A 72,089-nucleotide genomic window follows, 5' to 3' on the forward strand; every position below is an offset into this window, starting at 1 on the left:
AGGTCAAACCCAAAGATCATCTTCATATTTCAGGATTCAATATCAGAGCTTAAGGATCTGACAGAGGAGACTTTATGAAAGAGGCTGAGACCACCCTCATCCATGCTCTATGCCACTGGGTTCATTCTGTGTTTTGCTAAAAAAACGTTTCTTTCCATACAAATATAAATGTATTTTCCAATAGAATTTGAGTTGAGCTTTACTTTTTTAAACAGGCTTTCTCGTAGTATTTCTCCTCTTTAGGTCCAAGTCCCGACCACAGGCTCCTGACAGCTGCTGTCAGCCTTAAATCTTTGATCATCACACACCGCCACGCTGAGTTTGAACAATACTATGGCGAGGAGACGGAGATGGCTTTGGACTGCAGAGGATGTAAGATACTTTTCTTTGTCTGGAAATCAAAGTTTCTTTTTTATATTTCCAAACAAAGACTTTTGAGTTTTTTCTTCGTGGAAAATCTAAATAGTAATAATAATTGGTGTTAACTTTGACAAAGAGCACAGTTGAACATGAATGATTCTGTGTAATATGTCAACTGAGATGTTGAGCAGCTTAACACGGAGGTGGATGATGCCTAAGCTCAGTCAATATTATGTGATTTATTTGGGAGCTCTTCAAATCTAAGACTGAGCGATGCTGTCGTGTCAGGAGACTCTAAAAGAACCGAGATGAGGAGTTTCTGAGTGCATGTGCAAGCTCTTCAGGATTATCTGCAACGATGTGGAGAACATCTTGAACTTTGGCAGAAGGGATGTCTTTTAAGAAAAGGAAGGGAAGGCATCATGCAGGGTTTCCCTCATGCTGAAGGACACAGTGGACTTTTGAAAGAGAAACTGGTTTCCTGAGCTCGATCTGACCTGGGTGAAGGGAAAGAGCGCTCAGGGCTCACCCTCAGCCCTGCAGACCGCTGATCCAGAAACATCCTCAGGACAAACTGGCTGTAGACTTTCTCAGACCAAGGATACAGCCTCAGGCTTTGCTCCCCAGCCCGAGCTCACTGTGCATGAAAAGCCACAGCTGACTGTGGACAAGAGGGGAGGAAAACGACCGCCAGCTACAGCCAAAGAGAAAAGAGAGCGGCTCCTCTCGCTCCCCTCCTGTTAAACCCTCACTCACAGGAGGAGATGGAGACCTTCTCTGAGGCCATGACTGATAAATATTTCAACACAAACAACTTGAAAGAAGCCCCCACACTGCGTGGCAGAGCAAACCGACCCCTCCGTCCTCCATGTGGTTGTCAGGTCTCAGCGGTGGGAGATGGGCCTGTTGCTCCTCGATATGCACAAGTCAGGAGTCCTGCCAGCAGAGCAGATCTTTTCAAGTCAGCGAGAGATCTTAGAAGTCGCAGATTACATCTTTGCCGACATGCCTCACATTTGGCACGGCCTCGCTGAGCTTATCAGCCCCATGCTGCTTAAGGGAGGCGTCTCCGTGGCTGAGCCTGCGGGGAAAAATCTGGAATATCGTGCCTCTTGAAGAAGGTGCTGGGAGACATCCTGCCTCTGATGAGACAAATCTTGAGGTAAACAACAACGTCATCCATTGGGAATTTGCATTATTGAGTATGTGATTGGCCAGGGCAACACCTTGCTGGATGACATCATGTTAGGTTACAGAAAAGGTTGAACCGGATTTCAAAGTGGATAACTGATGAAAAAGCATTATGACGATTCTGTCCCTGTCGTGAACTTTTGAGCAACTATTGTGTTTGTTGTTTTGGAACTAGTTTGGATTTGGATGTTCTCTGTTGTATGGACTTTTGATTTGTCTTTGTGACTTATTTTTGAATTGAGGGACTTTTTAATGTATGGTGCAGAGTTTGAACTTGGTGATCATTTCTCAATGTGGGCGTTTGATATCAGTCATTTATCATTTCCTGTTTTACTTTGAAGTCACTGACCTCGTGAGTCTCTTGCTTGTATTACTTCCTGTCTTTGTCCTGTCTCCCGCTCGTCTGCACCTGCTCTGATGAGTCCCACCTGGGTTCAGTGATCTCTGAGCTCCACCTTCTCCTTTGTCTCTTCACTTGTTCACATGCTGGCATTTACAAGTGTTTCAGGTTTGCTCCCTGATGTTTTCTAGTTCAGTCTTCTTTGCTTTTTGGAGACTTTTGAGTTTGGATGCATAAGTTTGTCCGCCTGCCTGCCTGCTTCCTGTCAACTATAAATGTAAGCCTGTCATTATGCACGTTAGATCCACAAGGCCTTGTAGGGTCCAGTGCCCTCGTTGTTTAGCTCTAAACACTTGTGTACATGTTGTAAACGGCATAAACCACATTCTGTAAACCGCACTGAAGCTGTGAGGGTGGACCTGCTTTTTTGGGGGGTTTTGTTTTCCATGTTGTTTCCTGTTGTAGCTTAATGAGTCCGGTTCAGCGAATGTCTCGTTTGTTATGTCTGTGCCAGAGCAACATGGCTGCGGTACTCATCAAAGCTTTGGTTCCACTAGCTGTCACATTACATAACGTTGTTTCCTGAACATGTAGTAAAATGTAAGACAAATCTAATACATCACTCATCCCCCTTTTACCAAACACCATGAGTGGCTGTGAGCATTTACCTGCTAAGTTGCGCTGACAGTTTAACACGCTCCTCACTTTCACGGCTGTTTTTTTTTTTACACAGGATATTAACGACAACCGTGACACAAGACTAAGCAAAGAGCAGCACCTGTTACTCAGGAGACCATGTTTTAAAAGCTGAAAAAATCTGTGTCCCACAAACTGTCTGAGGACGAGTGTTTCCCTCTACTCCAAAGGTTGTTCCAACAGTGGGAGGTCGGAGGTCATTCTGGATCCTGAAAGAATCTTCTGCCCTGATCCCAGGTCCCCGAGGTCAAAGGTCAGGGAAGTGATTTTTTTTTTTTTAACCACTGCAAACATGTTAAATAATTTGGGTTTCTGTTTAATTAAAAAAACCATCAGCCATTGAACTGCAGTTATTCATTACTTTTTGACAGTGTTTCATTTCTCGTTTCCATAAAGTATTAAGGAGCTCAATACACACAACCACAAGATGATTAATGTGTTTGTGATTTTTAGGTGAGGTATTGAATCATTTCACTTCATTTACAGAAGTGAAACCATGTGAGAATTCATAAAACTAACTCTTTGGTGGCGCTGTTCACAGCTTGTGTATGTATATCTGAAATGTGTCTCAGACTACACACAGCTTTTTGTAAGACGGCGGCACAAAAGGTTCAGAACCACATGTTAAATCTTTCACTGTGTGTTTGAAAGCTTGTTGCATCATCCATTGAGAAAGTCATCATCTTAAAGTAGCTAGTAACAGTGAAAAAAGAAAATCCACTAATGTGAATGTGAGTTGTTTTCTTTCTTCCGTAGCCATCAAAACAATGATTTTGCCAACACTTCTTTAGTCAAGCACCTTTTTGTATCTCCTCTTTTTTTTGTCAGTGATATTGTTTGAAGATTCTGTGACAGTTAATGACATTAGCTTCGTCTTTTCAAAGTCTCGTCTTCAACACTGATGCATTATTTGCCTTAGATTACAGTAACATCTCCTGAAAATATTGTTTCAAATAAAATATAGAAATTTTGAGTTTGCTGAATTAATTTCACCCACTCAATGTTGCTTATACTCTATATTTTCACTTCTAGCAGTGCATCCATCTGTCTCATTTCCTGCATGCCCTGTTTTGCTCCAGATATAGTACATAAATACATATGTTTCTAAAAAAGAGGATATTATTTGGAGGCGTGCAGACGGAGCGAAGACGAGTCTGAGCCAGGGAGAGAGAGAGAGCAGAGCCAGTTCTTTTGGACCAGACTCTGGTGTGATGGTGGGCGAGAATAGAAAAACCTGCCTGGGTCACAGAGAGGTGATTGTGAGAGACTGAGGAGACGAGAAGTGATAGAGAGTCTTTAAATGAGTGCGGAGGAGGCACAGGGTGAGAAACATACCAGGAAAGTAGGATATTTGAGGGTTTTAGTGATTTTTTTCTTTTTTTCTTTTTTAATAAGATACCTCTCAAAATGGTGTTTTTCTCTGGCAGGCCTGCGTGTCATCACTGGAAATATGAGGCAGGACATAATTGTCAAATAAAGTAAAGTAACTTCTTTTAGCTTGGATGTGTGTATGAGTGTTGGAGCGTGTCTGTACTGATGCTGCTTTGGCAGGTGTGTGTGTGTGTGTCATCATGTATTTTATGCTTAAGCAGCACTCATTACCTCATCAGGAAATTGGCGTGTGTTTGTGTACTTGTACTTATATCTTTGTGAGGCCTAGTTTTCATAGCGAACTTAGAAGTGGGGGTATTTTACGACTTCAGGACCAGGTTTGTGTTACGTTTAGTTTAGGGTTAAGCATTGAATTGTGATGTTGGGGTATGGGGAAGGGGACAATGCATTGTGTTATTGAATGTCCACATAAGAACTTTGTATGTGTGTATACTTGTTTTTGTTGCCTCATCCTTACAGATGTTAGGACCTGGTTATAGTTAAGGTTAGGGATAAGGGTTTGGTTACCGGTCCACAATGAATAGAAGTCAATACAAAGTCCTAATAAGGATAGCTGCACAAACCTGTGTGTGTAGAGGCATGCACTTCACTGAGTATTTCATTAAGCTCAGTTAAACAACATCAACACTAATGGCTGAGTGTCACTGGTGTTATTGACAAGAGAGCTGTGTTTCATTCTCGACCTCTTCATCCGTAAACCTGCTGCTGCTCGCTGATACACATTCCTGGCTTCGATGGTGTTTTATTAGACGTCCTCATTTAATCCTTGAGTTTCTTTTACATTTATAATTTACAACAGAGAGTTTATAATGGAGGAAATGTTTTTACACCTGAAACCGAGATATTTTTGGCTACTTGGTCTTGAAGAGAGTGTCAATGTTTTCCTTATCCTGTATTGAGGGGATAGAACCCACTATTGGTAATGACACTTTGCAGACGGGTTCACTAACTTACAGTTCTTCACTCAGTTACTCACTCAGTCAATACAACTGTGTCTCTGTACTGTTCTTTTTTTAAATATAATTAGAAAGCAGACATATTAATGTAGTTAAGATATTGAGTATATTTTGTTTAACTATCTCTGCTTTAAATTACAATATTCATGCATACACCAGGGTGATATAGTGAAATACTATTTAAGAGTATTAGTTACTTTGGCTGATGGGCAAGATCTGCACACATCCAAGAATTTCATAGCACAAGAGTTGCCACAAGTATTTCTTAGTGACTTGGTGAAACTTTGATGAGAAATGTCCACACACACACACATCAGTTGAGACTCACACAAAGTTTTTAATTACCTCCCAGCAACTCTTCCGGCACAGGCCTTTCTTCATGAGGAAGGATCAGGCCGAACTCTGCATGAGGGCCTGTGCTCGAAACATTACCTGGGAGGTAATTTAAAAAGGCTGTGGGAGTCTCAACTGGGGCGTGGACATTTCATTTTTCTTATGACTCTGTTTTTCCACGCTCACGCCGAGGCTGAAGGGCAGAGGATGTAGCACGGTGTACAGATTGTTGAGACCTATGAGGCAAATGGTGATTTGTGAATATAGGTTCAATAAATAAAGTTTGAATCGATTTTATTGATTTGAAGTTGCTGCGTGTGTTGAGGGTTGTCGACCGACTTGTGTTTTTGTCATTTACATACACATGTACTCTACTGTGTCTGCTTAGTTTCTGACTTTTTCTTTGAATCCATTAAATCCATTTAAAACCTTGGTTAAATTGTGTTTTGTGTATTTAGTGACATTCAAGTCGTTTCTGAAATTGTTTAGAAATGTATGAAGTTAATTTCACGAGTGCACAGAGGTCCTTGAGACCTAACGTTTCAATTTTCAACATTTAATATTAACCTTGATTTTTAACCCAATAAAATACTTTTCGATGTAAGACAGGCTTTGTTTCCTTTCGCTCATAAGTACAGTAAATCATCAAGATAAAATATATATATATATATATATATATATATATATATATATATATATATATATATATATATATATATATATATATATATATATATATATATATATATATATATATATACAGCATATAATTTATGTGTGCTGCCACAGGCCTGCTCCTCACAAAATAGCTTCCTACTACAGTGACAGTGAAGATCAGCAAAGATTAATGGACCTGGATGAGCTTCATGTTTATTTACCAACTCCTCACCTGATAAACAGCCTCAGCAGGACACACACAGATTGTCAAACAACCACATTTGTCTTTAGCTGCACACTTAAGTTCTCGTCCGGGGAGAGACGGAGAGAGAGATTACCACAGTCCTCATATGAACCTTTCCGGTGTGAGACTGAGAGAGAGAGCGAGAGGAAGAAAAAGGATCTCGGCTCAACACTCCTCTTGTGAAAATTAATTCACTGAGGGCATTATTCAACACTGTGCAATTGTAAGAGATGTGAGTGAAACTTCCGAGTAACGTCGGGGGGAAAATGGTCAAATGTGGACCTTTACTGAGGAAACACTCGGGAGCATATATAATGACAAAATGTTATAAGAGTGACATTTAGCGGGCGGGTTATCAAGAGCAGGGCAAGCAGCAAGGTTGTGAAATGCCCATAATGACATTTACAGTAACCTTTTCCCGTGACTTTTTAAGAAGGGTTAAAACCACAGAGACGGAAAGATGGGGCCGTGTTAGGTCCTTCCCATTAATCAAACTCTTATTGCGCCCATGCCACAGCCCGAGGGCAATTTCTCCACTCGATCGTTAAAAAAGTGAGGAGGAGGGTCACGTACTTTAAAACAGTCAGGGCTGCTGGGTGGGAAGATGGTCACAGTATTTGTCCTTTTTAACCAGTCGAGCCAGGATCCACACTTGTGAGTATAGGTGTTGATTCTGGCCTCCACAGGGAGCCACAGCCCGTTAATTCAAACTGCTCACTCAGGGTTTTCATGAAAAATCAGGCTGCATGAATGTTTTATCGCCATCAAATTACTCATTACCATGTACAAATGTGTGTTTGGAAACTATTAATTAATTATGGTGGAAAAAAAGCAGCTAATTTGAGCTGATTTAAGGACAATGAAATGGGGGCTGCTCCGTAAAACACTGATCATATGAAAGAGCTGAGAGCAAATGTGAAACGACATTAACAAGAGACCTACACTGTAAAAAAGTACAAAAATAACTACTGTACATTTGTTGTCTAACTTAAGTGTAGATATCAGCTTTTTGAAACATTAAACCATCTGTATATTAATATCATGGGAAATTATATTTTTTACAGGATTATTCAATAGCTTAATGATGTTGAAATTTAAATTACATTGAATTCTATGTAAAAAATAAATACACATCTTATTGCTAAAAATCTGCATCTGTATATAATTATTTTTACATTATATGGCTTGTAAGAAAGGGGGAGGGACTTGTGTTGGTCGCAACTTTTCCTTTCAGTCTAGTCCAAATTAGATTTCACCTTAATTAATGCGGAGATGCTCCTACAACATTTGCAGCGTCTCGTTGATGACATGCTGGCGACATTTAGCGGTGACCGTCTCCTCGCGGAGGAGCTGCAGAGCCACTGAAGACTGCAGCTGTGGCAGAGCACACATCCTGAGGCGTTCAGTCCCTAAACTCAGTGAAGCACAGTCAAATGCTGGAACACCTGCCTGTAGAATAGAACATTTATGAGCCGCTGCTGTTGGGTGCTATTACCTAAAAGCTTTTTATTCAACCACTGACCTTTAAGAATCTGCCCAAACACATTGCTGTACTAATAACTTCACACTTGCTGTGACGCCAACGTTGACTTCAGAATCTATGGTTCAGCAGTTCAACAAAAAGTTGGTGAAAAGGAAAGAATTATGGGTTCTCAAGTACTGATCTTGTTTTACAAAAGATGCTTTGGTTACTCAAGTTATTTAACTTAGTTTGTACTTAAGTTTACTTCCAATTTGTACACGTTTATAGATGCTACATTTCAAATATCGTGTGTTTTACTCCATTATCTCCACCTGGACCAGTTCCAACATTAAAATATGATAAATGTTGAATTACTGCTGTATTATTACTAATATACTATCATTGACAGGAAGAACTCTCCATATTGAATAATTTTTACTTTTGATATTTCATGTATATTGTTAATCTACAGGAGTTGGACATGTAGGCGAGTGGACTTGCTTTTGAGTTGTGTTTACAACTCCTAAAGACCTGGTGGACTGAGAATCTTAACAGATATTTAGTTAAAAGTAATTTCCCTGTAAAAGCTTTTAATTGCAGAACTGTGGTGCAGCTACTTTTACTTCTAAAAAATCGAATACTTTTTCCACCACGACCAAGCCAAAATATACAAAGAGAAAATCCACAGTTTGGCAGAAAGAAATGAAATGCATAAAAGAAAAAATGACCTTTGATACCGAAATATTCTTTCCTCATTGAACCTTTGACTTGCATGTTGAGATAGAAAGCAGCTCAGTATGAATCAGCTCTCTCAGACTGCATCACGTCACATGTAGACAAAAGAGCTTGTTTAAACAGACGTTTATTTGCCTGTCAGTTGGTGCACCTGTTCTACCTGAAGGGTGTGTTTGCATGCAGGGTTTTTCCAGTACAGGAGGAGCTTCGAGTGTTGTTTACCCCTGGAGGCATGATGAATAGGTGGGGACGTTTAAGTGCAAGACATGTACATGCCGCATTCAAACACAAACGCTAAACTATGCCTCGATGTCCCATCAGAGCAGGGATTCCCCACAGACGACAGTAACCAACACACAGACAATCAGGTTAGATACTTAGTCTGGTCTAAATCTATTCCTGTGTTTCCACTGAGACTGAGACTACTTTACCTGTCTTAGGATATGTTGATATTTAACTTTGTGATGACCATGTGTACTTAAATGTTCAACACTATTTTTAGACCTACTCAAATATTTAACCTAATGAATGTCATCTGTCATGTTACGTCAAGTGAACAGGAATGACAGAATGCAGTGTTTCTACTTTCTTGTTCATGGAAATATTGTGTAAAAGTCATTAAAGCAATAATCCGACATTTTTGGGGGAAATACAGTTGATAAATCCAACGAAAACACCAAAACCAACAGTGTTTCATCTGACTCTACACTTTCCCACTCCTCTAAGCCCGCTGCCTCTTCCCTCACTTTTAAATGTTCTAAAAACATGTCAAGGATATTTCATTTCACTAAAGGCTGTATGATTTTTAAGAGAGCTGGCATCTGCAGTTTTTGAAACCGGTTTTATTCATAGGAGTAAACAACTTTTTAGTTTTCTAGAGATTATTTACTGCAGCAGAATGGTGTAAGTGGGATCAACTAGATCTAACCAGAGTATCCATGTTTGCCGTGTTAAGAAACGTGTCACTCAGCTCAACAGCGTGGCTCACTGATGTGTTTTTAATCATCACCATTGACAACATGGCTTTGTATAGAATGGAACAAGAGGTAATTAGGCTTTGCCCAACAGGGAATTTTGTTAATGGGATTGAAACCTACTTTTTTTTCCCATTGGATTTGTTGAGAAGGAGAGCAGAAAATTTATATTACAAGACTTTATCATGTGCAAGAATTTAGCTGTGACCGACAAAGACGCTGCATGTTGATTTTATGTTGTAAAGAATTGGTGCCCAACAGCAGAGCGTTAACTCGCTCCTCGTGTTTTTACCAACCTATTACAGGTTTAATCAGTCTCACACTAAAAGGATGCTAGTTGGCCATGTAATTCAGATTACAAATGCCTCGCAGCATGTAATCGACTTTGAATGTCAGTTTGTAGGTGCAAGTTCAGACACTGAAGCACTGAATGCGATGTGTGCAACCATTTGACAACATGCGTTCAGAGGAAACCATTGTTACCGATGGTTTAACAGCATGTAACCAATTAGCCGCTGCCTAATTTCCATCACCACCTGCGTTTTTGCCACTGTTAAATATCGGGCTCATGCTAAACAATGGCGGACGAGGAGACATTTGAGTCTACTGGGAGTTCAGGCCAGTGTCTAGATTACAGGGAGATCCTCTTAACGGCATCACACAGACAGGATAGTCTGTCTTGTTCCCTCCTCCCCAGAACATCTCCTCTGAGACCAGTGATTTAGCTGCCAGCAGCAGACTAGCTGTGATCCACTTTGACCAGATGTGCGCACACACACACACACACACACTCTGAAGACAAACCATAACGCAAAAATACATCCGTGTCACTGCAAAAAAGGAACAACAGTAGGTCAGAGATGGTGGGAGAAGTATTTGGTCGTCATATATTTGTCTTACACGAGTAACCACTGAGGCTCACTACTATCTTTGAGATGTGCAGTTTGCTCAGTCTCACACACATGGATACAGACACATGTTTCCCTAGTAACAGCATTTTACTTTCACACTGTCGCTGATGGATACAAAGATGCAAACCTTCATAAGTATACAGTACGTGCTCGCAGCATATGGCCAATATACTCTGTACAGACACACACACACACACACACATCCCTGAGCCGTCTGAGCTAACACAAACAACCTGACACTCACAGCTTCTGTATTTTGGTCGCACACCTTCACACACTTGTATACAGTGCCTATAGAGCTGAAACCCAAATGCTCATGGAGACAATGTCTTGTCAGACGGCAGGAGCCTCATCTTGAGCTAAAAATGCGGTGTGCATTATCTGCCTGGAGCTGTATCACACACACACACACACACACACACACACACACACACACACACTCACCACATGCTCGCGACGCGCACACACACACACACTCAGTAAACCTTTTTCTGAGGCCTATTAGTCACAGACCACAAACACACACACAAACTCGAACACCAGCTGCCCCAGTACCCTGATTTTACAAACTCTCAGGGGAGGCTGACGTACGTGCGTGCGCACACACACACACACACACACACGAATAGACACACAACCACACCTGGGACAACCTCAATTAACCATTGAGCATGTTCAAAACAGTCATTAATGGGCAAAACAGAAGAAAGCAAAGGATTACAACAGCAGTAAATGAGCATTTACCCTTTTTCTAAGCAAGAAAAACATCTTTGAATTATTCAAATGTGTCTAAAAAATTGACTAAAGCACCCAATTCAACCTGAAACATTAGTGTGAATATGATCTTGTTTTATGAAGTGATTGCATGATATTTAACACTGATTTAGGCTTTGGTGAAACAACGAGAGGTGGAGACAGTAAGGCAAGGCAGAGCAATAATGAAGAAATACTGGCCAATAGTGGCCCATAGAGATTTGGAGTAAAAGGAGGAAACGAGAGAGGAAATGTGTCATTTACAGCAAAGGCAATAGAATCAAGTATTTGGGTCAATAGCTGGAGAAAATCTTCTCAAGGCACATTTACAAGATTCACAATCTTTTGAGTCTGTATTTTTTGACATGATGAATGTGGAGGGCTGAGACTGCAGCATCTACGCGCGCACACACACACACGCACACAATGGAGCAGAGACTTGTCTGATTGAACTCGTCAGTGCAACAAAACATGACTTATACCAAACAAAATCAGTCCCAGCAGAGACAAACACACTCCCTCCCTCCACTCCAGTTGGATTAAGCCAAACCAACCACAGCTTTGTTATTTACCAGAAACACTGAGGCTTAAATCAAGATTAACTGGAGGTGCAGATTCAACGACTCAAGCTGTAGAGTGATAATACGATATTCCTAAAACCTCTCCATCTCCACAACCAGTGATGCCGCCCATTCACGTACATGTCCAAGATGAATCAGGAGGTGCAGCAGCCCGTCCTCGTTACAGCCAAGCGTCTCCATCAATCTAAACTGGTCCTTTCAGACTCAATTAAGGTGCGGAGACGAGCGAGAAGAGTAGACGGACGTCTTTATGCAACTCGCTGAATGATTGATCCCACCTTCACTGATCCTACAGCAGATCACAGCCCCGAGACAACAAAGGCTCTCACACGGCAGATAAGCAGCAACATCAGTCCAGAGATAAAGCCACTGCAGACTCCTACAACACATGGTGCCATAATTACACAGTGACGAGCTTTACGCGGGGTACATCATGTTCACAATGCACATGAGCTGTATAAGAAGGCAACATAGCTTGTAGCAGTGCTGTTGTGAAGAATGGAAACCCACATAGGAGAGATCAGCGGGCCCCGTGAATGTCTAAGTACCAGCAGGATAAAACCCACACAAGGAAATGCAGCCTGTGGCCAAATACTGCATGTTCCTATTGACTCCATACAGCTCCCCATATAACTGTAGCTCCCAGATTCCGTATGGATTTTTCATAAGCCTTTTACGGGTTTGATGCAGATGACCATTTTATTGCCTCCAAATACTGTGGAGATATATGAACCCTATTTGGCTTGAGGCAGGTCAGGAGGCACCAGAGCGTCAATAATTCATGCACCTCCACATGTGTGTGCATGTGTGAGTGGAAAAAAGGGTGCGAGATCGTGGTGTTGCATGTGTGGGACCAAACAACACCTGCTTAGACCAAGTTCTTATTTTCATATTTCAACCTCCATTTATTTGAACCAAAAGAGAGAGAGAGAGAGATCAGGGTTAAATCCACTGAAACTTAAATACAAAAATAAGGGACTCAAACCAATAGGAATACAGCTTACACATACATCCAGTGCTGTGGATTGAGGATGACAGCATTGTGAAAAATGACAATACTCTCAATATGGCCAAAAAGGGGGGAGCTTGAACAAGCCAAGAAACACTTCGCTGTATAGGCAACTGTGTAGCCCGGGACTGTCAGAGGTCTATTCTGTGTTAGTGGCTTGGGTCTGTGTGGCATGGTCTTAAAGCTAACAGTAAAAAAATAGAAGGGAGACTTTTCCAGAGCCACCCCAGATCCTATGTTTCACCCCCCACCACCGCCCCCACCTCCCATCTCACCGTCTGGTCTGCCGCAGCAGGCGCCCCCTTTGCAGAGAGAGGGGCCATTATTGTTATTCATATTTCCGTTATTATCCCGAGAAATTAAAAAACAGAACACCAAACCGAGCCTTGTGCGCAATGTGGTTGGGGTCAATGGATTGGTTAGAAATCGTGCGTCCCCCGCCACGAATTCTAATGTGAAAGGGGCGTTGTCTGTTTATGTGGCCGCGCTCTCTCTCCCAGTTTGTTTTCAACACTCGGCAATTTGGATGAGAAATTCCACAGGGCGCCTCGTGGGGTCCAGACAGCAGCCCGGGGTCCGTGCGTGACAAAGCAGACAGTCCAACAACCCAACAGGTCCTTTTTTTTGCATGTGCGTGCGTCTGTGTGCTTGTATGTGCGCAAAAAATACTGTGCGTCCGTGCGCGAGGCAGCTGATGGGGGGGGGGAGAGGCTTGGTGGAGGAGAGGATATCAAACGGAATCCCTGATCACTCCTTGCCCCCGTTAACCAGAGACAGCTCTTTGAGAATTCCACTGGCGTCCACTCGCCTCCTCTCCCGGATCATGTCCTCCAGGCTGCGAAAGACCAGAGTGTGCACCCCGCTGCCGGTCAGGTGCACTTTGAGGAAATACTGCTGCTCCGCCGAGTGCGCCTCTCCCCCGGCTTTAAACTCCCGTTTCCCAAAGCGACACCACGCTGCGAAACTTTCCGAGTTGGTCCAGCATATCTCCTCGCTGCGCAGGCCCAGGTGTCCTGCTGCGTTCTGCATCACCAGGTCGGGGGGGAGCGGCCGGTACCGGTACCGATTGTTCACTATCCTCCCGTGGCGACCGCTGCTGATCTCAAGCAGGCTGTCCTTTCGGATCTCGCCCTTGTGCAGGTGGATGACCTGGTCGTCCTGCTCGTAGATGGCCCAGTGGGGGGCTTGCGCCGTGGCCACCAGCTCCAGCAGGTCCCCCGGTTTGCACATAGTCAGCAAAGTTTTGGCCGAGTACACATTCAAGTCCTCGTTCTCCCGCAGCTTGGAGAAGATGCATTCCTGGGAGCAGAACGCGGAGTACTCCACCTCGCTGACCGAGAACGGTCCCTCCTCGGCCGGGCTGTGGTCCTTGCTGAAGCCGCAGTCAGACGGAGTGCGGTCGTCCACCTCCTCCTCTTCGTCAGAGAAGAAGTAGGCGACGCCGACCCGAAGCTCGTCCTTCTCCAGCCCGGACGGATCCCCCGTGGGCAGCTCGCTGTAGTTGAGGTGGGTGATCCGATCCAGTTGATTTCCCATCAATGACCTGGCAAGGCAGAGGCATGGACTGCGGTGTCTGAAAGAGAGGATGAAAGATGGAGAGATAGAGAGACGTGTGTCAACAGAGTAAAATGCAACGTCGAGCAAAATATAGTCACTTTCACGGGGCGCCACACATTACGCACAAAGCCCTGGCTGCGTTTAAATCCCTATGGGCAGTTGATAAGAGAGTAGGGCTACGGAAGCACTCAGCACTTCCCAGCAGACACCAAATAGACAGGAGCTCTCTCTTGTTATTGAGCCGAAAGAGTACACAAACATAATCAAGGATCCTCGGTCCCTTGCGCACTTTACACCCATTAGCCAATCATTAATTCCAGAGGAATGTGAAAAGAGACGGCTGCTCCGCATGCAGGAGAAGGAAGCGAGGTAAAATGGTCTGAGGTTGCTGCGTAAAAAGAGCGTGGAGATGGAGCGGAACTGTAAATAAAGGCCAGTGTTGTGCCTTTTACGCACGGCGCAAAATGCAACGAGACTGAGAAAAAACAGGATACCTGTGCGCTCCCCGGGCAAGCGGTTAAATATCCTTATTGTCCATCAGTACAGAGGGCTGCGCGGTCCCCTGCTCTCCTCCTTCCCTCTTTCTTCTCACACTTGGGTGTCACGCTTCGCGCCGAGTACCGGCCGCTCCGGCTGTCGTGCGTGCCAGTACTTCACTTCTTTCAGCGCCAGCTCCGTTTAAGTACCAAGGAGAGCTCTGCCTCGGCCGGCGCGCTCCGCCCTCACAGGGTCTCACTGGTGCACAGTCACGGGTCCGTTACGCACCGAGCCAATGGAAGCCGCGGAGGCGCACGCCAGTCAAGCAAGCGATCCAATCGGGTGCGAGCAGGGCGGCAAGGGGCGATAGGCGGCTGTTACCGTGGCATGGTTTTTGTTGTCAGAGGGAGCTGTGGAATTCTGGACATGATCAGCGGAGTCCGTATAGGCAAGTTCAAGGCAGCAGTCACCGGCGATAAGAGGCTGCATATCTCAAGAGGAGCATATGAGAGGAGCTGGAGCTTTTACTGCGCTCTGATGTGCCATAAACATCTCTGCTATCTAGAGAAAAACAAACGCTCCAGAGCTGCGCCCTTATCGCGCTCACACTGTTGCTGTAGGACATAAACAATGTGTTTCCACCTTTCCTGAATACACGAGTAGCTTCTGTCCTTCAGCCCCAATGTTTAACTAGTAGAATGATTACCACACATCTGTCACTGTGTGTGTGTGTGTGTGTGTTTGTCTGTCTAGGTGTGTGTGTGTGTGTGTGTGTGTTTGTGTGTGTGGCTGGAGGGAGGGGCTGGAGGCAGGTGTTTGTGCGCAAGGTGGGAACAAAAGAAAGGACTACACACCGGGGGATTAATACAAACTCTATCATATTTTATTTTGCATTGGTGTCATGTGTAGGAGCAGAATATGACTAGAATGAAATGCATATCAGATTTCAGCCAGCGAGTCACTTTTGCATGCATAATGTAGTGTTACTGTGCTTGGAAGATAAATGTGCGTACACTTGTGTCATCCGCACTCTGCTGCCACCTCTCCTGTAATCACCACTGCCCAGAGCAGAGAGCCACCTTGCCTTTTTTGAATATCCAACCTTCTATGTGGAAGTGAAGGTTTTGTGCGTCGACAGCACATCAGAGATCTCTTCATCTGTTTCTCCGTTTTCTTTTTCCTCCCCCTTGCAGCATCCAAAGATCTCCAGTAAGAGTATCTCTCTCTCTTCTTGTCCTCACCCAGATGGTGTGGAGATAGCAGCTCTCCAGTTGCTGACATGGAACAGTCCCTGGTCTTTGTTTCCTCTGGTGACAGGCAGAGCCGGATGCTGGCTGTTTTCCCCTCCAGGTGAGATATGATTGTGTTGATTTAACACCCTCTCTCCTACACACACACACACACATAAGTACACACACTCATGGAGCTATGTGTACATCCTTCTGCATTGTTTACATTTTCATGAGAGAGAGGGAGGGAGAGAGCAGGTGTGCATGTATCCGGCTGATCGCCTTTTAATTAATAACTGGAGCTGTTTATGATGTTGTGCTTTGTGTGTGTCCATGTACTAAAAGTCACACACAGAGGGAGATATACAATATATATGAGATTGATTTTTATTTTTTCACTCCACGAGCACGAAGTCGGCCCCCGAATACAGAGCCACGCACAAGGTGTCACGGGACTGTCAGCAGCGGGTTTGGCTGCAGTTTCTTTGGCCATGTGGTCCCGCCACCTATAATCTATGAGCAGAAATGAGTTTCCTTTGTAGACGCCACCCTTTGCTGGACACACACACATATATACCCACAGTACTAGCTCTCCCTCACATTCTTTCTGTGTCTCTCTCTCTGTCTCTTTTACACACACACACCTAATCATATATGCGGCTGGTGTAATAATAAGGCAGGGTGCAGACAGTACTGGAATAACTACTGAGACAGGGTGATATTTCACAACCCCAATAATTGGATATGACTCGATTCCCTAATTACTAACTAAATCATATACGCCGCAGCGCCATACCATGCGAATAAAACAGACTGGCACATACACGCTCAGCTGTCCACAAATTCATTCAACATCAGTGTGTGTGTCTGCATCACACCGAGCGCTTCTCCCGTGAACACAAATGTACCAGTACACTTCACAATCTTCTCTGTCTGTTGTGCATGATGACGTAACGTGTGTTGTACCCATACATGCACTCACTGACCATACTTTTGAGTACGAGAGTGAGAGCCTCCGTTAGACTGTATACATGCAATATGAAGGTTGTGTCTTTTATGAAGAAAAGGCTCCACACAGCAGAAGAGAGGCTTGTGTACGTCTGTTTTGTCTGAGTCCTATAGATCTTAAGTGCGTGAGTATGCATGTACCTCTTTTTCTGAGTGTTAGAGCTCCAGCACACCGAAACATGTCAATATTTTAAAGGCCTGCCTCACCTACAACTCAGTATGTTGGCGGTTTTTCCGACTATTTAAAGAGGGACGATATAACAGCTCCCTAAATGTGTAGCCAAAGCGTCCTGATTGCCCTCTGGTGGCTTGCTGTACTATAGGTTATAAATCCTGCCTCCTCATGTTAGTGGACGGGACATGGACCAAACAAATATGTCAAAGTAGACCATCTTTTCTCGAAGATGGTTTCTGTGATTTTAGGTATCAAACTGATGTTTGTCCAAGTGCTCGTGTTTCCAGTAAGTTTGGTTTTAATTAGTTATTTGAGGCTATTCAAATGGGGTGAAATGTCATGATTGACAGCCGAGACACACTCATGATACTGTGGTTCCATCCCCTGATCGCTACTGCACAGACTCTGGGCTCCATATGATAATCCAGCAGTCTTGGATATTTTGGCCTCATTTCTGGATAGTGGGAGGAAGTGGAGATACACATCGTCCATCTCTACACAGTCTATGATTCAGTTTTTGACTTTATTACAGTATGTGGTGTTGGAAAATGAGCTGCAGTGTATAAGTAATCCAGGTGGGTTCATTACTGCCCCTTTAAAAACCCTTTTATTGTTGTCTGTATTACTTGCAGCACATTTCTCTTGTTAGTTGTGTGTGTAGTTGCTGTATATCTGTCTTTGCTGTGTTGCTGTGTGTTTCAGGTAGGTCAGAGAGCAGGGTCAGCTAGAGGCAGTGTCGGGCAAGAGTTGTGCATCCCGCTCAACTCTGCACAAGACTGAGTCAGGGGTCTGCTGTTTGATGTGAAATATTGGGTAAGTTTCAGTCTAAAGTGGTGGTAATGGAGCAATGAGCTTGCACACCTTCAGTTCTAACCATTAAAATCTCCCGCGGCGTATTCTTCTCTTTAGAGCCACTGCTCTCTGTGTTCTCACTCTGGCAATTTTGTGACAGTGTGAAAAAGTTGGAGAAAGATCCGCCACAAAGGTTTCTCCCAAGAGGAAAGGGAATATCATTTTTGTGGGAATAAATATATGGCGCCATCAATTAAGAAAGTGCTTGGGTAGTGAGTTTTTCTGGTTGCTGGGAGAGTTGTTGCCCAGCGCGAGAAACAGAACTGTGATCTATCAAGTCAAGAGCCAAACGGAACAGGCAGCAGCAAAAATGCTGCAGCTGCATCTACAATTACTTTGCAATTACCTTGTCTGTTTGTGTGTCATGGTACATAAAGACACTTATATAAATTATTCACAGCAGCACTTGCATAGGTGGAATGGATGGTGTAATGTATTTTTCTCCTATGGATATGGATATATTACATTACAAATTGACAGTGTTTTTATTGCAAAGTGTTTGAGTCGTGTTAGATGTTAATATTTTTATATATTCACGCATTTGCAAAAGACGAGTTCTTATTTCATTAGTTGTTTTAGGGCATGTGTAAAACATGTTTAAAAAATCTGCTTTTGTCAGAAAATGCTGCACAAAAGCAATTATACCCTCCAGCATATCTTTTGTTTATGGCTGTAATTGAAGGTGCTTATGTGCTGCAGATGGCAGCCATCAACATCAGCATCACATCTATAATCACAGTCAAGACTTTCCCACGGGGGGTTATTTCTTCACCTGAGCATAATCTTAATCTCGGTGGGATAGAAGAGTTGTGGAGCTTGGTGTTTTTGCCAGGCTTAGTAGTATAATAAGCTATCATAGAATGTGGTCTTTTATGTTATTCTATACTATGTTAAGCGACTAAATGTTATGTTGTTTTATTCCATGCTATGTTATGCTACATTATGTTATGATGTTATGCCATACTAAGTTATGGTATGCTATGTTATTATAAGTAAAGTAATGCTTTGTTTTGCTCTTTTCTGCTCTGCTATGTTTTGTTATGCTATGCTATATTATGCAATGTTATACTATGCTATGGCACGTCATGCTATGCTGTGCTATGTTTTGTTATGCTATGCTGTGTTGTTTGTATAGTTATGCTATGATGTGCTAAGTTCTGCTCTGCTATGTTTTGCTATGCTGTTTTATTGCATGCTATGTCATGTCATGTCATGCTGTGCTGTGCTATGCTATGCTAGGCTATGATATGCTACACTGGGCTATGCTGTGCTATGTTTAGCTATGCTACCTGTATAGTAAAGTGTGACAATGTATTTTTCAGAGTCCAATTCCATGTCATTACTTTTCTTTGTCAGCCCCCTTTTGTTTGGACTAAAATAAACACTGGTCCAAATCAGCGTAAATAACCAGATACATGGCAAAAATCCTACTGGTAATCAATTAGGCTGTCGGAGCATATTAATTATCCCATAATTGGAAGATGCCGTGTTGGAGCATCATCTGTTTCTATAAACGAGAGGAGAGAGACATCTAGAGATAGTGGACACTGCAATGCTGTAGATGACAGTTTACATTTTTTGTTTGCTCATGTTCATAAACTGATAAAGCATGCCTGCATAATGACAGTATAGCTTTAATATATAATATTATTCAGTAACGTAAAAGCAGTTGACTCTTTCACTGTCTTAAACACACTGGTTTACATCCAGGCAGTCACATATGGCGTCAATTCAACAGGGGAAGAAATTGGAATAGTTTGGTTATGAAATGATTCTTTTGCCAAGAGGAAGGATTGAATTGGCACAAGTGTGTTTCTGTATAACACCAGTTCCAAAAGTCTCCCTCCATGCTCCATCCGAGTACAGCCCATCCTCCCATTGTGATACATAACAGCTTCCTCTGTCTCACTGTGTCTTTATCTTTGTTTGCAACAATGTCCATCTAAAATGGATGAATGTGTTTGATGTTGTTTTTGTTTTCGGCATGCTACGGGTTTGTCAGGGGAAAGAAACTGAATTGAAAGTTGAGTCATCTGCTGAGATTTTCCATTTAGCAATGATTTATTTTGGCTTTGGCATTATTTGATTTTCCAATTTGTCTATTTCTTCTTAGAAACATTCAGCAAAATTCATTAATTCTATTTACCCCCGGCGACAGGCAGAGATTTCCCAACATAGATGTTATATTTAATTCAAATCCTCTTCTTTTGTCTCACACCACTTCAATCCTATGTGTGGATGGTTTTGTGTGTGTGTGTCATGTGTTTTGTTCCAACTCCGTCTGTTTCTCACAGAGAAGCAGGTTTGCCGTCAGGTCTTATCAGCTCTCCTCAGACTGTGAGTCATTCAGTGGGCCCTCGCCTGACACATCAGAAGCCCATCGATGTGGCTGTGAATGTTAACTTGTGCAGATTCGACTCGCCTCCATCTCCAACTTAATGCTGCTACAGTCGCTCTCGTCTGAAAAGACTTGTACCTTTCACAGTGAAAGGCCTGCACGCTGAATTCTATCTCTCTCTACTGAACTGACAGAGGGGAATTATGGTTTAGTTTGATCTGATGTAGTTAAAAAAAATAATAGTGTGAATGTTCAATGTGCTGAGTTGCCAGAAGGTCGTAGCTCACTTAAAATGTACGGTGGCATAAATCAGGTATGATCTGTTCACCAATCGTGGTTTATTATGTGCTGAAAGCGAAACCTTTTATCTTTCCTTTTCTTTGCTCTCCTTTTAAATGAATGTAATAGCCTTATCCATGGGTGGTCAAAAGAATTTATATACTTATCTCAAAACAATTTCACAGTATGAAATAAAGAAACTGAACAGGGAATGTTGCTTAATAACCCCCGTTCCCTGAAATGAAGTAATTCCAAACCGGTCGTATGTAGAGCTGCAGTGACTGGACCTCCTGGGTTCTGTCTGAAATGTAAGAAAACATGAAATATCCTGTAAATGCAATAACACTTATGACTAAAACGCCAGCCTAAGAATAAAGCCTTTAACGACAGTATTTAATTTTGCTCACTTCAAAGAATCAGAAAAAGAGGATAGCCTTTTGAAATGTGAAATTACATTATATTTTTGCCTTTTAAAACTTTGTGTTTTTATATATTTTTTTCCAGAGGGCTTTAAACACAATTTCACCCAAACCCCTTGGCCTTCATGTGCTATGGCTCAACAGAAAAAAGGAGTTTGTGAAGGGGTCAAGGAGCACATCATCATCATCATCATTACCATCTGACGTCAGACACCTTACCAAAGAGTGGCAGCTCCAGCCATCGAATGAAAGAGGTTAGTGGGATATAGTGAGTAAAGTTTATTTGTAAAGCACCTTTCGCAGACACACAATAACAAATTCTTGACACCAATAAAGAAAATAGCAAATCACAACAAAGAGACAGAGAGAAAAACAAGTACAAAATATATAGTACAATATATAAGTAATATATGTTCAATAATTTAGATTTGATCTGAGGTTTGACCAAACTGAATCGATTGGGAAGAAGCATTGATCCTCCAGAGATTATTCTTTCAACACATTTTGCTTATACAGCCGTGGACACACTGACCCAATTTGCATGATCCTGATGCAAGTGTTGTGAAAATTATTCGAGGATGACTAAGGAAAATACCAAACCATGTTTCAGAAACTATCACAAGAGGCGGTGTTCATGGACTCTCCTCCTGAACATGGTAAACATGACCCCTGTTGAAGAAGCATAAAATGTAGTGCAAGGCAATTTTATTCGTGAGGCACCTTTCACACACACGGAGGTAGAGTCAAGGTAATGTACAAACAAAATGTCAAGCACAATAAAAGACTGAAAAGAGAAGTAAAAATAGATGAAAAGATTAAAACAGGTAAGAGAAATAAAAAGGTTAGATTTATGACATTTTAAAAATAGGTTAAAAGAGAAATAAAAAGAAAACAGTTGTAGAAATATGTACGATAACAAAATAAAAAATGGAATAAAATACGAGGTTTGACCTTGTAAAATAAAGCTTGATTAAAGGCACTTCTTCAACCTTTTGCAATGGATGGAGCATTACTGAGATCATCAGGCAGTTGGTTCCAGTGCTGTGACTAAAGGTTGCTCCTCATGTTTAGATTCTACCCTGGGTACCACGAGCAGACCACTCCCCAGTGATCTCAGGGGTCTTGCTGGGTTTTATTGGACTGAAGTGTGTGTTGTGTATTTGGGAGCAGCTCCATGAGGAGATTTAAACATGAGCAGTAAAACTTAAAAATCACTCCTGTGGCTTTTCCTGATTTTATTTCATTTTTTATTTTACCTGCTGACTTCGCTGGTCTGTCCAAACAATTTTCTCTTTTTTAATTTTTTTTACCTTTAATCTCTCACTCTTTTACTCGTTCTTCATTAATTCCCCCTCTTCCCCTTTATCTCTCTCTGGTTGGTTTAGTCCATTGGTATGCAGGGTGATGTTGGCTGCTGTTTGCAAGGGAAGGATAAAGCGGTAATCAGTGCCAATGAAGCAGCTCTTGTCCCAGAGCTCAAATGTGCCAACATCAGCAACACCACCAGACCGTTTGTGTGTGTGTGCGCGTGTGTGTGCCTCTCAGTATGAGATTGAGGGTGCGGTATCAAAGAGGTCAGACAGAGGTCATTTCCGTGGACACAAATGTTATGTTATTCCTTGTGCACAATGCCAGCTGTGCAATATGATCGCAGCCATAAAAACGTAGCGGTTAGCTTCCCTTTTTTAAGAGTCCTCTCTGAGTTTTGACCACACTGAATCAATCGGGAGAAGGAATCGATCCAGAGATTGTTATACTCACCGCACACACACATTTTGCTTGTACAGCCTTGAACGCACCGACTCAAACTGCTGTAGCTGATGCAACTGTTGTGAAATATATTTGGAGGATGGCTGTTAAAAATAAAGCACAATATGCACTTTTTATTTTTGTGTTTGCTTAACATTGCATGTAGAGGCATCGACTTAAATAAACAGCACAACACAAATTGTTGTGTAAGCTAAAAACCATGTAATAATGATAGTGAGACATTATTCTCACCGGAGATCTCAAGGACGATGAAGCGTTCTAGTGCCAAAGTGCCGATGAGCACGGCATCAAACCATCAAATGTTTCAGTAAATCAGCCAACTCGGCAGTGAAAGACCTTGTAGCTTTCCCCCGCATGTCCACGTGTTTTCAATCAAACTTCACCCAGATAAATAAAGGTTAAAACCATTAACACTTGGAGATCAGTGGCGTTAACTCTGATGATCCTCCTACGCTGTTCAAACAAAAGCCCGTTCACCATCCAGCCCATTAGCACACATTAGCTGTTTGTGTTTCCCCTTTCCCTTATCTCTGTCAGCTAAGTTGTTTGATTGGAGCCGCTGACTGAACATCTGGCCGAGTGAGAAGTGTTGACTGAGATAAACTGGTCCAGACGATGGATGATTCATGGTGAAGCTCATGTTCAATGTATTGTTTCTCCGTGTCTCTTCGAGTTTTCGCGCAGTGTTCGTTATGGCTGAGGGGTCATGTGAAGATCTGCGGCATTAAAAACACAGAAAAATATTACGTCAAAATACAATTGTTAATTATAGTGAAGAATCAAAGTGGACAAAACCTTTCACTTTTGATCTATTGTAATTTGATTCAGATTTTTTAAGAATTTTGTAGAGTCAATTTAAGTAATATTTTCATTGCATGATGATAACACAGAAGTAGAATGGCTCAATTAGCAGACAGGGCCTGATAGCTTTTATATCATCAGTCAGTTTACATTTGTCTCACCCTCTGTTAGAAATATAAAAGTTGCACAGCACAGTCGGATGTAACAAATGTAAGATACAATATGTAACTCTGCCAGGAAGGGTCTCTCTATCAAAACAATAACAGAAGACTTAGTTTGAAAAAGCAGCGTGGGATCATGGGAGTTATGCACATCACCAGCAAGTTTTATTCACGTTGTCCCTGGAAGTTATAGCAGAGACGGACAAAGCCACGGGTAAAGCAGATATGACTATCGACTATACCTTGAATAAAAGTTTAAACTAACAATTTAGTAGCACTTAAATGGCACTTACTTATAGCACATTGTAGTTTGGCTTTCTTGAAGAAATTATACTTTCTTGATTCTTGTTGTTCTGGGTTTGTACCCTCATGGTTGAATGCACTTATTGTAAGTCGCTTTGGATAAAAGCGTCAGCTAAATGAAATGAAAGGCAACCAAAATGAATAAAATTTGGGATTTCTATTGTTGGAAACATTTTGTACAATGTAAGTACACAACTCAATGAAATGTATAACATAGATGTTTAAATGATGAACTGTGTCATACTATATCGTTAATAATTAACAGGTGGACGTGTAGTAACTCTTCACATAGTTTGGCTGTAATAAATAAGTACACATGCATCAGTAAGGACATTAGGATTCATAAGAAAAAAACAAATTTATACTTTAAAAAAACTTCAATCATGTATTCAAATGAGTTAAATGGCTGCGAAGGGTCAAAGGTTTGAGTCAGCAAGTCTTTCCCCAAGAAACAGAGGAATTAACATTCATGAATTTAAATTACAAATTGGGCTTTTATTGTCAAAAGATGGATGGTACTGGGTGCTCTCATTTTGTGATGGCCCGCGGCCAGGATGTTAGCGGAGTGGTGTTTTTAACTGGATTCTTGAACGAGCTGCGTTCTCACCTCCATGTGGTTGTGTTGTTATTGGCTTGCTGTGAATTTTACTGTTAGGATGGGCACAGTGGGAGTTCGTCTGTTATCAGGCGCCCCAGTGCAATTCCGGTGTCAAGCGTTTGTGCACTTCACGATTCCCACCTGCTAAGTCCATGCCCAAGGTGCACCGCACACCGCTTATGTTTTACAGAATGAGGCAGCAGTTTATAATGTTGCTATGGATTTGTTGTTTTAAATGCACATGAACAGCCTTTATTAAAAAACAAACAAAATAATAAATTTGTTTCATTTATAGTGTACATATGTGCGTAAATAGTTTTTTATATTTTATGGTATCTTCATGAGGTTGTGATGTGAATAATTGATTTGATCTCATCATAAACTTTACCTCTGTGTTGTTTTCTCTAAATGGTTTACAACAATGCCACTGAGCCACCGCACCAGTGTTGGCAAAAGCATTATCTTCTCCCCAGTTAATTTAATTTAAGGTACTGTGCATTTACGTCTGCACAACGACATGAAGTTCCCCTCGAGAGAGGCTTTTTTTACACTTGCGCTTAAGTGTTCTTCATCAGGAAATGCAGCATGATTATCTTATGCAGCATAAATGCAAAGTATATGTCGAGAAAATGAGATTGGTCATGATGACCGATGGCAGCTGCTGTCTGAACCTGCTTTCAGACATGCACTGAACTCCGGATTTTCTCCTGAATTCATCTAGAGTGGTCGTTTGTGACAAAGCTAACGTCCGAGTGAGTGAGAATTGGTTCCACAGGGAATGTCGGGGTGATGGAAAACTACAGGGAATGTCGGGGTGAGCCCATGTGAGAACACAGAAGGATTATGTCTGGGGAATTCGTTGGGAGCAAGTGGGCATGTTGATGTTTTTCTAACATGCAACACACTCTGAAATACTGAAATAAAAAGAATACAAATATCTCGGGATGAAAAAGAGGTTTGATTTCCACAGGAATTTCTTCTACTTTCTCTTGCATGCTCTAACCAGGCACCACTCCTCACCTGAGCGCCCCAGCTATTTTCCCGCTACCGTGAACTTCTGAAAACGGCTTGACTCCCGAAACCATTTTTGCCCACATTCCAACATCTTAAAAGCTGTGCAGCAGTTGTAAAACTCTGGACTGAAACTACCAAGTCGATTTTTTTGCAGCAACACCGACCCTGTACTATTTTTTTTCTGCTGTGCTGCCATATTTAACCACCTGAGTTGCTTCCGCCAAGCAACAACAGGACTCGCGTTGAGGGTCTGTCTTCAAAAGGTGCGTTTCTTTTTCAGTGTGCCCATGTACCATGTAGTCGAGCATGTTTTCCTCCCTCCGACTGGGACTGCATTGGGTGTGTGTGAGAGTGAGATTTAGCATGTGACTCCCTCCTGTGTGGCCCCGGCCCCCTGTCTAACACGCCAACCTAATCTGCTATCAAACAGCTCTGCAGACCTTTGCCTCGTACAATGGCTGCCTCGCCCTGATTAGTATGTGTGTGAGAACCGAGAAGTGGGAGACAATAAGGCGTGATGTAGGGGGTTCAAATCGGGGGCAAGGTGGAACATTCTTGTTATGGATTGTAGGGCCTAGAGACTGTACATACACGCACACACACACACATATGTTCAAACTATTGCATGCCTGCACACACAAGTACACACAGATAAATTTAGAGTGGAGCTGCATTGGGGCGTTTAGTTCATTTCACTGTTGTAAAGTTGTGGTGGTTAAGATACGATCCCTTCCCTAGAGCCCCCTGGTGGCTCAGTAATACGTCAGGAGCATAGTTGCTATTATCACAGCCATGGAAGCAGTTAATTTAGGAGCTGAACCTGTGATGGCTCGTGCCTCTCGGCCTTCGTCACGTCTCGAACGCACTCTCGGTCTCCTCGCGTTCACAGTCTGCATCCAAGCACCGTTTCACTGGGGATTTGCATTTTCACCGTTCACTCCATATTGAGTTTGGGCATAGTGAAGCTGTAGCATGAGCTTTTATAACATTTATTTTGGTTTCTAGCTCAAAGCTGTCGACTTAAGAACTTGGATCCAAGCTGAGAAATAAAAGGGAGTATTGCTTAGCAAGAGCATTAGAGTAGCATTAGCTTGACTTCGGCTGCTGAATTCATTCTTCGTTTCCAATGGTTCGTTCAGTGGCTGTTTTGCTGCCAACTGACGATTAATGTCCAGTTATTTTCATAAAGGTGTCGAGCACAGACATTGAAACTTTCTCTGTATCACCTCATCATCAGGGCCAGGAAGTGTCAGTGAAGTTCATCTCTTACTACATCTTGGCATTTTGTTGATTTGACTAAAATGAGTATTTATGTATATCGCTACATATATTTAATCACTTTATTGAAATCTGTTTATTTAATCTCATTTACTTTTATCTTGTGTGACTTTTATTGCATCCTCTCTCTTGCTCTGTTTTTACTTTTTCATCTTTTCTTGTGTGTCGTTTGTCATGCTTGTAAAGCACTTTGACTTAACTCCTGTTTCTAACATTCTATATAAAAGTCTGACATGACTATTGCTACTTAGATTATTCGTTATAACTCTCAAAGAACCGAGCCTTTAATACTTGCTCTAAATGTTGAAGTTCCTGGCGTATGTTGGTTTCTGACTTGGCTCTTTCGCTCCTTCTTTTTCAGAAGTTTGGCCAATCCTGTGATACTAAAGGCGATCCCGACTGCTGCCAATTAACCATTTAAAAGAAAAATTGAGGCATGCCCATGTCTCTTATCCTCCAATTGAAATGGAAACTAGAGTGTAAGTAAACAACAACTATGCAAATTGCACGATGCCTCTGTGATTGTGTGCTGTCCAGCAGCACAGTGGACCCTTCCTGTGATGTTGAGACTGGGGCTGTCCCTGCACCGGCTCTCTGCTGCTCTCTGATGCTGCTTACGGGGGTTTTGGATCGCCACTGGTGTCTGTGGGGAGGCTGGTGTTTGGCTCGGAGTCACAAACTCAATCCTCTTTGCTTTGTCTTTGCTTCCTTTCTTCTCCCTCTCAACCGCAGAATCACAAAATAAACAAGCAGCAGCACAAACCACAACTGTCCCCGAAGGGAGCTCTCTCCTCAGTTAACCTCCCGAGACGCTATAATCCCTCACACGCTCATAAACCCTCACAACAGCACAAACTCCCATGTTTATATACCAATAATCTGCCATTCAGCAATATGAAATATCACTCCTTAAACAGCCGGGTCTTCTCTGTTATAAGTTTCTTTGTATAGGCGATAATCACATTATATAACCATGATTATTTTTGTATGGTCGATTATCTGTTTCTCTATTATTTTATTGTTCACTTTGTCTTATCTCGAGTTTATATTATCCTTAGAGAGAAGATAAGCACACAAATGGGCGGGAAAATTAAGTCTGTCACATAAAGGTTGGTTTGATTAAATGATTGAATAAAAATACAAAATATAAACTTGGGCTTTGAGATGACGTTTAGCATGCAATGCATTTTCGGGTACAAGCAGCAATTAATGCGGCGTCTCATTTGTGTTTCTCTGTTTTTGTTAATTAGAAAGTCAAAGAAGGAACTGGACAGGGAGTCGCATAAAACAGGACTCACTCTGCACAGCCACAGAAGGAATGAGAAAAGTGTTTTGTAATTGTTTTTGTTCAAATGTCACGGCCTGAATTGAACGTCTGCTCTTCACGATTAACATATTCTACAACGTATTGTGATGGAGATTCCATCCTGTGTCTTACAGAGATATATTGAAGGAACCACATTGTCGGATAAGATTGTAGGAGGAGAAGAATGAGGACATTTGAAACAAAAACTGTACTAAAGTTTCAGGAGGAGGTCTGGTGCATATCCCAGCTCCTTAAAGCAACTCTATGCAACCTTTTCACCTTAAAGCAGCTTTAAAATTAGTTTGAAGCTTCACCAACTTGGAATAGTATGGTGCCAATGTCATTCCCACTCCTCATCCTGAACGTCTGTTCTTGCTCAATGTAACTTTGGGGTCGGAGAGTTGCAGCTTATATGACCAGACTCCGGTCCAGCAAGTTCAACAATAATGTCGAACTGAGTTGTTACATTGGCAACTCCTCTGGTTCAGGAATGGGATACGTGAGGCTTGTTTTTTCTCTACACGCAAACAAGCATATGTGGCTGCAGGGGGCGCTGTCAATCACATTGTTTTTTTAACGTCTGGTACAAAATAGTTACAATAAAATGATAATCGCTAATTAGCCCCATCTAGAATTGCAGTAGCTCTTCGAGGAAGTTATTAGAATGTTGCCAGAGATTTTACAAACAAATATCTATTGTAAATTAACTAGAGCGATGCTTGCGAGTCAGTTCAGACAGCCAACTTGATCTGCGCTGCTTTAACAGCCCACAATCCTCTGTAATACACACCCTCTCAATTTTGCGCTCTATTTAAGCTGTAAAGATTTCCCATCTTTCCCTTTGCTTGTCAACGCCTCTGCTGCTGTTCTGCGTCAGTATCGCTGCCTGTCGACTGAGCCCCTCCGCCACCACAGCATCCAGGGGGGGTTAAAGATTTTTGCTCATCACTCCCCATTACTGTAATCTTATACGGGGAAGTGATGAGGTTGGAGCCTAACTAAACTCTATTTATATCCTACTTTTCCAGTCCTATCGACCACTCAACGTGCTTTACAGTAGAAGTCACATTCATCCATACACATACACTCACTCATACTATGCTTCTATCCGCCTTTTTTGTCTTGCCCAAGGACACTTCGGGATTCAGACTAGTGGAGCCGGATATCGAACCACCGACCTTCTGGTAAGTGGAGATTTTTCACTCCACGATGTTTCTCTTCAGAACAGCTAAAGACAGTTTTGTATTAAGATTAATGACAAGCCATTGTCATGAACGTCACAAAAAGGAACCTTCTCGAAAATGAGTTGGGTTTTTTTTCGGTCAGAAAGTCCCTTCGCTTAGCTTACAGGTAAATGTGAATGAAATCATTCACTTTTTTTTTATTTGAGTAAAAGTTGTTGTGTAGTACATCCACTGACCTTTGACTCAGGACATTCCAGTTATTATTCAGAGTGACAGTGTCCTGTGCTAAACCTCAGAGCGAGCGGAGGAGGTTGTGAGATGTAGGGCAGAGAACTCTCCTCCCACAGAGCCGCCAGGTAAAAATGGCTGCTCTGTCAGTTGGAGGTCAGACACGGCCTGAATGAATGGATGTTTAATTCCAGACACAGTTAGTGGGGTAAGAGTGCAGCTAGCCGCTCTCCCCAGGGCTTCATGTTGCCTGTTTAAAATTGCCGAAAGCTAAATGCACACACACACATGAACACATGTACATGCTCTGGTGCACTAACAAGCACACACAGCGGCATTGCTCCGAGCCTCCTCTGATTTCCCAAGTCGTCCTCCCCTGGTCTAACAGGTATCGGCGCGTGTGAGCATGTGCGACCCTAATGTCGTCCTGCAGATGAAGTCTCGAGTGTTTCCTCTTTGAGACCTCTTGTCCCCGTCCAATCCCGGCCTCTGATCTTGAAAAACAAATGTTTTCCTCTCCTCCTTCACCCGACCCTCTCTTGTTCTCCTCCTCGTCCCACTTTTGCATACACTTCACCTTTTCTCTTGACTTACTCCCTTTCTATCCTTTCCCTCTTTGTAGCTCGCTTTTTTTTTTTTCATTCGGCACATTACTTCAAGCCTCTCATTCTATTTCCTCTCCTCTATTTCTCTCTCCGTCCGCCTGCTTCTCGCCCGCGAACGCCTTCTCTCCCCTTGCTGACAATTTGAGTCAATAATCTCAGGATATACCATGTGCCTTGAATCTAAAATGGCCTTCAATTTTCTGCAGCTTGAGGTGCTTCAGTCCGCCTCTCGCAGTATTTCCCCTCCTCCTCCAGCTTCCTACGTCCATTTCCTATTCCCCCTCTTTCATTTCTTCTCTCTCTGAATATGCTTTAAAAAAAATAAATAACTCCGGCAATGTCATACAGTATCCTTCAATTTCTCAATACTTTTCTGTTTCCTTCATTCTACCCCATCAATCCCTACCCCCCGTCCTCTCGCTGTGTTAAGGAGCCTTTGTTAAATGTGTGAAAGGAGCAGAAGGAGAACTTGGCAGAATAAGAATTCAATCAGTGAATGCCACCAAAAAAAAAAGAAAAATAAGCACAAAAGGTGAATGTCGGCTCAGCCAGACAATAAATCCACGAGTGTTCTGAATGACAGTGGCATCTTTTTCAAAATACCTCCATAGTTTGCGGTGATTGTGTTATTCAAATTCACTGTGAAAACATGAGCCGGCCTGTTACACAAACAGCATTTTAAATTACTCTTTGTGTGCAAGTTAACTCCGTCTGTTCAGCTCCAGATTAACCAGGTATCAGTGGGTAAAATCTTAAAGCTGTATACGAATGATTAACATAATTGTTACAGCTTTCCTCACTTATGAAATCCACACCTTGTCAATATAAGCTGGGATGTTTCAAAGAAAGAAACGATTTGAAGGAGAAACAATACCTTACTGTATATTCTTATGCTATTCGTATTGAACTGCTCTAAGTATATATAGTGCTTTTAATTGGGTTTCTTGTTGCCTGACTAAGCGGCAAAGACAACATGGGGTTATTTTTCTGTTTGGTTTAAACACATTAAGCATTAATGTAAGAACGACCAGCAACTCGTCGCAGCTACAAGGCCACAACTTCCAACCACAACATATCAAAACAGATTTTTTTTTCCCCCCCTCTCCTCTCTGGTCTTATGCAAACGTTCTGTGTGCAGGTGATCCTGAGGCAAAGACCAAAGAAAAGGGCTTTGGCAGATCTGTAGGTGTTTGGCTGAAGTAACTCTACCACAATGTAAGGGCGTTCTGGCGAGGAGGTGCGGAGCGGCCCTTAAATACTCTAGGTGAGTGAATGAATGATCATTGAGTGAGGAGGTGCTTGGAGGAGCAGGAACCAGAGGTCAAGGCCAGTCAGCATCACACACTAGCTTAAGTGAAGGCTGAACCATAATGAGAACATCTGGTCCACGGAGAATTTCCATGATCTGCGTCGCCAGCTCGTCCCTCCCTTAATGCTATTGCCTAGCAACAGCTCTGTAGTTATTCAAGGTTCAATGCCCGTTAGTTTTTTTCATAAACATGTGTACTGTTAGCTGTTTGGTCTGATTCTTCCATTTAAAAGTGTAAACCTCGCATCGGATGTCTTGTCCTTTGATGGTGCTATTATCTCTCTGAACAATGGTTCATGACCAAAGTGCAATGAATCCTGGGATAGGTTGGCTCGAGAGGGGTCCTTGGACGGGCGCGTTAGTTGGCCGCATTTGGAGGAGCCATCGAAATGGGACAGCCTAGTCATGCCACTGTGACGCAATCAGTCTTCAAATGCATTCTCAGAAGGATGTGGCTCCTGAATTGAGACACAGTTGGCGGAAGAACAAAACGGGTGGGAAAAAAACACATAAACGTCCAGGAAATGAAGCAGAAGGTGCCCAAATACCATAATCCTTACAAAAGCAGTCAACTGTTCTCTTGTTTACTTTTGATTGTTCCTTCAAGTTGCCTTTTCTTTCTTTTTGTTTTTGTGTAGCCAGGATGTTGAAAATGAAATTTCATGAAATAACAAATGCGTTCTCTGATTTGTCTTCAAACAGAATGTGCAGTGTTTTTTGTCGGACGCCTCTTCAGCGTTGGCCTTTTTCTTTAATGTTGTTGTTCTGTATCTCTGAGGACCCGGGTGAATGATTAACAAACATAATCACGGGGGCCTCGTGAAAAATTCAGACTTGTGTTGTTTTTTTCCCTCTGTAGCTGCAACAGCATTCTCTCATACTGTGGTCTATGCCTGTAGGCTCCACTTCACACACAAGCTGTCATGTGCAATGAATGCTTGTGATGAATGCACAGTTTTCTATTCACCTTTCAGCGCGGCTGGTTTGCAGAAACTCTTTATGCACGTCCAAGATGGAGCCTCGACAGGGTTCCTCGGCACATACCTCATGAATATGTTTACAGTGGAGCGTATATGTGTAAGGGATTGTGCGAGCCAGGTTGCATCCGGCGCCTTTAATATCTCGCTTTGTGGCTGTTTGTTTAGTTTTTTGCTTTACCTGTGCGAGATTAGACGCGTCTGTTCCAAGCTCTGTGCAGGGACTCGTTTTGCTTCCCGATGTCTCCCTCCCCCCTTCTCCTTCACCTCTTTCCACATCGCCCTCCATCCCTCCTTCCCCTCTCTTTCAGCGTTTCCTATTTTCCTCGCGCTGTGATATTTCCTCGCCGTGTTTTGCCTGTCATGCGTTTTGCTGTTGTGCCGTCAGTTCAGCCAGTCTGTGGCCTATGCTACTGTATGCATATGCAATTTCATTACTGATGCTCCCCGCTGACAGCAAGTTCAGCTCGGTATGGCCCTCTGCTTCTATCTAATATCCCAGGAGATTGTGTGTGTGTGTGTGTGTGTGTGTGTGTGTGTGTGTGTGTGTGTGTGTGTGTGTGTGTGTGTGTGTGTGTGTGTGTGTGTGTGTGTGTGTGTGTGTGTGTGTGTGTGTGTGTGTGTGTCTGAGCAGATGGCTTCTCGAGCATATTTCTGTGTTTGTAGGTGGACAGTTAATTGTTATTGTCGTATTTATGGAATGCAATAATTATATATTGAACACATCAAAAACATGTCAGACCCTTAGAACGATTTTTCTATATATACAGTCAAGAGTCTCCTGAGTGGATCTGAATAATCAATGCAAACAAATACAAACCTTTGTATGTACAATCTTAAGGCCTGAAAGCCACCAAATATTGTCTGATCATATAAAATAAGAGTGTATATATACATTTTTTGAGATCATATGTGCTCAGGGCACCATGGCTCCTGAGCTGTGTTCATCCATTTGAGCAGAAAGTGACAGACAGGCCGCGAGAGGCTGAAGTGGAACAGACACACGGACAGAATGGCTTTCAGTGAGGGACAGTCCTAATCTCTCTGTACGCAGACAGGTCGCCGTTGGAGAGACAGCCGAGGCAAAAGGCGAAATTAAACTTGAAACTTACACTTGTTTGGCGCCGGGCGACCATTTGCATTTAAATGTGTGTGACCTTCCCAGCAGCGAGGCCCTGGTTCCCGAGATGAGGTTGTCAGTAATTACGCCCAATTACAAGTATCTGTTTCGTCTTTTCTTTTAATTCGCCGGTCGCTCATGCATGAGATAGAAGACTTGTGTCGAGAGTCTGTCATTTAAAACGAGCAAATTAAAGACGGGCCTGTAGATCGGAACATCTCCCCTCATTTTCCCTACATGCAACACAATCGCAGCAGTATTGGTTTCATACAGCCCCCGTTGTTTCGTCCTAGGAAGACCTTGAGTCGGTGATTGGTTTTCCTGGTTTGTAATTCTACAGGCTAGGCCCAGAGTTGAATAATTCAATTCAGACTCGTATATCCTCTCCTTTTTTTTGCCCTGCCTTCTCACAGGTCCCCTGTACACCCCAAACCTCCACTTGATCTCATCTATCCATGAAAGGGCCAATCTCTTCGTCTCAAGTGTTCAAACGGTTCATTTAGTTCCGAGCAAAGACGCAACATGCAAATGCCGACCTGTCATGCAGGATGTATACTCACAATATTTCCAAAATCGGAGGATGCTTCTTTTTTTAAAACAGCAGACTGATGTTTGCAGGTAAAGTTAATGCATGATGTACGTGGAACAGTGTTGGACTTTTATTCTTGTAAATGTTGGCATCTTCTTCTCCACTGGGTGAACACATTTACTTTTAAATTTGCTCATTTGGCAAATGCTTTTCTGTCCAAAGCAACTTACCACTGAGGGACAGTGCTAAAGCTCATGATATCTTCACATGAGCACAGAGCAGCCGTTAACACACTGCCCACTTGTGCGTGTTGGTGATGAAAACAAATGGACCCTACCCAGCACATTACAGACGGGTACTGATGCTGTGGGGTTGATAGAGGACACAGGTAAACACACAGGATGGACATTGACTGTTTGAAACGGGCGACGTCTAAAAATCTATAGACTTATAATAATAATAATACATTATAATGTATGCAGGATGTCATTATTCTATCATATGATCGTGAATTATGATTTACATCATGTCTCCATAGGATTCAGATACCTGGAAACACAAAGTTTAAATTTTCTGCCTTCTTTGTGACTTCTTCACTTATCCCGTCATCGCATATGATGGGGAATCATTTTTGAACAATATAAGTTTTAGATTGTCGCTCTTTTATTTAAGGAGATATATGTTAGAACATGTGTTTCCAGACCATAGTCCTGTTGACCTTGGACCAATCAGCTACAACAGATAATCCTCATTCTAATAAAATGTCATTCTAATATACTAAAGTTAAATGGTAAACTTGGACAGTATAACTGCTATGGCAGTAGTATTGTATGCATGTTATTTTGCTGGAGTTAGCATCAGCTTTTAGCTCCAGTCTGCACCGCAGCCTCACGGAGCAAAGATCGTGCGACTTTGAACTGGCTGTAATCTTCACTTTGTTTTGAACCACGTGTGTTTGGGCTTGTAAGAGTGTTGTATCAGCAACACCACAGTTTCAGTACCAAACAATCCGAGGGTCCGAATGTCCCACAGCAACATGTTGGCTGCTGTCCTTCTCTTCTACATCACCCTCTTCATTAAGTCCAGCCTTCCCTCTTGCTGCCTCAGCTGTCACAGCAGCCTGGAAATAATTGAAATAAATGAATTATCTAATCTAACTGGTCGGAGTGTTCGGCTTCCCCACTCATGTGTTTTCTTAAGTTGCCAGCTCCTCCTTATTGCTTCCGAATTATGAGTTACACTTGCAACTCTTTTAGACTTAAAGAATTAAAATGAATGTTTTCCACTGTCGCATGCAGTCAGTTGGGACTGGCAGCTGTAGACTGCTGTCTTCTCTCTGCAGGGAAAAGCCAATAACAATGTTCCTTTATCCCGCCCATGATCATATTTTGATTACTCAGACTCGGAGAGAGAGAGATATCTGATTTCTTTATAAATGAACAACTGCGGTTGGGTTATCAGATGACAAATTGAAATGAGTTCTCAATCGGATTAATTTATTAATATATGAATTATATAATCAAACACATGGAAATTATATGTCAGCGATAAACTGTAAGTAGCTTGTCGTGCTTGATCCAACTTAAGGATTAACCATAGACCTTTGGATGGGTGCATCATCTGTACGCTTTGAACTACCTGATATTAGCGAGTGCATCAATAAGGTTCAAAAGGTGTATCTGCAAAAACGTCAGAATCATATAATCACAAAGTTAAATCAAGTACATAAACCTTTTTATTTTCCATCAACACTGAGGGATGGTGGACATCATTACGAGCCACAAACCTTGGCAACAACAACAAGCCCAGTGGTGTTCATCAATTGTTCTTGTCCCCTGGAAACACTTTCGTTGTGTTATAGGGTTTGGTGGTGCTGGGATTTTTTTTGTCATGTTGTCAAAATTTATTTTGTGTTGCGAGTATTTGCAACACATTTTGTATTTGCAGCATGTGTCAAATTGATGTTTTCTTGAGTTGCATGTGTTTTCTTGAGTTGCAGTGCGTTACAGCCCAAGTTTAAAAGTTTCACAGCGTTCTCCATAGAACACGTGGAAAAAAATTGTCTACGTTTTTAATTCTGAAAAAGATCATTTCTCAACGTGTAATTAACCCCAATCAGACGGTGTTCAATTCATTTTGACCTGTTGACCCAGTGCTGTTTCATATGATTTGTCAGATCTCAGGTAGTCCAAGTATTTCAGTGTCGCACTACCGTACCCATTCATTAGATACTGTTCCCCCGCTGGCCCCGTGTCAGCCTGGTTAATTTTGGTCGTGAATTAATATCATTTTTCATTACTCATACATCATTTAATGATACAGGCAGTTTTGGCCTTGTATTCAAAGTGGTTTTCAATTGCCTTGCCACAGCTAATGTCTCAGCTCATTTCATCATCCAGCTCTCTCGATGCTTTGTTGTCATTACCACTCCATCAGCTAATGACACTTCTGACCGGGCTGTTGTACTCGGTTCCCATTCGAAACCTGTTGAAGAAATTTCACACTGTGACGACTCGAGCTTTCACGGACAATGTGTCTATCACCTTAAACTTTCCAAATATTTATTACATCCCGAGTTTGTCTTGTTTCATAAATGCGGGCCCTCGATGCTTCTCACACCCCACACACCCATTTTATTTGGGTTGGAGGGGTTTCAATCAAAACCCAATTATGGTCACACTCACACACACACACACACACAACAGAATGAGATTCCTCTGGCCTACAGTTATTGGATTCTATGCCCTCAACTGCACAGAGTATCATCAGCTGTATAAATGTTTTTCATTATATCAAATAATTGACTGTTGAGCTGCCTGTACATCGCCCTTCACCTGAGGATCGTCACTTCATTTTGTGGCGGTTTTTTTTTCTTCCTGTGGGCGTTTTTGTGTACATGCACGTGTTGGCAAATGTGTGTGTGCGTGTGCTCACAAACACAAAAGCGGCAGAGATAGACGATCTTCCCATTTCTTCATGTACACAGAATCTTGGTTAATTCATGAAGGCTTTCTGAAAACACAGGGATCCACGGCTGATATCGCTTAGATTTTGCACACACATTCACACACACACACACAGTCACACATACACAGGTCCTTTTAGATAACAACTATGAGAAGAGCTTTCATTCTCGTCGGACACAAACAGGAATTCCTGCTTCTCACACCAGCGTTGAATGTGCAGAACACGCTGTGCTTTGCGCGGCAGTGGACGCTGCAGCTTGTACAAGTAATAATGAGCGAGTGCAGCAAAAGGCCCATTCATGAGTTACTCACACACCAAGGAACACAAACAGCAGAGCACAGAGGTACGGAGAATGAGTTGGTGCTGTTTGTGCCAGTGACACACACGCTTCATCATTTGAGAAATTTTTTTTTTCTTTTCGTGTAACAGCTGAAGTGCACTTGCGTTTGTCCTTCCTCGCGTTCGACAGAAATAGCTGATGGCTCAGAAGTGGACCGGGAGGCGAGAGAAGCAAAAGGACAGTGGGAGCAAAACAGACGGATGATAGAAAACAGGACATTGAAATAACCATGAATGGTATTACAGTTTAGCAGTGTCGGCACAACGGCGAGGCAGAACAGACATGTTTTTTGATATATTTCCCCTGCTGGACAAAGAAAATCCTCCCTGTGATAAAAAAAAAAGATAAAACAGAAGCAAGAGATCAATAATCTGCGCATGTGATGGGCGGCGTGGAAAAGAAACCTGGGGAGGCCCCGTGAAAACATCTCCTCTGAAAAAACAAACAAGACGAGAGCGAAATTCAAGATGACAAGCAAAGACAAAACCGCACTGGATAAGAGAATCTAATTGACAGCATGAAACAACATGGTGGAAAATAACAAGATCTACGGAATGGGCGTCCTGGAAATAAACAATTTAAAGTGGCCACAATACAGCAGAGAACAGTGTCACTCCTGATTGAGGAATAGATGGTGCATATGCAGGAGAGAATGTTTTCAATGTACATCATGTTAAATAACAAACCCTTTCTTGTCAAACTGAATTAATGTCAAAACATCCTGGAGAAATATGGGTTAGAAAAAAATGGCTTCAAATGTGCTGCATATTCATTTTGTTCAACTTAAAGGTAATAAATGAACACAATCACCTACTTAAATTTAAAAGAAAACTCATTTGTGTGTTACGAAAATTGAAGTTGTTTAATTTTCTTACATTACATTTTTCTGTCAACACGTCATAAAACAAGGAACTGCATTTTGCTTCTGTCTCATTCAGGGCCCGCATCCTTCAGAGGCTGCATTTGAAGGACGGTGGGATCGCAGCGGCGCGGCTAGCCTGTCCAATTTCGACCGGCTCCTCCAGATGTGGCCGACAACTGTGTCCTTCCATCCTCGAGAAAAATCAAAGCTCCAATGTGTGGATGCAGCTCGGGGCCAACCTATCCCAGGATTCATTGCACTTCAGTGACTTATCAAAGAGGTAATGGTGCCAGCAAGCGACGAGATGTCCGATGCGTGTTCACTCACCCGAACAGCGGTACACATGTTAACACGCGCATGCGAGGCGACAGCAATAATGGTGGGATAAGCTGATCAAGGAAATCCTCTATAGACCAGACAGTCTCATTTTGGTTGAGCCGTCCCGGTCTACGCGGCCCACACAGACCACCTCCTTCGTGGGTCGCGTAGAACAAGTCCTCTGAAGAAGGCGACTCCTGAAACAGTGTTTATCTCAATTACATACATTTGGAAGTGTTGAAATCTGTATTTATTACGATTTGCTGAGAAAACACACTGAATTTGAAATTGAAAAGAGCAGTTTATTTCAGGCAAACACTGATAGGCGAGGTTGTTTAGTCCACTTGAGTTATGTTTGAAAAACTGATGAAAACACGGTCATCTTGCGAAAACGCCCACATGAGCAAGGTAAGAAACAAACCACAGAAGATTCAGGGATGAAATTCCCTTTTTCTGTCAGATGTGCTTCTCTCATTGGTTTGACTGGAGATGTGTTTATTTCCAATGACACCGACAAACCTCTTCTACTATTACCTTGAAATTATTGCAGGGGCGATGTTGAGTCTGAAGGAGAAGCACTTGTGCACAGCAACAGCTATAAACATCTTTTGATTCGTCCCTTCCCCCTGAAGACAATGTCCTTCTGTGACAAATATTTTTATACATTTATTTTTGTCCGTTCACATGAAGCACATGCATTTGAATGCTGCTTCCAGGAGACGCCTCGACTCATGTCAGGGTGGAAGAAAACCTCTAAACCCAGACTTTTTATTTATATATATAGGATCCTTTGAATACAGATGCAATATTGCAATTTGTGAATTTTAACATTTACTTGTAAGAATATGATCTAATTTCATCTGTGTAAAAAGCCTTTAGCACAGGGGGGAATATCAGGCGTCTGCCCTATGATTCAGTGGAAGCCGCATTTGCAATCAGTGTCAAAGCAGCATCCAAAATGCTATAGGGGATAACCTCAAACTAATTCATTTCATGCAAATTTTAGAATCTGAATAATGTCGCATGAAAGCAAGAATAATTCCGTGCCTTTTTGGAACGCATGAACAGATCCATGCACGCCCCGTTTCCTCCCATAACCCCACGCATGTCCTCATGTGTGCAGCTGGCTTCCCTCTGTTTTTATTTACTGATACATCACGTCATGTTGAGGAGCGATAAAATACATAAGTATTTACAGTTCTCACTTCTGTAATGAATTTGTTCCGTGACAATGTAACGCTCATTCGGCTTCAGTCCAGATTTAGGTCATCTGAGTTCAACATTAGTTCTCAGTCACCATATCTGACCCTGTGGCAGCACATACTATGATTCTTAAAGTTACTGTCAACGGACGAAATCACACAGTTTGAGCCAATTTCAGTGGCAACACAATAACACATCTCCAATTGTAGTTTTGAAACATTGGGATTTGTTTGACAACATAAAAATTATTTATTATTTATTTATACGTTATGTTTACATCTTCGTCTGATTGTTTGTTAGACTATAGTATTTTGTGAGGGTGGGGCATTATGTAAGAACCCATTCATTGAAATCATGGGGAGGATCCAGGAGTTTTTGTTTCAGCTTCTTTTACATTGTGAAGCAGGGTGTTTTTTCACAGATTTCTTGAATGGATTTTGAGAAAAATAAAACATGTTTCGAGGATGCACGCTAAATCCATTCTTTGAAAATTAAACAATATTTCAGTGGCAGTATTTTAAAGGTATTTGAAAATAACAATAACAAACTCTTGTATGAAACATTGGACTTCCCCTTGCCAAATTATTACAACAAAATAACTTTTTTTTAAAAATAACTTGTACTTTAATAACACGCGTGCATCTCTTTACCAGAGCCCAACTTATCTTTTTAAGAGTTTCTCAATTTGAAAGTCTCCCTCCAATCAATTCCTATTTTCATTTCACTTGAAGGCTGGTTTCACATTCATGTTGAAAGTTTCTCGGTGCCCACCTGAGTTTAACATTTGTGTGGATGAAGATCATTTTGCAACTTTACAAACTGAGACTCAATCGTGGTCGAGTATTCAACATTTAAACGGTGTGATGTGGAAACTTGAAGCTTCCAGTGCACTAAAGCTGAAGATGTTTTTTTTTCAGTAGGAAACCTCGAGTCAAGTTATTAAACTTTTGAAATCCCATTTGCATGTGCAGATTCAGGACTTCTCAATGAAGCAGAGGGCTTAGATGTCATTTTAAGAATCTTTTAACCAGAAAATTGAAGTTGGTGCAACCTCATCAGACAAATAGAGGATAGTTTTAAATGTCTGAAAACATTTCTGTTGAGGACCGTGTATTTCTCTTTCTTTGTGCACATTGTATTATGGTCTTATGCAAAATGCTTTGACAGAACGAGCGAGGAGCAACTCGACAGAGGATGTATGGCTCAGTAAAGTGACGGATGAGGCCGACAGACTGAAAGATGTCACGAGAGATTCAGGGGTAAACAGAGCCGCACTGTGTATAACCACATTACTGCTGCCTTTAGTCTCACTGTCTGTCGTTTGAAAAGACGTTTTTACTATGACGAAACATTCAGTTTTATATTGCATTTTTTGATTTAGTATCTGTATATGTTTGCTCTTCTTATGAATTGCTTCTACTCTTTTTTGCATTTGATTTACCCCCGATGGAGCCGTCACAGAGAATGAACCACTGTGCACTGTAGGTATCGATAGACAGAGGACAGGAGGAAAAAAGGCTTTCGCCTGAGGACATGTATATGCAGTGGTGCTCATGCGTCTGCTCAAGTGCTGCATGTGTGTGGGCTCTGGAGCATGCTCGCACATATATCAAAATAATAAATGTAGAACCTGCTCTCACCGAACCTCGCTTCCTATGCATGAATATGTGTTTACACTAACCACTTGATGCAGGGCTTCCTGTATTGATTACTGTGTCTTTGTAGTGTAGTGCCTGCACATGAATACGAGTGCCCATTCAGTTTCTCCCTCCTCTCCATGGTCTTGTATGCACACACACACACGCACATGTCTATACTATTTACATTTTAGAGGCACACGTGCTTTTGCATACTCGTTGAACCTGCTCAGTGGAAAATCCTCACTCCTACAATCTTAAACGAACCGAAGGCCAAGAAGAGACGGATAATGATGCTTGTCGGCGAGGCGATAGAGTGGACGGATGATGAAGGTAACTAAGAAATGCGTGGGGATTGGAGGGTGGTGAAGAGCGGGGAGAAGAGAGGAAAGAGGGGTGGAGGAAGACAGCAGGGGGAGAGGAGTGAGGAAGAGGTTGCAGAGGTGGCTGCTACATCCAGGATGATGAAAATTAAAATTTGTATTAGAGAGACGTAGAGGGCAGAGAGACAGAGGGAGATGAGGGATGGTGTCACGAGAATGCCCTCACCTTCCTTCTCTGAGTAGGTAATATGTCTTCCTCCCTCCTTCCCTCCTTCCTCTGCAGTAAAAGAAAACCTGCAGCCTGTTTGCTGGTCATGCCCTCGGCGCCCAATGCTCATCCTACTGAAGCATTACATTAACTGAGGAGTGTGTGTGTGTGTGTGTGTGTGTGTGTGTTAGAGAGAGTTGTGAGGGGGTTTAAGTCAGATGGAGGATTTCTTCCTTCATGGACACAGATCTGGGAACAGCTCTCCCTTAAATCAAATCCTTATTCTAACCAGCCAAGCTGAAACGGAGCCACAGACTTACAGCTTCAACCTCACACACACACACACACACACACACACACACACCGACTGTATCCCCATTCCTGTATCAGCAAGTTCCATCTCTGATGTTATTTCTCTCATGGTTGACCACACTGACTGCCCACAACGCCTGACAAGTTTTCGCTTTTCTGTCATTTTCTCTGTGTGTGTGTGTGTGTGTGTGTCATCAATGTATGGTGTGTGTGTGTAACAGTTCAATGCAATCAGTCTACTCTGTGCATGAAGCAAAAACAACTTCAGAAGGGCGAGATTAGCATTTTTGCCATCGTGATTTGCACTTTCTGCACACGTTAACCAGTCAACGTTCACATTCAGCAAACAGACGGTCAGTGTGGACGTTCAGCAGATGCCCCAGACTCACATTAACACTTAGATATTATGCATATGTGTTAATCTGTGTGGTTCCCTTTGACTCGACTTCAGCACCATTACGACGTCTCATGTGCAGACACGCGAAGATTTGAGGAATTCCAATTAGCATGTGTATGAAATTTACAGGGAAATACCGGTGCTCCTGAAGGGGACGCTGGTCTCACTGATGTCATCGGCTCTATTTGGGCCCAATGCCTGTGACTTCATGTGCCCGAGTGTATGTCTGTTGACTTTTGCTGTGTCTGTGTGTGTGTGTGTGTGTGTCGCTGGTGTGATGTGTGTGTGGAGGCTGACCTTTGGGCTCACTGATACTAGATGAATAGTTCATTAGGGTGCCGAGGCAGATCCTCCACCAGTGGACAGGCGCTCTGAAGAGACCAATTAGGATTGATCATCAGCTCCTATTAACGTTGTTATACTGGTGACGTGGTGCGATTGCTTAATGAGAAGAGTCTCGGGAGAGAGGAGGGGATAAATGAAAGCGAGAGAGATGGTGTTTCAGCCTCCGTTGGGGAGACTTGTTCCCACTGCTCTCTCAGTATGATATTTTAGTGGGTCATGCAGGGGGCGATGGGGAAGGAGGGGGATGGACAGACTGCTGATTCTCTCACCACAGACGTTTTACTACATGTTTATACATGTTACAGATGGTTCATTATAATTACTGGAGATAAAGATTATCCATCTCTCATTAGACTACAATTGTTTATCGGCTGTCCCATCAGTGACAGAAATTCTTCAACAGGGCTCAGCAAACACAAATCAGATTTAAAACACATAAAAACCAAATGATTTGCAAGTTAGATCAAGTCAGAATATAATAATGACTGATTTAAGTTTTATTTGTCATTTATTGGAGTCATAGACAGCAGTTATTTTCAGCTTGATTTAACAGCAATCCTGTTATTTCCTGTTTCAGTTTGGCAAATTCCTCTAAAGAAGACAATGCCAAGTCAGTTATTGGCATAAATCTCAAATAGCAAATTCAAAACCTTCTTTATTGATGTTTGGAACAAAACCCCAGCGCCATTGTGCTATATTTGTGTAAAAAAAATGTACATTTTGTAATTTAAATTTTAAATTTGAACTTGCTGCTAGCAAAAAATGCAAAAAGCTTATATCCAGGGCATATAGGTTTGGAAATTGGTTTGTGCAATTGTTTAAATGTTGATGACATGAGTTGGTAGTGAGTAGGTAATTGGTTGACTCTGATATATTTATTGGAATATGTACTTATATGTACTCATATCCAATATGTGAAATATATATATAGAGTAAGTGTATATAACTCCCATATATTTATCAAAATCACTATTCTCTGCAGGGATATTCGTCATAGCAGTTTAGACATATGCAATGACGGATTTTAATTGAAACTAAGTGATTAGTTTAATGCATACATTATAAATCAAATATCTAAAAAAGATAGAAACTTTCTGTCTGTTTTTCTTGTCAGAATTTTTTGTTCACTTATCCTTTTGATAAAATCCTGGCTGTCTGCTTTTACCTTCCTATTTATGTTTTTTTTCCCGATGATTCCGCACAGAGAGATTCATGCCCACCAAAGCGTTGGAAATGCTCCCAGTCACCTGTGCAGCAAATGAAATTGCTCGTCTGTACTTCATCCTGAAAAGAACTGTGTGAGTTACTTACAGCTCCACAGGGCACAGCGGTATGAGCGGTAACTCAAGGAGAAAACTGGAAGAAGAGTTTGTCTCATGTGGATCACAGAAAACCGTACAGCCCCGGTGTAAATATCTGTCCTGAGTGGTCTAAATCCACCCTGAACGCACCCGAACGTGTCCTCGATGAGATCCGATCACTCAGACCACATTCGGAGGTGGACCGGGACACGTGGCCACATTATTTTCGCTGTGTGAACGCAAATGTGTCCTTGGCCCCATATGAAGGATCAACTACTCAGCTGACGTCCTCTGACCCGCTACAGTTTCAACATGAACCCTTTTCATCTCAGTGCCCATAAATTGAATTGTCCGGCCGGTTTCTAAGACTTGACAGATCTTATCTGGGGTCAGTTTGGGGTCGGGGTCTCAACAACCCCTCGTCCAAAACACTTGACAATCGATGTGTACTCAGAAATACACTCACCGAATTTGGAGTTGATCGGATGAGCGGTTGTCAAAGAAAATGAATTGAAAGAAAGAACGGATGCTTCTCCAATCATTAGTATGATGTTGCATTTAACAAGGCAGTGCTGTTTTTTATAGCAGATTTTAAATAACCAGCATGCCTTGCGGCTATGCTTGGATAATTCAGTTAGAATGCCTGTGGCGAAAAAATACACGAGGCGTTAAAAAAAAAAAAAAAAAAACTCTTGAGGAAATGGAAAACACTAATGCAGAGGTTTTACAGAGTGCATGAAGGCGTCCTGGTCAGGGGAGATGTGATTACTGATGAGTGTTGGACTCGTCTGCTGCTCCCTCTCCGTCCTCTCCCTCCCCCCCCCGCCAGCCGTGCTCTCTTGGCGTTTCGGGGACGGCCCCGAGTGGCACGGCTTATCCCGGCATTCCAGAGCAGCTCTTTGGATCATCAGCCTCCGTGCTGCTGAGACCTGGTGATGAGAGTGGGAGCTGTTTTTCTTTTTTCTCCCCCCCCTCTCCTCTTTCCAACACAATGGAAACGTATGATTCCCTCCTGTGCTTTGTTCTTTTGTTCCCCTAATAGTGAGCATTCATGGGTCCCACGTCTGCTGCTGTGACTCCGAGAGCTGAAGATGACGCGTGCTAACTCACAAACCCTCCTGACAGAAGATGGGAGGAGAAATTCTATTTGGTAGCTTTTATTTACGAATACTTGTTTTTGCTTTTGCCACGACAGCCCACACCTTTTCATTCAATATTGTGATTCACATTCATATACCGTAGATGGGAAATTAAAAAGTAGGTGGAAGGGCATTGAGCAGGTTGATACCCACACATGCAGTAAATACAAATGTAGGCCGTGATTTGCGAAGCCACGATTTTTCTTTTATTTCAGCTCTCCTCTCGTGAAACAATCAATAAATCATGAAGTGCTCATGCGTTGAATAATTAAACATTCTCTGTCAGATTTGACTTTCACCTATCACTTCTGTTTCTCCGTTGTTCGAGAAGTATATTTCTGTTCCTTCCTCAAATGATCGAACTTCTTTTACCACCAGATGAAGGTTAAAAAACGTTTATTTGTGCAGAGAGGATCGGTTTGAAGTCAAACACGTTAAGGATGATATCAGTGAGGTAACATCCCAGTAACGCTGCATCATCTTCATGCCCTGTTTCTCTTTGTGGAGGTCATTTGAAACCAGAGCGTTTTATGGTGGACTTCACGACTCGGACGAAACTGCTGCACACGGAGGTAATGCTGGTCCCTCGGGTCTTTCATTACGTTCACCTCAGCGCTCTTTTAATAATGGGACTGTTCATTAGATTCAAATTTCTACTTCTATTTTACCAACATCAGACACTGAACGCCTAATGTTGATGAAGGTTGGTGAGATTTGAAAAGAACAGAGTCAATGGAAATCAGCTTTTTCATTCTCTAACAAAATCTCATATTTTATTTTAGAAATGAATTACAAATGTGTTAATAAATAATATGGGACTATTGAGTCTCACCTTAGTCAAAGAAAACAAATATTTAAGTTTTACTGGACAAAATCATTTCGTAGGCCTTTTTTCTTATTTTAATGCAGACTTAAGTCTTTGGACACAAACCAAGATAAGACTATTCAACCCCAAAACAATCTTTTATACATTATACTATATAATAATGGTTAGTATATATTAGATATAACAAATAGATAATTGAGCTGTCACAGAACCATTCCGGAAAAGTGTATGTGCAATTTAGTTTTGAGTTAAAACACACAAGCCTCTCTTAAAGGTGCAGTAGGGAACATTTATATTGATAACAATGACTTTTTGTCATATTTGCTCAAGCTGCAGCTATTAGAAAAAGTCCTGCTCTTCTGGCTCCACCTACTTCAACGCTGTTATTTCTAAAAAAAAAACAATCAGAGCCAGGAGTGTCGACCACTGCTTGTTCACAATAAAATGTTTGATTAGAACTGTTACTAGTGATTAGCATTGTGTTATTACATTTGCAAAGGTGTGGTTTCCATTTTCCATTTGTGGCTGTGGTTGGGGGGCGAAATATGAGGAGGTCTCTGGAAGTTACTCGTTCGAATTCTCACACTCTTTCTTTCTCTCCTATTTTTTGAAAACACACCAACTGCAGCCTTAAGCAAAATGATGTGATGACTGGCTGCCCGACTTTCACTGAGACTAAACCCCGTCTGAGAAAATGGTCCCATTGTTGTGAGATGCTAAAAGACAAAGTTACACAATAACTATATTAATATGCTTAGTTTAATTTAACATGTCAGGTTGAGTTGGGTCACCTCAGCGTGGTGCGCTTTAAGGTGTCTCCTCTGCTTTGTGGTTTTCTCACCGGCGACTTGGTAGCAGCACGGAGGCATTTTATTTGAAGTGGCTTTAAATGTCAACTTGTTTTGTTGCAGTCATGTTATTTCCCTGCACTGTATTCTACCAGACCTCCTGAGTGCACAGTTGGGTCCATCTGCCATTTTGCTAGTGCGTTCAGGCTGTACTGCTGGTTTTCAGAATCACTGCAGAAAGGTGATTGAAATATGCAACAGGGCCATTCAAGGAAGGAAGTACGTTCATAATGGAAAAAAGACAAGGTAGTCTTGTCTCCCCCTGTTTTTATTAATGAGAATACAGAGGGATTTCGGTAAAGTTTTCCTTTATTAAGCTACATATTTTATTTTTGCCAACGATTCTGCACGTTGATAGATTCACATCTTGTCATCATCTCCTCTGAGTCATGGAGAAAAGATCGTTGATAAACCATCAATGGTTTTGTTTTAACACAAATTACATTTTGGATATTAAAATCCCATTTATTTTGATGATCATCCACAATATTGTAACCCTCCAAGGTGACTCGCCACAAGCTACAAGATTGTGAAAAGACGTTATATGCTCCTGTAGAAACCACAAGTCTATAATATCGAAAATCGTGTTTAAAGACAAACTTGCTTTATTCGCGATGTCAACAACGAGAACTACACTACCACAATCCTCAGGTCTAGTATCAACCTCTCTGATTGGTGGAGCTTGTGGTTACCATGGAAATGTTAACCACATCCTCCAGCGTTACATTACGTTTAACACAGAGCAGCCAGGATTTCTTATCAGTCGCAAATTAAGCACTGTACCACTATCAGTATAGTTATAAACAAGGTTACTATACACTATCTAAAATGCTGTATACATACATGCATACAAGACACAAACTACAAGATATTGCAACACTATACTGGCAACAAGGTTATATTGAAGAAGAGACGGCTGGAATTATCATAATTGCTCATGTAGACAGTCTTTTTTCCATTCTCCAATATTTCGTTTTTGCTCGAAATGAAATGTTGAATGGTCACGATTCATCTTGTAGCTGGTCGACCCGGTTCCAGACTTCAAACTCTGAAACGTCAATGGAGAAAATGAATGGTGAAAATTAACTTCTGGAACCAGAGCCGTCACTGTTGCTAAATCAGATAAAATCAGTTTGTATCTTTATATATTAACTGTGAAACCAACTTCTTGTTTTGACACCTCCTCACACGCAATGTTCTTATTTGTCGAAGCTGCTCCGTTTTGATACATCCTCTTCACGTCCACATATTTCCACCAGCACATCCCGAAATAACATCGCCGAGGAACAGCGCTCTTAAATCTTTATGCCTCTTTAGACAGGTCACAGGTATTAAATTTGGCAATAAAGCCAGTCCATTATTTCTTGGCTCTCTCAGCTGGGTCACCTGGAGGTTTGCTTCTGGTTTCCTTTTCAAGAAGACAGAGAGAGACGCCTCCCTTAACGATGAAAGAGCCCTAATTAAATTTTCATATTAGTTACTTTTTAAATCTAACTCTAGCCAATAGGCCCAGGGTGGTGCTTTGAATGTGCGCACTAATGTTTTTACACTCTCCCTCACCACCGGCTATGATTTAATAACGTCTTCCCCAGCGCTATGTCCAGCTTTTCTTTTTTTCTATTTCTTATTTTTATTAGAGAGCCTTAATTAGCCACAACTTTGAGCCCATCTCTCTGCTCCTCTCTCTCTCTCTCTCTCTCTCTCTCTCTCTCTCTCTCTCTCTCTCTCTCTCTCTCTTCTCTCTCCCTCTATAGCCAGAAGACAAAGACTGTCTGTCACTCTTCTCCTCTTTTTTTTTTTTTTTTTCCTCTTTTCTATTTTCTTCTCTTCTGTTTGCAACTTGTTTTTGTCCTCCTCACACCCTCTGGCGACTCGCACGTATAAAAAAGAACGCGTCGCCGCTCTGGGCCATTAAAGTCTGAGCTATGTCTCTGTTTGCGGGTGATGGTGGAGTAAACTATATTACAGCATTCATCAGCTTGCCAATCCCCAATCCCTATCTGATTTCTTTATGTAGTCAACAGAAGCCTAATCGCCCCAACTCTGTGCCAGAAGCACTTTGGTACAACTCCTGGAACACTGGAATAAACTTTATTTGGTTGTCAAGTCTTTTTTTCTTATTTCTTATCTTTATACATCCAACACTACATCCATATGTGCCTCAAGCCCAACCAAATTTGATTAAAGAGTTTTGCTACTGCTCTCAAGCTATTATACAAGTGTACAGCTGGTAACAAAGCGCCCAGTGACCGAGTTGTGCACTCGAATCAGTGGACGGTTTAGTTTAGTACCCAGTAGTCAGTTGTTAATTAGGAGGAGGGTCCCATCCCCTCCTGACAACAGTGCCAGCCAATTAGAGCTGGTGTAATGTTATTAGTGTTCTGATTAGGTCACGCAGGAGGTGTTTCCCATAGTGAGACACTCACTCATGCTAATCAAAGGTCTGTCTGTTAGTGAGCAAGATTACGCAAAAACGGCCAAATGGATTACCACAAAAAAACGATGGAAGGATGCAGTACGGGGCAGGGAAGAACCAAATCGATTTTGGTGTGGATGCGGACTAGGGGGTTGTTCCAGGAATGTTTGGTCACTTTCTATAACTTTGTGAGATATGGTGTTTTTCCAAATATCTGTTGATTCCTCAGAGAATAATTCATGGATCTTGATGAAGAAACAGGCATGTTCATCGGACTGATATTGAGGAGTGTGTGCAAATTGAGATCTATTAAATGTAAATGTGGTTTCATAAGGCGAATGTTAGGCCTTGGTGGAGATGTGCACCCTCTGAGGGCCCTTTTTAGTTTGATTTGTGCTCTATACAAATAAAGTTGACTGACTACTATACGTTACAAAGTAGTAACCCATGTTGGCTCAACGCTCTCATTGGCGAATGAAGCTCTGACGCCGTCACTGTCTGCACTCCGCTAAAAACAGTGCAATGGCTTATGGGATCGGCTGATGATTCAAATCTGCTGAGGACCGTCAAAACTAATTCGGAAAACGAGCAGCGCAGGAATCCCTGGTTCACTCGCTCAGGAGCTGACGCTGCACTCCTCACAGTGGCTTATGGGATCGGTAGAGTTTACAGTCTGTGTCGCGGCAGTACACTCGGCAGGAGAGTTCCAAGTAATGGGGACGCACTCCTGTTCCTTGGCCTATTTTTGGCATGAATATCGTTCATTCACAAATAACAGTCTATGGGCAGAATATAACAGGAACGTCGTGACTTGTGTATCTGTTGCACTTCAGTGATTCATTGGACCTAAAGGCAGACACAGGCAGGCAGGTGCAGTGAAGGTTCTTTAATATCAACAGAGAATGTTCAAGATTTACTGGCAGGCTGTAGCACTGGTAAAAAAAAACACGGCTCAGGAAAATAACACAGGAACATAGAGACCTCAATACACACGGGGGACAGGAAACCACCTGTTTCAGTAAAACAGGTTTAACAAAGTCTGGGCTGAACCCTGAACTCCGAGCTGATGAACCCTGAAATAAGAAAGTCGGCTCCAGAACAGCTGATCTAAGTGGCTTCAATAAACTTCAGTGTGAGTTAAGCGCCCAGATGAACGCCATGATCAGTGGAGCGATTACTGCGATTCACTGTGGCCCCGGGTGAAGCCAGACAAATGAACGTGTGACAATACACATCTATGTTTAATAAACAAAGCAGCAGCAGTGAGAGAACATGACTGGGAGATGGGAGTCAATAAATGAACACCATTACATTGTATTCCGTGTAGTCTACAACTGTAGCTGAATTCTACTTCATGCATGGACTGATAATACCAATAATTACATGTTAATATTCAGCAAGTGAGTAAAGCCTGAAATAGGATTCCACTGTGGACTCACTCACTTCATGCTGTGTATTTATAATAGTGGGCCTCTCAACCTTATATAACATTTTACCTACAACTAAGAATAGTCTTTTAGACATTTGTAATTGTTTATATTTACTTACACTTATATATCTGTAAGTAAATATATATATAATTTATCTCTTATCTCAACTTTTATTTAACTCTATTTTCTTAGTTTTTTTCTTATTTTCTTTTCTTTTAGTTTCCTAATTTAGTTTTTATTCCACACTCTTTTACCACTCTTACTGTTATATTAGCCATTTTATTATATTATAAAAATTTTAAATGTTTCTATTCCCTTCATTCAATTTATTTTATCATATTACTGCATGCATTCATCTCAAATATTTTTTTATAGTTTTAATTATTTCTTTACTTTTTAGTAAAGGATAGGATACTATAGGATTTGTTTCCCCCACGATGATCATAACATTTTACAGCTTCACAAAATCAGCTGTGATTTATAGTGAAACTCCTGCTGCGAGATTCGATTGAAGACATGACAAAAGAGGAGTGTATATCCAACAATAATTACCGGAATTAACAAACCTGATGGGCACATTCACATAGCGTATTATTTGATCTAGTACTTCTGAGCCTGCATCCTGCTGTCCGTGCCCGAGATCCTCACCGGGGGGATCAAAGGAGAATTAGAAATAGTCATGCCTGTAAAATTGTCCCATCAGTTCCTGCTGCGTGGGTTTTGTCATGTGTGAAACGCTTTTGTCCCCAAATAGAGATCGGAAATTAACTGAAAATTGAATCCAGAGGTTTCATCACCTCTTAGACGTCTTAATTACAGGCCTGTGGGGCGATTGAAGTCGATTGGCTGAATCGTCCGGGACCTCATGCTGATCTCTTATTCACATGACCTCTCTTTAACCTGTGCACGTAGCAAACCGCAGGGGAAGAGCCACAAAAGAGAGAGATACATGAATAGTTTTACAGTTCGTAAACATGGAACAAGGACTTTACGCCTGTGGACTTTAAAAAGAGGATGGCAGAGAGAAGACAACAACGAGAGAGAGAGAGAGAGAGAGAGAGAGAGAGAGAGAGAGAGAGAGAGAGAGAGAGAGAGAGAGACTCTTCAAGCACTTGTTCTTACAGCAGGGTTTGCTGAAATAGCACTTTTTTTACACACCTCCAAGATGGGTGTGTGTGTGTGTGTGTCTACATGAGTAACGCTGTACAGCAGAGCAATATCCGTGTTGGGCTGCATGTGGGTGGGAGTGTGTGTGAGACAGACTGATGCATGTGTCACGAACTCATATTTGGAGAATAATAACGTGTTAAATAACCCTTTAAATTCCACTCATACACACTCACAGTAACCAGACTCCCAGGCCACATTGCAGTGACTTGATTAGGATGATTGTGGACTGTAAATGAACAAACACACACACACACACACACACACACACTCACTCAGACATGCACACACAAACTGATTGCATCTGCTGAAAAACAATCGCTCCCTATAGGCGAGCCACTTTGTGCCGGCGGAAGAATGGCGGTAAAATTACCAGTCAAAGGCGGCAGCCTCAGTCCTGCAGCACACGAAAGTATTTCGGTCTAATTTGAAATAACACTAAATTAGAGTGAGTCTTGCGGACGGTGTGTATTATCCCTCCATGCTTTAGCGCCTGGAGAACACTCCACTAATCAGGATTTGAGTGAAGTGTTTGTCTGCCTGCACCGGCTCGCAGCGTGAAGGAGTAGAGCTGTTTCTGCCCACACACATGGCCCCAGCCCCGTTATACTGGTGACTCCTTGAGGTGCTCTGAATCACAGTGGAGGAGGGTGTTCGCCACACTGGTTGGTTTGTATAAACTGGAGGTTTTGCTCACTGAGCCCAGGTAGCTCGGCGTTTGTTCAAGGAAGGTTGATGTTGAAGGGAGATTCGATTTACTGCATCAAAGCTGAATTTCTTTTGGTTTTGTATCTTGTTATGAAGTTGAAAGAGTTGTTTTTCTCTGTTTGTGTTGTTGAATGTGTTGAATGTGCAGTTCTGTATCTTAATTAGACCTGTCTTTATTGTGACCTCAGCTGTGTCCCAGCATTCCCACACAGACTGTGGTGGAGAAGGAGCTCAGATATTAACAATTAGATAAAAGTAATGCTAAATATTATGTGAAATAAAAAATATTGAAATAATAAAAAATCGACTTAAAGCGGCTATATTTTATATGTACATATTTGCACCTAGTGGCAATTCTCCAATCAACATAACCCAAGTAGAACTACACAGGTTATATCATATTAATATACATGTACAATAAGTATTTAGTATTGCTTCAATAGAAAAGTTGATTGCTGCTGGTCAATACTGGTGTATTTTTCAACTGGTGATTAAGTCCATTAGTTCCCAGTTTAGGAATTGTGTCCTTCCCCAAAGGTCAAAATATAATTCTGAGAAATTATCATCCTGTGAAATATTGTTTGATTTTACCTCTTTGGGCTTCAAACAAGTATTTATGGAAAACATTTGTTAAGTTTAGTCTTTGATGCACGTCGATGCCCCCGACTCACATTTGAAATACGACAAGTGGCCTCAACCAGTTGCTGATTTTTGTACGAGTTACCATGACAAAAAAATGTGTTATGTAAAATCCTGATCTAAACGAAAACTATTAACTCTAGCTTCACAATGAATGAAGTGGAGTAAAAACTACAGTAGCAGTACATTGTAATTGTAGAAGGCAGACATGTAAATTGTGTGCAGTACTTAAGTGAATGTACTTAGTTTCCATTGCACACAGAGCTGCATGCATGCTGTATATTCTCAAATGCAGCCCCGCAGACACACACACACACACACACACACATAAAGTTCGAGTTAGAGTCCCAAAGTCTTACTATTCAAAAGCTTCTGTCCTGGCTCTTATCTGCAGCCACAGCAGTGGGATGGCTTTAGAGAAGGTTTGTGAGAGAAAGGAAAAGTATGGACTTAATTTGCGGGACCTCTGTAGACGTCATTACTTTCTCCCGAGAGACAGAAAACACCAAACAGAGGAGAAATGGCTTATATCAGCGGAGATTTCACTGAATTGAAAATGAAAAGCGGGAAATGTATTGAAATGCATCTTATCCTTTGACTCGTCGTCACTTTTCGGTCTCTGTCGTGCGTTTTGACAGACTCGCGTAGTTAATGTCTCTTATTAAATCTCTTGTCTTATCAGTGACACCCCCCCCTCCCCCTCTTCTGCAAGTCCGAACACATAATTCAGTCCATCCCTTGGTCGGTCCTCCCCTCCTCTCCGTCCTCCCGGCCAAAACAGTTGCAGCTATGGCCATTTTGACCCACTTCTAAACAATAACCCATTTTTTTACCCCCCCTCTCTCTCTCTCTCTCTCTCTTTGCTCAGCTCAGTTTCGAGGAGGACGAAACACTCATGGGGAAGTCGGCGCTCCCCTGTGTCTGAATGCTTGAGAGGTAACCTATTTAGGGGACGGGGAGAGAATGAAAGATGGCCGGGCTGAACATCAATGCAGTTTAAGTCTATTGGGTCAGAGGCATTTAGTGTATGTGACTGAAAGGACATGGGGAAACAACAGAGGGGAGATGTGGGTGTTAATCCCCACTTACTCTGTTCAGTGCAGCGGCTGAGCGAAGGCTGTATGGATGTTTCATAACAAAATCAATAGAAGTGCATGGATCATGTTCAGTGACTCCTAACAGAAAGATGAGAGTGCGCTGACGGGACCCTCCTCCTGCAGGTTTCTTCAAGCTTTACACCAAATCTACTGTGCACCGGGATGAAGACTGAAAGTTTGGGTTCTCACTGTTCTTTTATCACTGAAGCCGTTTTTTTAGACGTGAACTAAGAAAAATGTCCGGATCCACATGGGCGTGGAAGTCGAGACGAAATCCCCCCGGTGATGGGAGAACCTTTCCAAAGAAGGGCCAGATATGGGTTTGCTGCTCTAGGAGAAAACGTTTGACTCCTCTCATATCTGGAAAATGTCCAGACTTTCGCCTTTACATATAAGCACCCAGCAGGAGATTGTCCAGGTCAGAGGCGTTAACCACACGAAAACATCCAGAGTATTCAGGTGAAAGGGGGTTTGGGGGCCTGCAGGGGGCAGGACATGACAGATAAATTTGGCTGTGAAAATCCTTGTTTTTGTTCATAGCACATCTACACCGACATTGGGCCTTATCGCCGAAAGCTCCTAAATCCAGTTCTTTTTCCAAGTTGACATCTTTGTTGCCGTGCTCAGCGTGTAGGACACCTTCTTTTTCATCCGGACATATTTGTATTCTTCCATATCTGTGAGGATTCACAGTCGTCCGGGTCACGGTAACTTCAGAAGTTGTCCAACTGGACTTTCTTGCGTTTCTTGAAGACCTCTCATCCCAAAGGTTTCCTAATGTCTAACTGACTACTGGAAGGTTTCAGGTATTTAACCTCTGTTGGTGTGTACCTCTGCAGTATCGCGCCCGTCACATGTTGGAATCGTCATCAACACGCCCACTTATTTTCCAGGCATTTTGGTGTAAAGCAAATGCTGCACCTTCGATAGGGGCAGTTACCTCTGCAGTATACAATCTGTTCCACATGCTGTAAAGTGTCTATTTCAGTGAGTCACACAATCCAGAAAATATTTACTGAAAATTTATTTGATAAAAAGAAAAAAATATCTGCTGATGAGTTCATTTCATTCCAGTGGAGCAAATGATCTTCATTCAAGTGTTTTCTTCAGGTGTAATTTCTCCTCATGACACTAATAAAGCCAAATTGCCTCCTCGTCTTGTTTTATGACATAATCTGAAGGTCCAGCCGCCAGAAACTGGAAATGTCTCATTCCTGTGGCAGAACTTTTCAAGTTTTAAGGAATTCTTTTTTACAGTGGAATGGACTTAATGGCTTGTAAAGCTCTGTAACTGTTGCAGTAAAATTGAGTTGTATTGCGCTATGAAACTAATTCCAGACTGCAGGAGACGAGATAACACGCTGGAGTGTATCTCAGGCCAGCCGAGTGTCCCTGGGAAGGATTTTATCCCCCTCCTTCATCTCCGGTCACGTCGTCTGCGTATCTTGCACCTCATAAAAAGTGCATTTCCCCCCCCCCCTCCATTCTACCCACTGACAGTCTTTTGCCTGGTTTTCCAGATGGCACAGTTGGCAGACCACAAATCTGACAACGGAGGCATGAGGTTTTCTCTGAAATCCTGTCAAAACGCAACTTTCCTCAGAAGTACAGACGGCCTTTTAGTGTGTTTACAGTGCGTTGCCACACTGAGAGAGAGAGAGAGAGTTTGTTTGTAGAAGAGCGTCAGTGAAAGTCGTCGAGCACAAGCGAGAAGTCGGGAGAGATACTCATTCAAGCTATAATGGATACAGCGAGCTGCGTGGGTTTTAACGCAGCTTATCAGAGAGATGCGCTTGGTGTTTGTCTGCATGCGCTTTCATGTCTGCACTGATGGTTCCCTGTGACTGGGAGCAACTGCCTCATCTCATCAGTATTGATCCGCGCAACACGTTCGGCTGAGGGCGCAATGCAGGACACAGCAGGCTATCAAGAAACATGGCAGCACAAGGTCAACTCCACAAAAAACAAGGAAATGAGCAGAGACAACACACGTCTCTCATACGGCCTCACACAGCCGTGTTCTTTAACAACGCTGGCGAGGCCCCGACGCACAAGAGACGCGTGAGATGTGCACCCGCTGTTGTCTATGCTGTACTGTACATTATTAATAAGATAATAGTTAAAGACAAAGATATTTTTCTCTCTTCTCTCCTTTCGTAAAAAAAAAAAGTGACTCAGTCAGCAAGGCCCGGGAAAGTCAAGTGTGTTCAGCAAAAGGGGAAATTAATAAGATACAGTAAACATTAAACATTAATTTCCTTCAGGGCATCTGCTACATTCCATTATTCATCCAAGAGCATGCTATATGTAAATGAACAAATTCTGCTCGACTGCGACATGAAATATGAACACTTGTATCCCTCTCTGCCTTGTGTATGCCTTAAATGAAGGATTTGAAATGAGACGTCATGCATATTCATAGTTTGAGGCTTCCTTTCTTTCCAAACTGCCAGTAGGTATTGTACAGGGCGTGTGTTTGTGCATCATTATCACCGATGTGTGTGTCTTTTGAAGTGGGCGGCTTTTTAAGACACAGTGTAACTTGAGTTCAAGTAATATTGTGTGCGAGTGTAATATTTTCGAGAAAGCATGTGCGCAAATTTTGAGCAACATCCCCAAAGTCTCATATTTCAACGTTCATACTGTATCTAACTAATTAGCCGTGATTTTTTTATTCACATATTGAAGACGTGCTCAAGAAGAACATATGTGCAAAATGTTAACTCCATATACAAAATACTATAACTGAATGTATCTGCAAAACAAAACTGTGATTTGGAAGTTTTCAGCCTCATTATGAGGAGGAGACCTGTTCTGCTCATATTCAGATTCATGATTTTAATTGTGTTATGGGTTTGTTAGTTTAAAGGTTGATGAAAAGGTTTACATGCCCACATCACTTATTTATTTAAGGTCTTACCTGTTTTTAAACTGTCCTAGCTCTGCCATTGTTTCACTTTTACCCTCAACACCAAACTGCACTTGTAACTCTTTCAACTAACTTTTAAACAGTTTTTTTTTTATAGTTACTGTTGCACTTCAACCCACAGAAATTGAACTACTATTTAAATTTTTAATTTGAATGTATTGTCCTTCCATCTGGTCATCTGATTTAATGTTGTACTGGTGAGCAGAAGGCAACTTTCCACCCTTGGAGGACAATAAACTTCTATTCATTCATTTTAGCCCGTGTCTCTTTAAGCCCACTCCTGCCCCTCTGGATAAAGCCCATTCCGTTATGATTGGTCATCGGCTTCCTGTAGGAAATGTCGGCCTCAGCTCTCACTTTAGCCCGGTGTTGTTGGGGGGGGCGTGCCGGACTAGCTGCCCGGCGTGCATTGTGGAAATGTGCGGCATCGCAATTATGCAGAAGTATGATGAGGGGTTTAAGGAATTTCAGGAGCAGTGTTTTCTGTGGGGGAAAGGAGCTTCTGTTACCAGCTGATTTGGGGCTTTTTAATGTTGCAGAACTTTAACCCACACACACTGAAAAAGCACAACATGTCTACTTCTGTCAGTGTCAAGTTTTAAACCTGTTCCACAATCCATTTTTCAGCAAAGCAAATTAGTAGTGTATAGTCTGGTTACTGCAGGTTTCAATGCTACCACTGAACTGCAATTCATGTTCACCACCACCGAGCACAACTGGACTGATAAGCATGTATGTTGGATGATTCAGTCCATGATGTAATACAGGGCTGCATGTTTCAATCCCCTCAGATGTGACGCTGCAGCTATGGCCCTGCAGGGCACACGCACCGAAAACACAACCAGCAGCCTGTGAAAGGCTGACCCCAAACCTGACCCCTATCTCCAGCCTAGATTCCAGACGAGCATTGACCCTCAACACTGGAGAAAAGAGAAAAAAGATGCCGCTTTGCCTTAATGCTCCTTTTAATCTAAAGCCGCCTGTGTCTTTAGCACATGCAAACGTTCGTAAGCTTGTACAGAGTCTCGCTTAAGTGGCTCATCACCGCGCACTAACATCCAGCACGCTTCCCCCCGCTGTGCGCTCTGTCAGTGTACCTGGCACCACATCCGCTCAACGCCATTTACATTTCAAAGTCAAACACATTTGCACAAACACACACACACATAGACACGTATTACCATCTGGTCTTCCTGGTTCCTCTCACACCCACCCGTTGCTTTTCCAGACCAAATGAGTGGAAGCCTACCCGGGGCTTGCGGTGGGATCGGGTTGTACAGTGGTGCAGCAGTAGGAGTGGATGTTTCTGCATGTTTTCTTTTGTGTTCAGCCTGGGTTTGTGCGTGTCACCACCCGTGACTGTGTGTGTGTGTGTGTGTGTTTAAGCGCTTGTTTATACCGACAGTTTATGGGCATCCAGCTGTGCGTGTCACCAGCGCTTTCCTGTGTGTTCTGAATATGCACACGGGTGTTGTGCGGGTCTGTGAGTGTGTGTATGTGTGTTTGTTTGCTGGCTTATGGTAGAGGCTGTGGCATTGAGGAGGCCTTATCTGTCATGTTCAGAGAGGTAGCTCTCACAGGAGATAGAGCTCTCAGCCGGAAGCATGGGCACCGCTGAAAAGACTTCTGACACCCACCTACAGCTCTGGCTCAGACGGCAAAAGAATAAAGCGAGGGGAGATGTGGTGGAAATATCGAGAAAACAAATTTCATGTCAGAGTTGGGACTGTGTGTGTGCGTGTGCGTGCGCGTTATGAATCTAATGTAAATGGTTCCCAATCTAAAAAAAAAAAAGGACCTGCTAATGTATGTGTGCATTAATATCCCTTTACACACGTGTAATCTCGCTTGAATATACATTGTCTGGATTTAATGCCTTTCGTTTATGAATGCATTTCCATTAGTGTGCCCTCCAGAGTTGGAGTGTGCATAATTTTCCGTGCAACATGTGAACCCGTGCGTGTACGTGCGAGCATGTTTTTGTGTACCAGCGTTCGCGGACCTCTGGGGCGTCCGCAATGTGAGCCGGGGTTAATGTGCTCACCCCTGGGCGGATGAAGCAGCTCTCACTCTCTATTAAACTGTCCTTCATGTGGGAGAAGATGAGCCTCATTATATCACAGTCCCCAGCTAATGACCACTAATTCCTCCCTACTGAGGAAAAAGCGAGAGAGAGAGAGGGAGGAAGCTGGGCCGAGAAAGCTGTAAGCTCTGAAATGTGGAAGAAAATAGATGGATTGAAAGTTGGAGAAGGAGGGAAAGAAGAGGAGAAAGAGTGTGACTGGTGGCGGACATTAATATTCTAATGTTTGGCTGCAGCTATTGACCGCTCCCTCTCTTCTTGCACTTCTTCCCCTCTCTGCCTCAATTGTAGCCACACACACACACACACACACACAACTCTCCCGTCTCCGTCCTCTCTCCTTGGTTCCATCATGCAGCGATCAGAGCGAGGGAAACGGACTGTGAATGCATTAGTGTCATCATCATCATCAGGGGACACAAGGCTTTATCTGTCATCATCCTGCGACAGCTAGGGCAGTTCTCCACAGGGCGGGCTATTACTCTCCATTACCCATAACACACACACACACACACACACACACACACACACACACACACCACACACTGAGACCTGTAATGATGGGCTACATCAGTGGATTTCCTCGCCCTCCAAAAGCTGATATATTATGTTTTTTCATCACTGTCTGGTTAAAAATGTATAAATCAATTTCCCTCCCAAAATACTGCACCATTGACCTGAAGAATTTTTATTTTTTTGTAACCAGACCCCTGCCTCAGCTGATCAAGAATGAAATGAAATCGTCTTCTTCCAACAATATTGGGCCTGAATGGTTACTGTTATCACTCAGAGATGGGGAAAAAAATCATCACACGCCATGATGAAGACGAGGCAAAGATGGGAGAGAAAGGCGTGGGACGCGAGATGAGAGCTTAAAGATGGCTGAATCAGATTGAGACTGTTCGGCAACTGGTATGATCCATATTTCTCTATTTTCCATTCTATTAGCTTGGCTCAGAAACAATTTTCTGTTTTGCCCTCACTCAGGCTGGAATAAAATCTTTCTCTCCCAACCTCTCTCGCTCCGGCTTCAGTTTCACGCTGGGGTGACAGATGTGGAACTCTTCTCATTAGTTACAGTGGTGGTTTGTTGTTATTAGTATGAACAGTGTGTCTCTATAAAATGGCCTAAACAGTCAAATCAACCTTGGGAGTAGTATATGTATGTATTGTATACTTGCTTTGCAGGGGATGGTCTTGTGCCTACGAAGAGGTTGCAGCTTGGCATAAAATACATCGATATTTCAACAAAGAGGAGTTTGGGGATCTTTGCACATTAGCTCTCAAGAAAGACACTAGTCATCACACGCCATTAGGCTTCACTAGTAGAACTAGTCGCACTGGTGGACAACAAAATTTTAGGAGGCAGGGCAAGGGGCATGTAAGGAAGCTGCCTCCTTTAAGGTTATTGGTTAATTAATTAAAGATCTACTTATTGGTTAACAGAAGATTTCACAGAAGTTCAAACGCAAACATGGCAGACGACGTCTGACCTGCAAACTAGATAGATCTTATTGTAATCAATACACTTTACATTAGGGGATAAACATTAGGACAAGTATGTGTGCAGGTGTACACAGTAACTTTGGTGAGCTCTAGCAAACGCCTCATCTACACATTACACCATACAGCTTAATAGATGCTAATCAGCAAGTCTCAGCATACTAAAAATCGATTGATTGATTGACCTTAAGTGTTGTGTGGCTGCAGACTCTTAACCTTGTTTCTTAAGACTCAGTTCTACATCTTTATGGATCCACTCAAATTCAGGAGAAATTGCACAGGGGCTTCAGTCACAGGGACAATGTGTTGGAGAAGGGAACTTATTGTTATAAAACATTTATAAAGACTTTAGAAGAGGATATTATCAAGTGGTATTTAAATATGTAAAAGAATCTTGATTGCAACATATTCATAGTCATAGGAAATCATAGGAAATCCCTCAAAATAAGTGGGAATCATAATCTCTTCTCATTAGGAGATTATCCACTTGTTTCAGAAGTTTAATTTTACTTAATAATTTAAATACTGCAAAGGACTTAATAATTTAAGTACTGCAAAGAAGTTAAAAAACTGTGTTAAAATGGGTATTTTCTTTTCCACCAGCACAAACCACTTGTACTCATATCTCAAACAAACCATTCAAGGACATGTCAGTTCTCGGCTCATCAAGACGGGCACAGCAATTTTCTGTAATGATTAGCCAAAGCCAATCACACAGGCGCTGATGAGCACTTCAGTTCCTGCTCTGGTTGGTCACGCTCATTTCCAGGAATGAGGAGGCCATCTCTGGGAAAATAGCAAAGAAAGCACTGACACAACAACACACACACACACACACAATCCACACACACACACACAAAACCGATAGCTGTCATGCTGAGTCATAAAAAACAAACCAGGAGAAAAGGGAGTTGAGAGACGTAGAGTTTCACAGTGAACTTTCTCTGACACCGAGAGCCATCAGTCAGTCACACTGATTGTCGGGTGTCGGGAGATTAGCCGGAGCTGCCACTTGAGCGTGTCAGAGGAATAAAGGGTCACAGAAAATAGGACAAAACTGAAGATCAATTACTCATTAGAAACCCATGCTTTCCCTATTACTTGTGTGCCGTTAAGCAAATGTTTATTTTCGAACCACTGAAGCTGCCTGAATTGATCTGCTGAGAGAGGGTAGAGAGATAAAGACGGAGTAAATGTTAAACAGGAGGACGAAAAACCTTGTGTGTGTGTGTGTGTGTGTGAGTGGAAACGATGAATAAAGAGAGAGATAGAGAGAAGGAGAGGAATTGATAGACAAGGTGTTTGCGAGGAAGATTTGCACAGTATTGATCTGTTGACCCCGTGATCACTTTGATTTAGTGTCGCTCCGTTCAACCAGATTCCATGATTTAATTGGGAGCTCTTGAATTGATAGAATGTGACGTCGCAGATCAGAGTATCCCTCTCCTTTCAGTTTCCTTCCTTCTCTTAGCCGGCCCTGTCACGCTCCATTCAGTTTAGTTCAGCAGCCCTTTTCAAAACAACCAAGCCATCATTAAATCCGCGAGGTGCATCCAGGGCAAAGTTAGAGTATTTCTGAGTCCAAGGCCTGGCGGATTGGCTCTTTTGATCTCGCCGAGTGAGATTCTGGGAGTTTACTGTTGTCAGAAACATTGTTTCATAAGATGTGTTTTTTGAAACTTTTGCTGGTTTTATTTTTCTTCTATTAACTTTCTTCTATTTTCCCATGAGAGAAAAGTTTCAATACACACAGATTGAAGGTCTGGCACCTTTTAACAACTCCCATTATTTGCAAGGGCTATTTCTGGGTCTGTTGTCACTCAAATGTCCTAATCCTCTACGGATGCCCTGACCTGTGGTTGGAAATCTCGTGGTGTGGGCCTCAAAAGTGGACGGACAGATGGATGGATGTGCACAGGGATGCGTGAAAGAAGGTGCCCTGAAAATTGGATTTCTCGTGCCTCGGCCTCGTAGACCAGGGAGGCTAAACACAACATGAAAATCGAGGGGGGGCCCCGGGAGCGGTGATGGAGGGCTATCGCCAGGGGCCCTGTCAGAGAAAGCACGGAGTGGCTCTTTTTTTTCCCTGCCCAAATTCCACACCCCATTATCTCCCTGTGGCTACACCTGCCCATAGGCACAAAGGTCGGTGGGGCGGCTTTGGGTGGCTGAGGAGGAGGAGGAGGAGGAGGAGGAGGGTGACAGGCGCACACACCCAGACACACCTTCCTCTCAAGACAAGCTGCAACGGCGTGGCAGGAGTGTCGAAATGAGGACTCGGTCTGCCAGATGTAGGACGCAGACGGAGCTACTCAAGTGAGCCGGGGAGGGAAAGAGGGATGGAGGGAAGAGGAGGAGAGGGAGGGAGGGATGGGTTGGAATGGAATACACTACTCATGATAAACACATCTATCCTCATTATTGTAATAACCCGCCTGCCACGCACCAATGCAGCCTCTCGCTTTCCCACCATCTCTGTTTCTCACCATCGGTCACTTTTTCTCCTTCACACACAGACACACACACGCTCATACAGATTGCCAGCAATACATTTCAAATAGACGTATCCGAGCGAAAAAAAAGTTCCCGAAATCCAGTTTTCGACTCCACTCCTCCGCTGCTGTCCGCGCAGAGACAAACTATCTAATCTCAGAAATGCAGAACAAAATCACTTTCTGGTGCAATAATGTCGGAGTGAAGAGGTTTCACAGCAACACCTCTGCTCTAGATTATGAATGGTTGTTTCCTGTGGCCACCGCATTGTAAGATCTTCACCTATTCCTGCTCTGTCCGCGGTCCATGAGAAAAGCTGAGGCAGCCACGGGGGGGATTAGTGCACTAGTCATGGAGCTTAAGATACTCAAACACACACACACACACACACAACTCTGGGAACTCTGATACCTGCTGGCAAACTTGTTTGTCTTCCAAGTTTGATTTTGGTTTGTGACGGCAAAGGCTGCATGGATCCGAAGCTGTGGAACGCAAATCAATTCTAAATATGACTTCACTTATCCTCTTAATTGGATATGTACTGTAAGTTTAGTTGTCCAGGAAACACGAGTTGAGAAAATATAGTGCACTTGATCAATTTGTTGACTACAGGATGTCAGCGTTGGTTTGTTTTTTGTTGGATCGTGAGGCTGAGAGCCGGGTCAGGTGATCGGGGTTAGGATAATCAATTTGTCCTTCTCCTACATCTACAGAATCTACATCTCCATCGCTTGTGTTTTTAATAACTCGATTGATATGACCATGTCGGGCCCTCGGGGAAGAACTGGCCCATCGACCCCAGCAGCTGACAGAGCGAGAAGAACAAAGATGGGGCAAGAGTGAGGAAACTATTGGGGGGGGGAGAACAAGGAGAAGACTGAAGGGAGGCTGAGTCAAGTATGACGTGAACAAAGCAGTGGGAGAGGAAGTAATGAGTTAAATATAAAACATGGTCCAAAAGGTGATTGTACCTTCACACATCAAGTTTACAGCCACGTGGAGGACCTGAGGACTGTGTTTCTGTAGGCAACAGGCATTCATAAAACATTTTTCTATGCCTATTTGTTTTATCGTCCGTGTTACTTAATGTATGAGTTGACGTTGTGAATCAGTCACTGTACCTTAAATGTCAATTTGACCATTCACTTTCTTTTTATCGGCTCTCTTGTGTGACATGTGCTTTAAAGATAATTGGATCTTGGAATGACGTATGTGAATATCAACTGCACCACACAAACCTGGAGGAATAAGTGGCAGAGTCTTGTTCCGGTGTGCTGCAGGAACACAACTTTAAACAAAAGACACAAGGCAACACAAAGGTGTGGATCAGCATTGCTTTGTGCTAGTACTTCAAGTTCAGTGTGGTGTGTCAGGGTCTGTACAGAGGACAACAACAGCAGTTAAAGAGAGAAAATGGAAAAGGTTTTTTTGGGCAGCAGGCGATTGAGAAGGCCGGAGAGTGCCGACCCAGCCGTCCAGTGTGTTGGCGATCTCTCTGCTGGGGGTAACTGTCAGTCTGACAGCTGGTATAGATCCAATCTAGCCCCACTCCGTCTGGCAGCTTTAGTAATTGTTCGTATAAAACCGGCGCTTCCCAGCTACAACAAAGAGTGTGTGTGTGTGTATGTGTGTGTTTGTTGATGGTCAGGGACTTTGGATGCTTGTGCAGAGCACATGGCGGGCCAGCGTGGCGGCTGCCCTCTGGCTTCAACTGTGCCAGGTGTTTGAAATCACCTGCTGCTTATTGCACAGTTTGCAAAAGTACACACACACACACACAGACAGTGATAGCACTCTGATAAGATAATTTAACATTCAAATAGGCAAAGAAAGATGAGTTACAGGATGTAGAATATCACATCAAATGTGCACAGAGATGTAGTAGGAACGAGAGTTTGCTGCAAAGACAGGGTGGCAGGAGGAGTTTTCTTAGACATCATCCATTTGGCGTTACAGACGACCAGATAATCCTTCCCCCGAGTGACTGCTTGCAAGTGGAATAGGGCAAATTGCAATATTGTCAGATGTGCCAAGACAGAGTGTGAAGACCAATCATTCAGCTCCTCCCGGTAACATAAATGTATTTTAATTCAACAGGGAGGAATTGGCTTAATTATAAAATCCTCAAAAAGAGGAGAATCTGTTTTAAACCAAAGCAGTTTTCAGATAACAAAGTTTTACCCAGCTAAAATGATACATATTAATTGACTCAAAAAGCTAAAATATCAGATTTCTTTCTTGCTGCTTGGAGTACAAATTTATTCAGCCCAGCAGGAGAAAAAGTGTTGTTCGGACCCTGCTAATGAGGCTTTTTTAATACCCCAAACATCATAGAAAAATAAAATGTGATTGACTAAAACTTCGAGGGCCTCTTACTATGGTGCACGAAATCCCCACATACATTCTCAACAGTAATCATTAGGCCATCAAAGTGATTTGATGCACATTGAGGTGGAGTAAGCCAGCGGGGACACTTGTGCCTCCAGCCAATCGACACAGATACAGACAATGTGACGGCTCTTGCATCTTAAATCCACGGCTTACTTCAGAAATGAATGATTTGATGACAAGCAACGAATGTAACCCTGAGTGAATACAGGATTTAGTCGAGGGAGGTAGTAGCAAAAGTAGCAAGGAAGGTTTTCCAGAGATGAGAAAACCAATCCTGCAGCAAAATAAAAGAAGAAAAAAAACAAAAGGATGATGCTACACTATGTTGCAGCTTTGAAATACAAGCCGACACAATCTTAAGACTCATCGAAGTGTAGAGGAAAACTTGTTGGCACAGCCAGAGAGTAATATTGCAGGACAGATGCAATAAAGAGTGGGGGAGCTTAAGGCTCTGCATAGAACAAATTTGATGGAGTCAGTCAGGAGAAGAGAGATGGCCATGAAAAAAATAGATCGCAGGTGCAGAGAGATAACGGTGTGTGCAGAGCGTGTCTATCAAGTAAAGCAGGGTCAGCACGACCTGAGAGACAACGAGAGGGAAGAAACATGGCTGAAAATACCTGTGAAACCAAACTCTATTTAATTACACCTGCAGTCTATGATGGGCTATGATCTTCCCAGTGTTTTGACAGTGAGCTAAATCGAGATTTGTGAGGTGTGGGGGGGGAGCTGGGCTAAAAGATTCCCTCCTGAATGCACATGCACACTGGCAGTGATATGTCTGAAGTTCACAAACAACTAAATTGCAACAAGTCTACATTCAAAAAACTTCACCCAACTACCCAAACAGTAGACAATAGTTCGAATGAAGGGAAACTTCAGTGCACAGGCATCTCTGCCAGCCAACAGAACAACTGATGATGCCTTGTTATAAAAACTGTTGAGTGCAATGGTGCCATCACTTCAGCATTTTTAAAATCTGGTATTTCTCCTGAGGAACGGCACAAAGCCTTGCAGAGATGTTACTCAGCGGCCGACACGCTGGAAAGAAAAGGCATCAGAAAGTTGACCAGTGCACCAAAGCACCGCCCCGGCCTCTGATTAGTTCTCCACAAATCAGTAGAGAATTTGCCATATTTAGTACTTTCATTTTAAAATATTTGCCCGATAGCATTCATTTGAGAGAAGAGAGCTTGCATGTTCTCACTGAGCCCTCAGGGCTTTTCTCCAACAATCCAGAGACATGCAGATTTGGTTAATTGGAGACTTTAAATTCCCTGTGGGTGTGAGGCATGAGCGGTTGCTTGTCTCTGTATGCCAGCCCTGTGAACAACTGCCGACCAGTCCAGGGCATGGACTGTATAAAAAGATAGATGGCATGGCTGTCAAATCCCCCTATTGCCCCCTTCTGGCTGGCTGAAGTATAGTTTATAAACCCTGGCTCCTCCATGTTAGTGGATGGGACGTGGACAAAACAAAAAAGTCAAAATACACTAATATTTTCCCAAAGAGAGTTTCTTCCATTTGAGTTATTCCACTGATGTATGTTCAAGTGTTAATTTTTCCAGAAGGTTTGGTTTAAATTAGTTATTGAATGGGTGTATTGACTGGGCCTTGCTACCGCAGCCCCATCCCACGATCGCTACAATGCAGACTCTGGCTTCACATGTGCAAGATGGCTGTGTTTGTGGCCGGGATATTTTGGCTTCATTTCTGGATAGTGGGAGGAAGTGGACACATGTCATCCATCTTTATATACAGTCTATGGTCCAGGGTGTACCCCACCTCAATGTCAGGTGAGCTTGGCTGGGTCCCCCCTTAGGTGGTATAGATAGATAAATGGATGAATATATCATACATGACATTTTTAGAGTTTAGAAAATATCAACGTCACCATAGTCCAGAGTCTTCTAATGCTGCATATTCTACGTGAACTCCAGCCAGGGTGAGAGCATGACAGCATACAGAGGTACATTCTGGGGGTTGGGGCTTGGGGGACTGATAATCTCTCAGGAAATTGTGAGCACTACCTTAAAAGTCAGACTTGCTGTTTGTTGCAGGGCAGAAGTGCAGCAGACTGTATATTTTCTGGAGCTCAGAGTACCATGAAAGGGCAAAGTAGACAAGCTATATGAAAGGAAATTCTTAGCACCACTGAATCTGCAGTAAAGCTGGAACAGCAGGGTCTGAAAGCTCCGGTGTTGTCTGCTGAGATTGGGTTGTGGCAACAAAAAAAAAAAATCATCTCCAGCGGCAGATAGAGCTGTGATGGGAGCTAATGAGATGCCGGGGAAGAAACTCACTGTGAAGATGTGTGCTCTTGTGTACAGGTAAGTTACCAGCCTGCGAGTGTGAGGAGGGTAGCCAGGGGGATGTCTGCAGATATATAAGCTGTTAGCCTGTTAATAGCAACTGCATGTTAATTATGTTGGGTTTAAATACCGGATATTGTTTTTTCTATCATGTCAATTAAATGATCACTTGAATTCTAATAATGTAATCTCCCCTCTATTTAAAAGGGGATTTTACCAATTTCACAAATTAAATTCAGTTTACCCATCAAGAGTATTAGTCAGACTTTTAGAAGAGAATCAAAAATGTGTTCTAGGGTCTTGTAGGATTTCTAGAAGCACCATTCATTTACCACTGGAAAAGGTGCACCAGAAACCGTGGGGGGGCAATGAAACCAGTAGTTAAAGCGTGATGACCATAGCACACAAGTAGGAAATTTCACTTTGCGAGTTGGTAAGAAACTACATATGATGATACTTCACCTGTTTATAACATGGTCGCGTTTGCCTCTTAAGATGTACACTATCACAACTTCCGTCTCCAGCATGTTTGTTGTTGTCAGAAACTCTAAGACTATGTGCTGCCCTCTAGTGGATGTGTTGCTTAACGGACATGCACTGATGGTTACATCGTTTGAAACGGACACTTTATTTGTACGTAAAGGCAGCAAATTATTAGCCTTTGGGCAAGTAGGCCTCAAAGCAGGAGAAGGTGAAAGCTTTTGTCGGACTTGGAATTGTGGGTGTTTGGCTCGTACCGATGCAAACTTAATGTGTGTCAAATAATCCACATATAAAAGAATGGAGTTAACAGAAGACTTCCAGAAAATCTAAAGAAAGGAACCTTGAACCTGTTCTGAGGGCTTATTGTGGAACAAAACCTCCCCTAGTTTCCCTATAATAAGTCAACCATGTGTAAAGTACTGACAGCTGACGGCTCTTAGTTAAGCTTTGTATTCCCTGATAGATTTTGGTTTTCAAAGCGCTGAGTGGGCTTTTTCAATCAGCAGGGTCAGCCATCCAATTAGCCTGTTGTCGAGACTAATAGTGACTTTAGAAATTATTGGGTTTCGGTGTGAACAAGCTATAAGTCAAAGTGTAGGGCTGCGTATGTTATCAGTGAAGAGGGGGCTGTTTCTCCTGGGACATAATAATGGAGCCCGCTGTTTGTGTCGTTGGTGTATCTCAGTGAAATATTGGTGAGGGAATGTGGCTTCGTGATAAAACCACTGACAAATGCATACTCACAGCTATCATTTTTAGATTAGGTGGTAAATAAATGGTGCTGTTCAACACATAGTCGTGTAGATCTCTATCTACGTATCCTGATGTCTTCTACCGTAACCATATTACCCAGAATAGTGTACTTGTGTGTAGCTGCTGTGTGTATTTTTGTGCCTAGGATTTTTACATGATTTTGACATGTGATTAATAATGCATTGGGGGGAAAAAAAAGATACGGTAAGAATGAAATTAATAATTTCTGTCTCCTTGCTCTCCTTCCCCTTTGTGCTCCGAGTCCTTCATCATCCAGGGAATCCGTGACAGTAAACGCGTACACGTGGCTGCGAGTCCCCAGCAATCAGGACAGTGAGAGATAAAGCAGCATGCCCATAGGCTACTAGTGTTTTACGCAAGTCAATTCCAAAAGGAACAGATGTGCCTGGTTTTCCTGCTCACACTGCAGAACGGATAGTACGAATCCTAAAGGTAATAAACGAACGCGCAACACGCATGTCTCCAGTCCACACAGGATTGCTGTTGTGCACAGGACGTGTTCTCTGTGAAGCCCATTACATCCACAAAGATATAAATTATTGGTTTTGAGGGGACAAGATAGCGCTAGTGGTGCACAAATGTGAAAATTGGATTCACACTTAATGGAACATGAAAAAGAGGTGATAGAGAGAAACGGCACAGGTCCAAACACTGATATTGGTTACATTCCATTGACTGAGACATGCTAGGTTGCATCATGGTAACACGAGATGTAGAGCTACACACTGTACACGTTATATTCTGCTCTGTATAGTGAGCTGTTGGAATTAAAAAGGTAAAATAGCTTGCTCAGGGATGAGACAGGAAGTCTACCCGAGGGACACAATAAAAGTCCAACTGAATTTACCAGTCACAGTTATATACATTCGTTTCCTGTGATTCAACATGGCAGATTCACCAAGAAGAAGGAAGAGCATTTGTGAGAAATACAGCTATGCTCTCATGTGAAACCTTTTCCAGCACAATTTCTTTTTATGTATTGCCATGAATAATGCAAGAAATACAACTTTTCTTATTAAGGCTGGTTCACCTACTCTGATGAATCAGTCAGGGTTGTTATGTGACCTGAATGAGTTCAAATAACCTTTGATCAGAGTGTTTAGATGGTCAACAGAACAACAGACAAGTGCTGAGGACAACCCAGTCTCATCTCAAAACGTGTAATAGCTTCGTTGGTCCACTAGGCAAAATGTAGGCCTCTCACAATTTGGCCTCTCAAATTGTGAGAGGCCTACGTGAGGAAGCTGAGTCCAGTGAGGCCGCTTGTGGACCGCAATGGCTGAACTGAACTGAGACAACCTGGTCTGGGCTGAGCTGCAGTTGGACATGATGAGAATGTTTCAATGCCCCTTGTTTATTTAAACATGTTATTACAGCTGTTCAATTGAGTTGAAGCCTGATACTTTAAAAGTGAAAGCATCAGGCATTTTGGTCTTGTCGCTTGTGGTGTTGATCTCTTTGAAAATGTCACTGAAGCCCAATGAATCCTGGGAGCCCTCCTTCGCTCGGTGATGAAAGGACGCATATGTCGGCTGCATTTGAAGGAGCCGCCGAAATGAAACAGCCTAGGGTTGTGTTTTCATATGGATGGGCAGAAACAATGATGTTGTCACATTTGCTTCCTGATCTTATTAGTCACGTCTCAGTTACCGGTGGTGAATGCAAAGCGTTACTAAAATTTACTTTCTTTCCCGGCACATGCCTGAACAGTGTACGTGAATGGTCACGTGGTATTTCATGACTGTTGGTATGGATGGAGATAACTTATGATACAGCGCTCATCAAGGCAGAGCCTGTGGGGAGATTGTCAGTTTTAGAGCAGGTCGATCACAGGATGAAACAAATGAACAAACACACGAAAACATTTGACCTTTTTCTCAATAACTGTCATCCCCAAAAAGTTTAAGATGTAAAGAAGAGGAAGCTGTGAAATTGTAACTGTACTTCAAGGCAATACAGAGAACTGCTTGCATTTGCTCCACCAGGTGTCAATGCAATTTTTTTTATTTATTTCCAATATTGTATTAGTTTCACGCTCAAGGCCCAATCACTCAGCTCTGACAAACGGGTACATATTCAATCTGCGCTTCACTGGTTTAACCTTTTTGTAAAACTCAATAGCAGCTTGTTGTTTTACATCTATTATAAGGTGCTATCGTTGAGTAGGAGATCCAAAGAGTCCATTGGTTACTTTAGCGTGCGGCTACAAGCTGGTGCTAGAAGTGTTCTAAGTGTTTGACAGTGTTGTGAGTCACAAATCCCAGGGTTCCTGGAGCCCTCACTTTCATCTTTGCCTCGCAAAGCTAACTCGAATACTCCACAGAACTTCGCACAATCAGTAAGACGGGCTAAAATGTGACGGTTCTTGCTCACCTCACCGTTGTGACGGCTCACAGCTAACCTGTGGCTCTCGCTCAACTGAGTGGCAAAATTGACCCTCCCAAACGCCAACAATTTTAGGAAACTGACAGCATGTGTCCACGCTGTGTCCGTGCTGCCATCGGGGTGAAATATAATACAGGGGTAG

General features: G+C 42.5%; 1 protein-coding gene and 1 long non-coding RNA gene across 3 annotated transcripts; one reads left to right on the plus strand and one right to left on the minus strand.

Annotated features, from left to right (window-relative positions):
• The first annotated feature begins 1,984 nt into the window (after nucleotides 1–1,984).
• Nucleotides 1,985–41,304, plus strand: LOC118099884. 2 transcript variants are annotated; one of them, XR_007032299.1, is made up of 9 exons: nucleotides 1,985–2,168; nucleotides 2,758–2,840; nucleotides 15,874–15,978; nucleotides 17,743–17,853; nucleotides 21,014–21,182; nucleotides 27,215–27,332; nucleotides 29,291–29,343; nucleotides 31,315–31,440; nucleotides 38,357–41,304. It is a non-coding gene; the product is annotated as an uncharacterized LOC118099884 (long non-coding RNA). The 2 variants fall into 2 exon arrangements; XR_007032300.1 differs by lacking the exon at nucleotides 17,743–17,853.
• On the minus strand, nucleotides 12,844–14,813 carry lratd1 (LRAT domain containing 1). The gene is made up of 2 exons (XM_035144671.2): nucleotides 14,646–14,813; nucleotides 12,844–14,167 (listed from the first exon to the last, which is right to left on the minus strand). Exon 2 carries the CDS (start codon nucleotides 14,128–14,130, stop codon nucleotides 13,342–13,344), a length of 789 nt encoding a protein of 262 aa, XP_035000562.1. The 5' UTR covers nucleotides 14,131–14,167; nucleotides 14,646–14,813; the 3' UTR covers nucleotides 12,844–13,341.
• Nucleotides 41,305–72,089: the final 30,785 nt, after the last annotated feature.

This window comes from Hippoglossus stenolepis, chromosome 20 (assembly GCF_022539355.2).
Source record: "Hippoglossus stenolepis isolate QCI-W04-F060 chromosome 20, HSTE1.2, whole genome shotgun sequence".
Taxonomy (NCBI): Eukaryota; Metazoa; Chordata; class Actinopteri; order Pleuronectiformes; family Pleuronectidae; genus Hippoglossus; species Hippoglossus stenolepis.

Excerpts from the sequence above, each read along its gene's own strand:
- lratd1 (XM_035144671.2), bottom strand. The coding sequence starts at position 14,130 with ATGGGAAATCAACTGGATCGGATCACCCACCTCAACTACAGCGAGCTG.